Raw genomic sequence first — 72,089 nt, 5'->3', positions numbered from 1 at the left:
TGGCAGGGAAAGCACCCCGTGGGATACGGAAACAGGTTTGGGGAATACTGGAGTGTGCTCTAAGCCTCATATCAGTTTTTTCACTGACGATAATATCTTCAGATTCATTAGGCTGCATCATGCACTGACGAAAGAAATATCGAAACACCAGCAACGAGTTTCCAGTTTCATTCCAATAGCGTAAGATTGGCGCTAGTAGCGCCACTATGAGGATCCAAATCAGGTTTGCTTTAAATACATGCCGTAACGGTCGTGAGCGTTAGTTATCTTAGAGATCCGATGTGTGGGTTGATGTTGGTCATGACTGCCTTCAAGGCATCAAAGACGCCATTATCAATACATCACTGAGTTTGAGCAAGGTCGTGTGCTAGGACTAGAAGAAGCTGGGTGTTCCTTCTGCGATATTGCAGGAAGATTTGGTAGGAATATAGCCGCTGTACATGACTGCTGACTGCGGTGGTCACGAGAAAGTACACTCGCGAAGATACCTGTCTTCGAACGACCGCGTGGCACTACCGACAGGGAAGACAATTCTGTTCGGCGTATGGCTATGGCGCGTCGTCATGCATCTGCAACAGAAATCTGAGTAGCAGTCGATGCCACCGTCACACAACGAACCGTTACAAATCGGCTACTTCAGAGGCAGCGCCCTATAGCTTGCCTTCCACTAACCCATTTATGTTTAGTGAGGGCTCACTGGAGGGCAAGTTTGAGGTCTATAATGTTTTTTGATGGAATATGGTTTGCGTCTGTGCCAGTGACGGTCGTGTGTTGAATACAAAGAAACCAGTTCAGGCAGGATCTGCAACCAATCTGTCGGCGTGCTAGACACATTGGAGTTACGGTCTGGGGTGCGATTTCGTGTGGCAGCAGGACACTCTCGTGATTATCAGACACACCCTGACTGCATATTTGTATGCATATGTGATGCTTCGTGCTGTAGTATTGCCATTCATTAACTTCATTCCATGGGCTGTGTTCCAACAGGATAACGCTCGCCCACACTCCTTTGTTGTAATCGACATGTTGCCTTGGCCTGCTTGATCACCAGATATCCCTCCAATCTATCAAATAAGGGACATCATTGGAGGACACCTCCAGCGTCATCTGCAAAGAGCATTAACGGTCCGATTGACAGACATGGAACTACATACCAGAAAATGACATTCAGCACCGGTACAAGACAGTGCATGCATTTTTCCATTCTTGCGCTCAACATTCTGGAGGTTACACAGGTTATTAATGTACCAGCATTTCTCGTTTGCAATGGCTTATCTCGCACTTACGTTATCTTGAGATCTTGTAATATTAATCACTTAAATATGTTACCTAGACAAATGTATTCCAGAAATTTATTTACTCTACATCAATTATTGTTTGGTTTGCGATATATTTTCCGGAAGTGCCTCTGTCTCTGTGCTGCGATCTACTTCAGGACTCCACTAATGTGCCTAGGTGGCTGAACACTTCAGGACTCCACTAATGTGCCTAGGTGGCTGAACATTGCTGAAGAAGATCACAGTTCGAAACGTCGAACAGTGAGCAGTTTGAAGAGGAATATGACGCAGCCTAACTACTCAGATTTTATGATCTATCACAGCTACTGGGAATATGATGATGATGATGTTTGGATTGTGGGGCGATGAACTGCACGGCCATCAACATCCGTACAAAGTCCCAATTTGTACGTAGTCCAGTTTTTTTTCCACAGACAAACCCAGCCACAGTCATAAATGATGATGAAATGATGACAATACAAACACCCAGTCCCCACAGCTAATAGGAAAGCCTGCTGATCTACAAATTTTTTCATGTCTGCACGCCAGAGAATATCTTTTTCTCGACAGAAATACGCCAATGACAGATCATCGTTTTAAAATGAGCAGATGTTCGTGTGGCGGCCTCTGGTACAAACATACAAAAGATTAGCAGTTTATCTCCATATAAAAAAATTATCCTTTTCCAGCAGACGCGTTGAGTAGCTTCTGAGGAGCTGCAAAAGCTGACGAAATTTATGTTACTAGTTGTCAACTATAGTACGATAATATTACAGAAATTTGTGTCTATGTATATCTTATACTTTTTGTGAAAGATTGATGGCAATTCGCTCGAGGGAGAGATTAAACTGATGGGTCACAAAAAGCTTACCTCTAGAAGGAGGAAACGAGGAAATGTAGGTGGAGAAGAAAGCAAGAAGTGGAGAGAGAGAGAGAGAGAGAGAGAGAGAGAGAGAGAGAGAGGTTATACCAAATGCATTAGAGCTACGGGGAACGGAATGGGCTCATATACCTCCGTTTATGAAATTCGCATATACTGCGCACAAGGAAGATAAACTCGTTTAATACAGTAACTACATCTCACATTCCTGTCCGTTGTGCAGATGGTTACAGCTTATGCGTCCCTGTACAGAACCCCGAGGAAACGAATGGCCGGCTGCAACAACGTTTTACTACCATCCTCGAACATATACCCTGACAAAGCAGTCCAAATTCAAGTATCAGATAGCGCTACCAGGAGGTGATAGCTCCGAAGCAACTCGCTTGAGGATACCACACAACTCGATGCTTAAGCTGCACTGATCTGTTCGACTCAGTGCAAATCCACAGCAGACAAAACTGTAATCGCTGAGCAAATATTAGAGAGCCATATTCAGTGTCAAATTGTGAAGATGTAATAACTGAAAGTAATAATGTAGACTTTCCACAAATATAAATACAGTTATAATTTTCTCGGGACAGATACGCGGTGAATACAATTTCGCGCGTAATATGAATGCAAAAATGTGTGCTGTAAAGTTTCGTGCTGTGCATTAAGTTTGAGACTGGCAGTTTGTCAAAACTGTCATTATGTGTACGACACACATCTCCATTTAGCGCAGGAATCAGCATTGTTAATTTAGCGCCGTTGTTCGGTTTAGATGCTTGATGTGGGGTATTCTACTACGCTTATACACCTATTTTGGTTCTAACTTCTTCTTTTAGTCTGAATGGTGTTGTAGTTGGCGGCTTAATCGTTAACGGCAGTTACACTAGCCCTCGTAAGAAACGCATGCAGATCCCCAATCCCAATAGGAAAATGGTCTCACAACCATTTTTATGGCTCCATTTTGAAGGTTTATTTTTCTTTTACGCTTTTATTCTGATCTAGTACGAGGCATGACATACGTCCACGGTTTTAGTGCAGTCCTGGCACTTATTCCTCTCAGCAATTATTCCTCCTTTTTTACCTACAGTTGTGATGTCCTTAGGTTAGTTAGGTTTAAGTAGTTCTAAGTTCTAGGGGACTGATTACCATAGATGTTGAGTCCCATAGTGCTCAGAGCCATTTGAACCATTTACCTATAGTGCAAAGTAACAGCACTCTCGTTTACCTTCAGTCCTTACTTTTCCCATCACCCACTACAGAATTCACACTTCTAAGTAGCACATAACCATACCACTGAAGTTAATGGTGAACACGACTTCATTTACAATGAATCCAGATCCCGGAACACACTCCTGCCATTGGTGTCAACTATCTTTCGTGTAGGTTACAAATCCGTTGTGTTTAACTTCAGTCAGCCGGCCGGAGTGGCCGTGCGGTTATAGGCGCTACAGTCAAGAACCGCGTGCCCGCTACGGTCGCAGGTTCGAATCCTGCCTCGGGCATGGATGTGTGTGATGTCCTTCGGTTAGTTAGGTTTAAGTAGTTCTGAGTTCTAGGGGACTGATGACCACAGTAGTTAAGTCCCATAGTGCTCAGAGCCAATTTTTAACTTCAGTCCAGCACTTCAAAGCACTTCAAAGGAAATATCCTAATTATGTTAATGTCCCCATGGTTTCTTACGTAACGGCAGTCTGCGTGTCCGCTGCTTATTTAGATTATTTATTGCAGCAAGGAACCTGCATAAAACGTCAGTCGCAGTAATTAAAATGCGTGTTGAGGTAGTAAGCTTTGCAATAGTAACGTGACTAATAATACACGTTAGGTAAACTGCCTAGGGAAATAATTGGTTTTAATTCAAGAGACTAAACAGCAGATAACAACTGACGTCTTTACAATAAAATAGGTTTAGCTTTTTGTAGTAGATTATTGATCAGATATTAGCCACCTGCCTTACAAAAACAAAAACAAAAAAAAAGTAGTAGCTGTGTGGTAAGCGTATTCGTCAAGTCTCTCTCTGTCTCCCCCCTCGCTCTCTCCCCTTCTCTCCATTTGTTTTAACAAGCTGAAATTCAGGGAAGTGTTAGACAAAGAACTAGCGATAGGCACTGCGTGGTCATCAAGGATTTGTGGCAGAGTTCCTTCACTTTATTCATAAAAGTGTTATCTAAATCGAAAGCCGTGGATCATGCAGGTTGGTACTCTTTTCTAAAGAATAGAATCTAGAACCATGAAGGAAACAGAAACTAAGTACTATACGCAACATACAAGGTGATATTAATTGACCATTCGCTCATAAGAAACTTTCCGGACTGCAATATTGTCGTTTTGTGATATCAACTTAGCAGACAGGAAACCACTTACCACGAAAAACGACTAAGATCGACCTTTCAGTTAATGACCCACATTGTCTGATTTGTTAATCCTGTTGGCAGTATTTGTAGAAATTACTGCCACAGCAATAACTAAAAAAGTTAATGTCCTAAATCCATTGTGTATTTTGTAATGTTTTTGTTATCAGTCTAAGTGAATACGAAAAAATATTGATTCGTGTTTTTTTCTTTTCATTGAGGAAGTTTTCCCCTTCATCCCCACCTCCCTCCCGCATCAACTGTGTTGCTGTCCACACGCAGCGCCACTCGTCACCCAATGTACCTCTGTGAACAACATCAGGAAGAGTTCTATAACGTGCCAGGATACCTTAGTTACCCTGAGCTTAGATTAGACAGTACTCCATCACAATGCACCTACCACAGACATTTAAATGCTGTAGGCATGCAAAATCACATCGACTACCGGTTCATTACTGATGGAGCATAAGCTCCGAGGGGGCAGAATGGAGAAGGAAATCGTTCATGTTTTCTCCCGATGTAAGAAAACCACAGGAAACATTAATCCAAAGGGAATGTTTACACAATCATTTTCTGTTATTAAATACTGCTTCTTTTGCTTTATTTACTCTTACTGAAGAATGATAAATATACCTGTATGAGTGAGTGGTATTTGTTGTTCCGGCCGTGTCCGAAAGAAGAGAGACGACGCGGAATTCGGAGCTGTGAAACATAATATATAATCTGAAGGAGGAGGGGTGAGAAAGGAAAGGAAGGGATTACCAATATCAGCTGCTTCATGACTTCATGCGTGATCAGCGGCAACAAGTGAAAATATGAGCCGAAGCGAGGTTCGAACCCGGGATCTCCTGCTTACCACTGCACCACGCAGACAGTGTTTAACGCAACTTCACGTACTACAACGGCATGCCTCTCAGTTGACCCGCATTCCCACCTAGCTCCATCTGCCTACAGTTCCTCTCCATGTCCTCCATGTTAGCCACTTAGAGATTCCCCGCAGGATGTCGGACGTAATTGTCCATCGGCATTGAATGTGGTGAATCCATTGCACATCAAGGTGAATTAATTATATGAATGTGTGTTGTCTGTTCTTTCAGGCAATGAATGCACCACATTTAGTACGGATTCACGATGAGCAATCAACACATCACATTCATTAGGTCTGGCCTCGTGTAGCAATCTGAACAGTGAGCATGGAGGACATGGCCAGGGACTGAGGGTAGGTGGCGCTATATGGGAATTTGAGTTGGTCAAGAGGCGTATCGTGATAGTCTGCGCAATTGGGATAAACATTGTGTCCGAGTGGCGTAGTGACTAAGGCAACTATCTAGTAAGCAGGAGATCCCAAATTCGAATCCCGGTCTGACACACATTTTTCCTCATCGCTGCTGATTCCGCATAAAGTCATGATTGATGCAGTTGATATTAATAATCCCTTCGTTTCCTTGCCTTTCTCCCCCTTCCACCTCAGTTTAAGTAATTAAATATGATTCATTTAACGGCTATTATATACGATAGTTCGTCATTTATGACATTCCGTCTGAGCAAAGGTTTGAATAACATAGGTTCTTCGTTCTCCTGTTAGCTGGTGTAGCTCCCTCTATGTAGTTGATGACGTGAAGAGAGTCCCCAATATACATCACGACCTCTTACTGAAACGTCCTTTACTCCATCGTCTCTTGTGACAAATCTGTGGCGTATCTGTACTTACGTTATTTCAACGTTGTGCCCCGAAGCCAATTATGATGATGATGCTGTTCTTACAGCATGACAGTCAAATAGTTTTATATTTTACTTCGTAATAAGATGTATCTGTTTATGCTCATCATAAGTGGTTTCGCCCATAAGCTTACCATTTTCGTATTTTGTGTGATATAGTCGGTATTTGGCGAACAAAGTTTTCTTGATATGTTTCACTACATGTCGTCAGTACTTATGAAGTACATAAGTTATATTCATAACTATAATAAGAAGAGGCGACTAATACGTCAGTCACCCTGCTCTGTAAGTAACATGTGGTTTTTACCTGTTTTCTGTTTGTTTGCCATAGAAAAACCTGCTGCCAGTTGCTAAAATGTTACGTAATTAAATCAATATCCTACAATCCATTGTGTATTTCAGAATGTTTTTGTTATTAGTCTAATTCAATATGGAAAAATATTGATTCGTGTTTTTTTTTTTTTTTTCTTTTCGATTATTTCTTTTCTACTTCAAATTGAGGAAGTTTTCCCCTTCATCCCCACATCCCTCCAGCATCAACTTTGTTGATGGAAAGAGTAATGCCTTCTTAACCATATTTCGGAGACGTTTTGTCGCTTAATGGCTGTATTTACGTCTCAACGTACACTAAATCTACTCATAGTACATCATTTTGAGTTGCCAGACTCTGACTGGTTTGATGCGTTTCGCCCCCATTTTCCTGTGCCAACCCCTTCATTTCAGAGTAGTACTAAATGTTCTCAATCATTTATTGGATAAATGCCAATCTCTGTTTTTTTCTACAGTTTTTACCCTCTAAGGCACCTGCTAGCACCAGGCAAGAAATTGCCTAATGTCTAAAATATGTCCTATTATCCTGTCTCTTCTTATCAGAGATTTACAGATTTTCCTTTCTTGGCATGTTCTGCAGAGGACCTTATCGCACCACCTAATATTCGTTTTACCTCCATAGTACCACAGCGTCAAGACGGAAATTCTCAGTTACTTATTTATGAAATTAGGGCCAATGTTTTAAACCATTAGAATACTACTTGACTTCTTCTGGCTGTAAATGTGTTCTCTGCCGGCGCTAGTCCGCTTTTTGTGTCCTCGATGCGTTATTCACCATACGTTACTCTGCTTCCAACGTAGCAAAACTGCTTCTCTTCCTCTACTTAGCAGTCCCCAATTTTGATATTAAGATTCCCTCTAATTGCATTTTTCTTCCTCATTTCTTGCGTGTCCCTTAAGTTTACTCTCATATTATGTTCTTGGTTCAGTAGATTTTTGCATCCATTCGGTCTATCCTGTAACCCTGCGCTACCCGCACAGAGAATAGCAGGAAATCTTATCACTCACTTTATTTCACCCACCATTTTAAAACACTCATGAGCTGAATTTAATTTCAGGCACTAGCTGAGAAAACTAGCAATGCTCTGGTATTTATTTATAGCTGCACCCAATACTTTGTAGTCGAGGTTGCGGGACTCAGCTGTTCGATACAGCATGTCAAATCGAACACCTTACAGCAGTCCAGTTTCCAGACTTATTTTATTTGGCTACCAGTTTCGGTGATTTATTACTCCACAACCGAGGTGAAGCATTCATACACATCGGTCAGGGGCCTCAAGATAGTTTATTAAATCACCGAAACTGGTAACCAAATAAAATTAGTTTGGAAACTGGACGGCTGTAGGGTGTTTAATTTGACGCCCTGTAATGTGACTGAGGACAGGAACAAAGAGCTTGTTTGTTTCACTAACTTGGGAGAGTCATTTAGAGATGGCCACGTGAAAAGCAACTGACACCTAAGTCCACACCAGCACATTCAGTGCCTGCACTTGTGCCTTATTTTTGATCGGCGCATAACATGAGCTCACCACGAACTGTAGAGGTTTAAAGGGAAATAAGCAGAATTTGGGGTTTAAATCTAGTTCACGTGCACCACTTCCCATCAACATTTCCGCTTCTATGAGGTTACGTTGGAGAGGGATAACTTCAAGTATCTGAATGAAGCGGTCTGAGGAGCGAGATAATACATGACGCTCTTGATCAGACTTACAACACACGTCACTTCCGAAAGGCGTTCCCAAAGAGCGAATTAATGCTTGATGTTCTCTAGTTGCAGCAAGTCTCGTTTCACGACCTTCATCGGATTCTTCAGACCGTAGAGCCCTCTGTCGTCTGGTGTATACAGGAGGGCTAGATCTTTTTCTTGGCATTTTTGTTCATAAACAAAGCAAAATCGAAGTGTAATGAGTGGGTCGCCGCAGAAAACTTTAAAAAAATTCGTTTTTCCTAGAACCGTATACGAGTAATGCCTATCGAAAAAGCAAAGAAATGACTTAATTTTCAATACACAAAACGAAATACCAATCAAATTCAATTTTTATTCAGGAAGATCAGCCTGCAGCACTTGAGTCTGTCGTTGATGTAAACTTAAGAAAATAATCTGTCACCAAATTAAAAAAAATGACAACGTTATCTGTTGCTTCTGAGGTATACTAGAAAACTGATGTGCCATCAGTTGGCTCTTTGGTATAGTACGTCGTGATGATCTGAACTACTGATCTGGGCACATCGATTTGAAATAACACTTTGAATTATGACATCTGTTTTTTGTGTTGTCATTTGGATGGAGTAAAGTCTATTTGTTGCCCAACCAACGCTCAGGTTACCTGTGGAAACCTCACAAAAATTCGTCTAGTAATTTTGGAAATTAGCGTGTTCAGACAAATAGAGAGACAAGACTGTTTTAGATAAAACTTTAAACCGAGATAATTTTTTGTGATAAGATTTTTACGAAATAGAGTCCAAAGCTATGCTCGAGTTAACTATGAAAACCCCTTGAAAATTCGTGTTTTACATTTCGACAGTAGCATGTTGAGACAAACAGATAGATACAACGGTTTTTTAGTTTTATTATTAGTATAGATCGCTTTTTCGATGTACGAATTGTTAATAGGAGAGAATGAATGCAACCCAGCTTTTCCTAAAAAATAGGTACACTTTGTTCATTTTCTTTAGTTTTTATTATTCCTTTCTGATTCTTATAAGTATTATATTACCCGTCTGGACCCACAGCCTAAAACAGGTTTGTGAGATTTTCGATCATCTTACACCATTTTAGATTGTTCGACGCTTTTCTAGGTCGACAAATGCTACAGAGGTGTCTCGCTTTTTCATATGTCTCGTTTAGATTACCAAACGCAATGTCAGAAATGTCTCTATGGCACATTTGCTATTCTAAGACGAAATCAGTAGGGACCATCGGTTTTCTTTTCCATTCTTCTGTGTGTTAATCATCTCAATAACTTGACTGCATGAGCTGCTAACTTGATTATGCGATAGTACCCGTTGTTGTCTTTCCACTTGCACAGATGACAGTTTTCCGAAAGTCGGGTGACATGTTTCCGATCTCTGTACACCAGCTTGACAGAAATTTGGTTGGCATTTCCTCCAGCGATTTTAGAAATGCCATCTATTCCTTGTGCATTATTTGATAGCACGTTATGTCACGGTCTGTCAATCTCTGTCATACTCGATCCTCTACGTCTCTGAAATCGACTTCCAACCCACCTTTCATCACGTCATAAGACAGTTCGTCCCCCGCGTAAATGGCTCCACTGTATTCTTTCCAGCTTTCCATGCATCCACTCTCTCCAATATATTTAACAACGGAATCAGCGTAGACTAGCGTTCAGAGTACTAAAATTACACGCGTAAGCTTTCCACTGTTGTAAATAATATTTCACAGTGTGGTCTTCCTAGTAATTTAGAATCCGGCTTCTCCAACCAAAATCTTGTAGGAGGTAATTACGTGGCCTATTTGCTTATCCGGAGAGCAAATAAGGCTTTCCACGCCGAGCAAAGGAAACGCCCGTAGGGGGAGAGAGATTAGCTGCGTCGCGCTGCGCGTGTTGCGAGCCGACAGGCGCGGCGACGCAGTTAATCGACTAATTCAACACCGCCAGCGCAGAGTCTCGCCAGTCGCAGTCGCATTGCCGGAAGCAGTTCAAACACGCCCTGGCGCCGTGGCACACACCGCCTACCTTCTCTGCGGGGGCGTCACTGAGTCTTAGACGGGAACGATTTCTTGCACCTTCTGAAAGTTCCGTATGGAGAGGCGAGGCATCCCCACTCTGAGGTGCGAGAACCACACTAAGGCTCAGGTGTGTCATTCGTAATATACAATTCCCAGAAACACAGTAGTTAAGGAAACAGGGCAAACAAGAGACGTTATCATTATCCAGATAGTTTAAACAGGAGACGTTCCACTAGTGAGTTACACTCCCTGACAAAGAAAATGAAGATCACAGAAAACGTCGTTGCATGTCAGTGTAGCTTCGTACAATTGCACACTATAGGCGGTAATGTAATTAACTGTGGCTGCAATTCTCTGTGACGGGTGGAACGGATATTACAGTTGTCAAGAAAAGCTGCGCTAGAATCACCAGCACCCACTATTCCACCGTTTCTTGCTGTTCCTTGCGCCAGTAGACCTGAAACGTAATTTAGGAATAGACTGACGTTACCTACAGGTGAACAGTATACATCTGTTGTTACGAAGGATTTATTATGAAATATTACTTCTGTCGCACATGCTTCCATATGCAGCTGCAGGCAAAATTTATGCATGTTTATGCTCTCAAATTAACGACAATTCCTGATGAATGTAGCAGCTGCTCCTTCCTCCATTTCTGCGTTACTAAAGTGAGATGCTAACCTTGATTCCGTAAAACTTAAGACTTCTAAACCGGTCATCACAAGTTGCACTGGGAGGCCGATTATATAGACCGGATTTTTTTGACTGTAATTCATCAATGCAGATGAGTAGTTTATTACTTTCACTTCATAGATCTTGAATACTTTGACGCAACAAAGATAGCTGGACATCACACTTACTAAGACAAAATTGTATGGAAATAAAATTTAGATAACAGCCGAAAAATTTTAACCAACAGCTGTTCGTGTTGCTTCAGTATGCCGCAATTGTTTGGTTCTTTTCTCAAACTGAAGGACTGTTTCAGTCTTAACCTGTATTAAAACTTGGTGTCTTTCTGTTCTCCCTAGCCTAAAAATAACTGTTTCGGGCCCTGTAGTCACTGGTAGTTTCCTGCTTACGAGAGAACCTCTCCCTCCTAAATTCGTTGCTATTTGCCCAGCCTGTTTACCCTTCCCTTTCCTGCTGTGGTGAAGGCCAGTATAACCCATCTCCGACAGCATCAACAGGAGTCATGTCCCTATATGATCCTGTGATCCTACGTAGCCAACCATTCCAACTACAAACTAAAATGTAAATTTGAGGTAAGCACTATGCGACCAAGCTGCTGAGGTCAGCGATCGGTAGGCTTGCGCACTACTTAATCTAACTGAAACTAACTTACGCTAAGAACACACACACACACACACCCATGCCCGGGGGGAGGACTCGAACCTCTGACGGGGGCAGCCGCGCGAACCGTGACGAGACGTCTAAGATGGAACGGTTATCCCGCGTGGCACCTACAAACTACTTCCCCTGACAGAAGAGAGAGAATGAAGGTGGTCATGCCCTCTCACAACAGATACAAACTCTACATTGGTATGCCTCGGTGTAAGGCTCTACATGGTACCCAGAATTTCTGTCGGTGCTATAACCTGGCCCACCCACTATAGCTATGATGACTTCCTTCATGAAGTCTTTGCAAAGTAATTCTAAATAATCATTCATCCGCTCAATGTAAACACTAGGTTTAAAAAAATTACTGACCTGGTATTGTGATCCCAGTTCATCCTGTAAAAATTGTCCAAAACCTCTAGCATGAGAATTACTCACTTTTTCTTTACTGACTTCTCTGCGATCTCTCTTTACAGTTGTCTGCTGAAAGTTTGTTGTGTACAGTCTGCACCTACATGTGCTTGAGTCTCATCAGTTTATAAGTGAACCAACAGGTCAAACATACCTTTTATCATTGACCAAAAACATGTCAGATTACTTAAAAAGCTCGTTATATGCCCCTACGCCCTGCTCCCTCTTAATAAGGCCTTATCATTCTTAGGCCTACGTAATTCAGCTTGAAAGGCGCCAGTTTACCGCCTCTGTTCCTCTATCTTCCTATCTCTACCGCACATTCTTTAAAAAATCTGAAGCTCATTTAATTACCCCGTTACCCCGCCACTACAGTCACTCAAAAAAAATAACTACGGCACCCGTCTCACCAAACCCAAGAAGTAACCATTCTGTGCCAAGGCATACGCTTTCATTCATGACAAAAATAATGCCTTAGTAAGAATAAGTCAGTTGAATTACCCATATACAAGAAAACACGTTTTCAAAAATTAGGCTATGGACAATCGTATTGTGTGTCCCTATGTGGCTGCTTAGTCGAATCGTGCAATATCCAGATTTGTGGGGCACTGAAAGGCGACTATGGCTCATTGTTGGCCTGCTTGGAAATGTGACGGCAGGCATACTGGTCGTCAGGCTTGTGGTTGACCATGTCTGACCGCCGCTCGCGAGGATCGTCTTAATGTGCACAAAACATAGCTGTGCCTTCCATGCGAGAACAAATTTTGGACTCGCTGCGTTATACGTTATCCCATACCTCTGGTTGGAACCAGCAACAGCCGACCTATAGAATTACCATCCCAAACGCAGGCTACCGTTAACACCACAATTCCAAAAGCTGCGTATGGGTTGGTGCCGTTAACAGGTAATATCAATTGCTGATGAATGGCATCCCATTGTGTTCAGCGATGAAATGCAGATCTGCTCTTTCCTGGATGACCATCACTGGCAAATGTGATGGTCACCTTCCGTGGATTTGGGGGGGGGGGGGGAGAGGCGGGATGGGGACGAGTAAGTAATGAGAAATCAAAAGACATTCTTTTATACCACTTTTTGGTTGATTTATGGACATCTCATTTTTCGGTGGTAGTAGTACCAGTAGTTGCAGTGGATGATGTTGTTATTGTTGTCGTGGTCTGCAGTCCGAAGATTGGTTCTATGCAGCTCTACGCGGCAGTCTATCGTGAGCAGGCCTCTTCAACTCCGTGCGAATACAGCACCCTACCTTCGACTGAACCTGCTTGTTGTAGTCATTCCTGATCCCCTATTAAAGTTTTTTAATCTCTTACTCCCGTATCCGAATATATTCCCAAATTGGCGGTTCCTTAATGTCTCCAGATGTGTCGTGCCAACCGATCCGTTGTTTCAGCTAAGTAGTGCAATAAATTTCTTATGTTTCCATTTCGATTTTTACCTGCTCATCAGTTGCCCTATCTGATTTTCAGCATTCTTCTGTAGAGCCACATTTCAAAACGTTCCAATCTATTCTTGTCTGATCCATGTATCGTCCCCATATCACTTCTGTACAATGTAACTCTCCAAATACGTTCAAAAAAGTCTTCCCAACATTTAAATTCGTTCACGGTTCGTACAGCTCCTCCCATCGAAGGATCGAGTCCTCCCTCGGGCATGTGTGTGTGTGTGTGTGTGTGTGTGTGTGTGTGTGTGTGTGTGTGTGTGTGTGTGTGTGTTGTCCATAGCGTGAGTTAGTTTAAGTTATGTTAAGTAGTGTGTAAGCCTAGGGACCGATGACCTTAGCAGTTTGGTTCCATAGAACCTTACCACAAATTTCCTATATTTTTAAAATTCGTATCCGATGTTAACAAACTTATCTTCCTTGGAACCATAGTTTCCACAATATAATGCACTTGAAAATGACAATGCACGAAAGTAACTAGTAGTGATAAATTAAATAGTATTGTAATTGCCGCTTGGTGGAAAAAATATTTATTAAATTTATCGTGGCTTTGGTGCCCACCCAGAAGAAGTTAACCTTCTCTTAATATGTCAGCGATGTCCTGTCTCTAAGGTATAATTATTACTTGGTCTTCTTACATGAGAATAACAATCACTACTGGTGCGTGACGATACTAGAACACGGAAGGGAACAATAATGTGGTACCACCACACACACCCTACGGTAGTTTGCAGCCTAGAGGTGCATATATGCTGGTGCAAATACTGCTGTTCTATGTAGAACATAAGTCAGCAGAACAGTGACTGCATTGTTTTTCTATTTTCGAGAATGGTAGTGCAGTACTCATAGATGACAAGTATCTCCACCTTCTCTTCGATTGACTACATTGCACTCAGACACTTTCAAGTTAATACTTTTGAGCGATTACCGGTGAGCGTTTTGTTCCCATTTGTTTCCTGTCAACTCCAGCAAATGGACGAGTTACATTACCTGTCTGATAGTACAGGAGAGGCAAAGTGATTCTTCTGACAAGTTTTTAATACAGTTATATTTACATGAAAGGTACATTGGTCTTAAGGAGAAGAAGTGGATGAAAGATTTTATTTGAAAAGCTGTGTATTACTGTTCATATCTTCCTAACGAACAAAGGTACAAGAAAGGCAATAGCACTGGTTAATGTACCTTTGGTACCTAATCATCATTTACTTGATACATTTTCTGCATTGATCTGGATAAAAGTTTTTTAGGGTGGTAAAAATAAATGTCACACCCTTTATACACAGAAGATTAAGTATTCGACTGAACATGAAGTTATTCATTTCTTCTTTTTAACTGATGAAAAGAAAGTATCATTTGTTTAGATGATCAGTTACAAATTACAAATATCAAACTGATTGACCGCAATTCTGTATTTTGCATACCTGGCTAATTTGCTCACTTTCCAATGCAAGGGTTTGAGTACACAATGAATGGCTAATGTCGACACATTAGCTAGTTTTGTTTTTCAGGAATAGGGACGCGTCATTATTCCCTAAAAAGGGCCCCAAACATTACAAGTCTCCAATGTGAAGACGAATCATAATATTTCATCACTAACCACTTCGCATATTCCTCCAACTGTGCTTGATCTATGTGGTAGCTGTAATAAAAGAGCTTGTAATGCATTAATTAGGTAAGACTTTTAAATTCCTAGCCGGCCGAAGTGGCCGTGCGGTTAAAGGCGCTGCAGTTTGGAACCGCAAGACCGCTACGGTCGCAGGTTCGAATCCTGCCTCGGGCATGGATGTTTGTGATGTCCTTAGGTTAGTTAGGTTTAACTAGTTCTAAGTTCTAGGGGACTAATGACCTCAGCAGTTGAGTCCCATAGTGCTCAGAGCCATTTGAACCATTTTTTTAAATTCCTATTCTTGTACGACTTCCTTCCCCTACTCCCTAAAGAGTCGATTGACAACCATAGGGAAATCGTATACGTCCCTAATTAAAAATATTTCAACACTGCTGATCACTGCAGTAAACTGCGCTTACGAAACAGCTGCCGCGCGGGATTACCCGAGCGGTCTGGAGCGCTGCAGTCATGGACTGTGTGGCTGGTCCCGGTGGAGGTTCGAGTCCTCCCTCGGGCATGTGTGTGTGTGTTTGTCCTTAGGATAATTTAGGTTAAGTAGTGTGTAAGCGTGGCGACTGATGACCTTAGCAGTTAAGTCCCATAAGATTTCACACACTTTTGAACATTTTTTTTTTTGAACGAAACAGCTTGTTTACAGCCACTATTCGCATAAAGCTCGGAAACCGAAATTTAATCCGACTAGCAAAAGCATTAAGGCGTAGCATGTAAGCCAGACAGTGTTAAACAGTTCCCGAAATGCAGTTTTCGACTTTGATTGAAGTGGATGGAGACTAATCATCAAGGCAGAGTTAAGCTGTAAGCCGTTGTTCATTATCATTTAGTAAGCATTATTTTCAAATCGGTATTTCATGCTGTCGAACACTGTAAACGCAGCAGAGTGTATTAGAATGTCTATAAATGTTACTCGTTAGCTGTATTAAATAATTCTCATCGAAATAATGGGAAACAGGTACACTACTACCAACTCATCTGTGAGATATATGTAAAGTAACATGCTCCCTATCAATATTCCGTAGTACTCTTCCTTCTTATTATGACGGATCGACAAGATACTTTACTTTCAAAAACGGAAAGAGATCCTGGAATGACGTAGTGACAACGGCTTTATTTATTTATCTTCCACTATTGGCAAACTTCGGCCAGTTCCAAGCGCTAGCTGAAAACAACTTTTTCCGCAGACACACTGTCTAATTAAAAATATCCGAATATCCTTGCTTAGTGTGTAACAGACTACTAGATGACACGACAGGCGTACCCGACAATTTAAAACAAGGTGTTGAGTATCATATTCTCAGTAGAGTACCGGTAACAGCCGAGTAGGTGGGGAGGCATAGTTAAGTGACTTCGAAGTGGTACAGCCAATGGATGTCGCTTGAGTAACAAATATATCACGGACGTTTCAACCCTTCTGACGCTGCCACCGTTGGGGATGTTATTCTAAAGCAGAAATGAGAAGGAACCACATAAAGCCAGACAAGACACACCTCATTTAGTGACGGACGAGGACCATTATGGATTGCGTAAAAAAAAATCGGAGAGAGAGAGAGAGAGAGAGAGAGAGAGAGAGAGAGAGAGAGAGAGAGAGAGAGAGAGAGAGTATCAAACAACTCGCGAACTCTTCAGTTCCATAGCACAATGACTTCACGCAGAGATTTCAAGAAAATGGATGGCAATGGCCGAGCGGCTGCTCATAGCCACAAATCTCTGTAGTCAATCTTGAGATGCCGCAAAGAGCGACGTTACTGGATAGTGGATGACTGGAAACAAGCGATTTGGTGTGATTAATTACGCTACACCCAGTGACAATTTGAAGGAACGATTTGGGTTTTGATACTGTCTGGAGAAAGCGTTGTGCCATTAGTGAATTACCGAGTGGTTGTATGGTAGTGTTATTCGTGATTACGGTGTGGTCCCCGTATTGTAATTATGGAAACGCAAATACGGAAGGATATGAACACCTTTACAGCACTGTGTACTACATACAAGAGACTACGACTGTAGCATGACACTGCATCTTGCCACAAAGTAGCATTTGTGTCTCAATGGTAATGAAGAATAATATCCCTGCCAAGGCTCCCGACTTGAAACTAACACAATTCGCTCCACATCCTGGGGTGTAAAACCTCTAGTTTTGGCTCTTGACGACAACTGAGCTGCTATTCCCCCACAGACATTCAGAGACCTCACTGAAAAGTGTTCCAAATTTAAAAAGCCGATAGACGGAGACTACTCATATTAAAGTTAACTAATGATTTTCCGTGTATCTTTGATCACACAGTGTACCTCTTGCGATGACATGATAAGCTAAAATGAATAAAAGTGACAAATGAACGGTAAGTTGATGTTTTAGAAATTTTGTTCGACTCTGACACTGATCGAAGGAAGGCAACCGAAAAAAAAATACCTTAATAAAAAATTCTGAAGTAACGAAGATTAAGCAAAGGAGAAACAATTGCACTTCTTCAACATTGAATAACCGTTTTATTCAGAAGTAAAAATTGACTATCGTATTCCAATGCAGTACACAACTCTCCTAACGCACAGTGGTAAAGTAATACCGAGGAATGATAGCTCCTACATTGTGAAACAGAAATTGCGGTGAAACTTAATTTTTGTACCGATTCAGTAAATAAGGCAGAAGGGATGGAGGGGATAGATAACATTCCATCAGAATTTCTAAAATCATTGGGGGGAAGTGGCAACAAAACGACTGTTCACGTTAGAGTGTACAATATATGAGTCAGGTGACATACAGTCTGACTTCCGAGGAAATGTCATCCACACAATTCTGAAGACTGCAAGAGCTGACAAATGCGAGGCTTAGCGCACAATCAACTTAACAGCTCATGCATCCAAGTTGCGGACAAGAATAATATACAAAGGAATGGAAAATAAAATTGAGGAAGTGTTAGATGATGATCATTTTGGCTTTAGGAAAGGTAAAGGCACCAGAGAGGCAATTGTGACGTTGCGGTTGATAATGGAAGTAGGACTAAAGAAAAATCAAGACACGTTCATATCATTTGTTGACCTGGAAAAAGCGTTCGGCAATCTAAAATGGTGCAAGATGTTCGAATAGGGGTAATCTATACGCAGACGCGGATAGTATGCTATATGTACGAGCCAACAGGTAAAAATAAGAGTGAACGACGAAGAATGAAGTGCTCGGTTTAATAAGGGTGTAAGACAAAGATGCAGTCTTTCCCCCTACTGTTTAATCTCTACATCGAGGAAGCAATGATGGAAATAAAGCAAAGGATCAGCAGCGGAACTGAAATTCAAAGTGACAGAATATCAACGATACGATTTGCTGATGACATTGTTGTGAGTGAATGTGAAGAAGAATTACATGATCTGCTAAGCGGAATGAGTACAGAATGTGGACTGAGAGTAAATCGAAGAAAGGCAAAAGTAGTGAGAATCAGCTGAAATGAGAACAGCGAGAAACTTAACATCAGGATTGATGGTCACGAAGTAGATGAAGGTAAGGAATTCTGCTACCTAGGCAGTAAAATAACCATGAAGACGGAGCAAGGAGGACATCGACAGCAGACTAGCAATGTCAAAAAGGGCATTCCTGGCCAAGAGAACTCTGCTAATATCAAGTGTCAGTCTTAATTTGAGGAAGGAATTTCTGAGAATTAACGTTTGGAACACAGCATTGTGTCGTGGTGAAACACCGAGCGTGGGAAAACGGGAACAGAAGAAATTCGACGCATTTGAGATAACGAGCTACCGAAGAATGTCGAAAATTAGATGCGCTGGTAAGGGAAAGAATGAGGAGATTCAGCGCAGACTCGGAGAGGAAAGGAATACCTGGAAAAACACTCATAAGGATAAAAGACAGAACGATAGGACTTGTGCTATGACATCAGGGAATGACCTCCATGGTACTAGAGGAAGCAGTAGAGGGTAAAAACTGTAGACCAGAAAATAATTCCGGACGTAGGTTGCAAGAGCTACTCTGTGATGAAGAGGTTGGCACTGGAGAGGAATTCGTGGCTGGCATCATCCAACAAGTCATAAGACTGCTGACGACTCAACAAAAAAAAAAAAAAAAAAAAAAAAAAGAAGAGAAAAGGAAAAAGTGGAGAAATTTAGTTCCATATGCATTCTATTGAATTGTCTCTGACTGATTTGATGCGACCCTCCACAAATTCCACACCTGTGCCACGCTCTTCTTCTTAGAGTGGCGTTTCCTCCTACGCCTTCAGATATTTGTTGGACGTTTTACATTCTCTGTCTCCCTCTACAGTCTGTACCCTCTACCATGCCCTCTAATGCAAGGAAGGCATTCCCTGACGTGATAAGACATATTCTGACAACCTGTCCCTTTCTCTTGTCAGTCCTTCCCGTATGTTCCTTTCTGCGTGGTTTTTGCTGAGAGCCCTCTGTTTCCTTACCTTTATCTAATTTTCAACATTCTTGTGTAACAGAACACGTCAAAGGCTATGGGTCTCTTCTTGTACGTTTTTGCGCAATCCATGATTGACTGTCTTATAATGCTACACTCAAAATGCACGTTCTCAGAAATTTCTTCCTTGAGTTGAGGGTCATGTTTGATATTAGTAGATTTGTTTTGGGCAGGAATTCCCTCTTTGACTGTGCTAGTCCAATTTTTATGCCCGCCTTGGTTCGTTCATCGTTGGTTATTTTGACACCAAGGTAACAGAATTCGTTAAGTTCGTCTACTTCCTAACGACCAAGTATGATACTAAACTTCTCGCTGTCCTCATTTCTGTTATTTCTCGTTACTTTCGCATACCTTCGACGTGCTGTCAGTACTCTTCACTCATTGCAATGTCCATTCCAATCAACGTATCCTGTAATCCTTTTTAAATTTCACTGAGGATAGCAATATCACCAGCGAATATTATCACTGAACTGAATATTAATGCTACACTTGAATCTTTATTAGGTTTCCGTCATTGCCTCTTCAATGTATAGACCAAACAGTAGGGCCGAAAGGTTGCATTCCTGTTATAGCCTCCTTTTATTAATGTGAACCCTTCGTTCTCGTTAGTCGAGTAATAATGTTCCCACCTTGTTGTCACCTGGTAGTCAGGGAGAGGCAGGATAAGGCAACGATTGTGGACGGGGCCGTAATCAGCTACCGTTGGCCACAGTAAACACATACACTTTATTTGAGGAAATAATTTTCAACAATTATTTTAAAGGAATTTACTGCACTGACGGCTAAAGGCCTTACTAAGAAAGAGTTCAAAATTATTTTCCTGCTGAATGCCACAAGCAATTTCAGAAATACTCAACGGCTAAAGGTCTCAATTACAAATAAGGTAGGCAGTTACACATTAAAAGAACTAAAACCTTTTTTAAACAGTCTAAACGAACTGTAACAGGCTATAGTGACGGCTGAAGGCCTTATTAAGACAGAATTGAAAACTATTTGTCGGCTGAAGGCCACAAGCAATGTTAAAAACAATTAATGGGTAAAGGCCTTAATTACAAATGAGGAAGGCAATTACACGTTAAAACATTAAGGCTAATTTTAAACAATTATGACAACTTGACCAAGTAAGACGGAGTCGTCGGACTTAAAACCACAACAACAATAGTGAGCGCGAACATTACTTACTGAAATCCACAGTGTTTATTTATCCTGGCACATCTTCTTTGTGGGAAGTGTTACATTCAGAAACCCACTGTGTCGAATTTAAATGTAACAATTTGCATCTTTTGGGAATTTTATTCAAACCAGTTGCGAACAGTTGCGGTCCAGCGATATGGCTCATTGTCATCTGTAAAGCATCCATGATTGTTTGGGAACATGAAATCCCGAATGGCTGCAGATGGTCTCCTAATAGCCGAACATAACTCTTCGTAGTTAATGATCGGTTCAGTCGGACCGGAGGGCCCAGGCCATTCCGTGTAAACACAGCCCACACCATTTTGGAGGTGCTACCAGCTTTCACAGTATGTTGTTGACAATTAGGGTCCATGGCATCGCTGGGTCTGCGCCACACTCGAAGCCTACCTTCAGCTTTTACGAACTGAAATCAGGACTCATGTGACCAGGCCACGCTTCTACAGTCGTCCAGGGTTCAATCGAAATGGTCACGAGTCCAGGAGAGGCGCTGCAAGCGATGTCGTGCTGTCAGCAAAGGCACTTGCCTCGGTCGTCTGCTGCCACAACACCTTAGCACCGAATTAATCCACATTGTTCTATCGGATACATTCGTCGCACTTCTCACATTGACCTCTGTAGTTATTTCTTGCTTGTCTATTAGCACTGACAACTCCACTAAAACGCTGCTGATCTTGGCCGTTAAGTGAAGGCCGTCAGCTACCACATTGTCGGAGGTGAGAGGTAATGCTTGAAATTTTATGTTCTTTGCACACTCTTAGCACTATGAATGTCGAAATATTGAATACCCCAATGATTTCTAAAATGAGATGTTTCATGGATCTACGAGGGCAGTTCAATAAGTAATGCAACACATTTTTTTTCTGAAACAGGGTTTGTTTTATTCAGCATTGAAATACACCAGTTTATTCCCCAATCTTTTAGCTACACAACACTATTTTTGTACGTAATCTCCATTCAATGCTACGGCCTTACGCCACCTTGAAATGAGGGCCTGTATGCCTGCACGGTACCATTCCACTGGTCGATGTCGGAGCCAACGTCGTACTGCCGGCCGAAGTGGCCGTGCGGTTAAAGGCGCTGCAGTCTGGAGCGCAAGACCGCTACGGTCGCAGGTTCGAATCCTGCCTCGGGCATGGATTTATGTGATGTCCTTAGGTTAGTTAGGTTTAACTAGTTCTAAGTTCTAGGGGACTAATGACCTCAGCAGTTGAGTCCCACAGTGCTCAGAGCCGGTTGAACCATTTGAACCAACGTCGTACTGCATCAATAACTTCTTCATCATCCGCGTAGTGCCTCCCACGGATTGCGTCCTTCATTGGGCCAAACATTTGGAAATCCGACGGTGCGAGATAGGGGCTGTAGGGTGCATGAGGAAGAACAGTCCACTGAAGTTTTGTGAGCTCCTCTCTGGTGCGAAGACTTGTGTGAGGTCTTGCGTTGTCATGAAGAAGGAGAAGTTCGTTCAGATTTTTGTGCCTACGAACACGCTGAAGTCGTTTCTTCAATTTCTGAAGAGTAGCACAATACACTTCAGAGTTGATCGTTTGACCATGGGGAAGGACATCGAACAGAATAACCCCTTCAGCGTCCCAGAAGACTGTAACCATGACTTTACCGGCTGAGGGTATGGCTTTAAACTTTTTCTTGGTAGGGGAGTGGGTGTGGCGCCACTCCATTGATTGCCGTTTTGTTTCAGGTTCGAAGTGATGAAACCATGTTTCATCGCCTGTAACAATGACAACAAATTGTCACCCTCAGCCATATGACGAGCAAGCAGTTCCACACAGATGGTTCTCCTTTGCTCTTTATGGTGTTCGGTTAGACAACGAGGGACCCAGCGGGAACAAACCTTTGAATATCCCAACTGGTGAACAATTGTGACAGCACTACCAACAGAGATGTCAAGTTGAGCACTGAGTTGTTTGATGGTGATCCGTCGATCATCTCGAACGAGTGTGTTCGCCCGCTCCGCCATTGCAGGAGTCACAGCTGTGCACGGCCGGCCCGCACGCGGGAGATCAGTCAGTCTTGCTTGACCTTGCGGCGATGATGACACACGCTTTGCCCAACGACTCACTGTGCTTTTGTCCACTGCCAGATCACCTTAGACATTCTGCAAGCGCCTATGAATTTCTGAGATGCCCTGGTTTTCCGCCAAAAGAAACTCGATCACTGCCCGTTGTTTGCAATGCACATCCGTTACAGACGCCATTTTAACAGCTCCGTACAGCGCTGCCACCTGTCGGAAGTCAATGAAACTATACGAGGCGAAGCGGGAATGTTTGAAAATATTCCACAAGAAATTTCCGGTTTTTTCAACCAAAATTGGCCGAGAAAAAAAAATGTGTTGCATTACTTATTGAACTGCCCTCGTAGTTCGAACTACCATTCCACGTCAATGTCTGTTAATGCTTATACTTCGGGTAAAAGATCTATCTCATCTGTATGCATGCATTTCGCTTTCCCATGGCTATCGTTGTCTCAGTGTGTCACTGCGACATATGGACACAATTCAAAACATACATGACAAACATTGAGATGCAAGAAAACATAGATTTAACTGAAACTGAACGTTTCGATAGGAAAACACTGGTATTATACACAATGTTCTAAAATAACGAGGGAATAATAAGAGCGGAAGACCAAGAATGAAGTGCACGGTTTAAAAAGTTTACAAGACAGGGATGTGGTCTTTCGCCCCTTCTGTTCTGTCTGTAAGTGGAAGAGGCAGTGACTAGATTAAAACAAAGGTCCAACAGTGGAATTAAAATTCAAGGTGAAAGGATATCAGTGATGCGATTCGTTAATGATCTTACTACGCTCAGTGAAAGAGAAGAAGAATTACAGGCTCTGCAGAATCGAATGAACATTAAATTGAGTATAGAATATGAATTTAGTGGAAAACGAATAAAGTATCGGAAGTGACAACAGCGAGAAACTTAACCCCAGGATTGGTGATTACATAGATGAAAGTAAGGCAGCGAAATAACCCATGGCGGGAGTAGCGGGGACGACATGAACAGCAGAGTAACACTGGCAAAAATGATATTCGTGGACAAGAGGCGTCCTTTATCATCAAATATAAGCCTTAATTAGAGAAACAAATTTCGGAGAATGTAAGTTTGGAGAATACATTGTGTGGTAGTGGAACATGGACTGTGGGAAAACAGGAACAGAAGAGAGTCATTGTATGGTGTTACCGAAGAATGTTGAAAATTAGGTCAACTGAGAAGGTAAGGAATGATGAGATTCTCTGTGGAATCGGTGCGGGAAGAAAAACATTGAAAATATCAACAGTAGAAAGAGGCATGATGTTAGGACGTCTGTTAATACATCGGGGAATGACTTCCATAGTATCAGAAAGAGGCGTGGATGGTAAAAACTGTAGTGGAAGACAGACATTGGAATACATCCAGAAGATAATTGTGGACGGAGGTTGCAAGTGCTACTGTATGATAGAGAGATTGGCGCACGAGAGAAATAATGCCGAACCATACATTAACCCGCCAAGGTCGCTGATGTTCCACAATACAGAACCTACATACGTTTGAACATTTTATTCGGTTGTTCCAGTGTGATACATGTACCTTTGTGAAATTATCATTTCTGAGAACGCATGCTGTTACGGCGTGATTACCTATAAATACCATATTAATGCAATAAATGCTCAAAATGATGTCCGTCAAACACTATGCATTTGGCAATACGTGTAACGACATTCCTCTCAACAGCGAGTAGTTCGCCTTCCGTGATGTTCGCACATGATTGACAATGCGCTGACGCATGTTGTCAGGTAGCAAATATCCTTCAACTTTCCCCACAGAAAGAAATCCGGGGACGTCAGATCCGGTGAACGTCTGGGCCATGGTATGGTGCTTCGACGACCAATCCACCTGTCATGAAATATGCTATTCAATACCGCTTCAACCGCACGCGAGCTATGTGCCGGACATCCATCATGTTGGAAGTACGTCGCCATTCTGTCATGCAGTGAAACATGATGTGGTAACATCGGTAGAACATTACGCAGGAAATCAGCATTCATTACACCATTTAGATAGCTATCGATAAAATGGGGGCCCATTATCCTTCCTCCCATAATGCCGCACCATACATTAACCAGCCAAGGCCGCTGTCGCTTGTCGCAGCCATCGTGGATTTTTCGTTGTCCAATAGTGCATTTATGCCGGTTTACGTTACTGCTGTTGGTGAATGACGCTTCGTCGCTAAATAGAACGCGTGCAAATATCTGTCATCGTCCGGTAATTTCTCTTGTGCCCAGTGACAGAAGTGTACACGGCGTTCAAAGTCGTCGCCATGCAATTCCTGGTGCATAGAAATATGGTGCGAGTGCAATCGATGTTGAAGTAGCAGTCTCAACACCGACGTTTTTGAGATTCCCGATTCTCGCGCAATTTGTCTGCTACTGATGTGTGGATTAGCCGCGACAGCAGCTAAAACACCTACTTGGGCATCATTATTTGTTGGAGGTCGTGGCTGACGTTTCACATATGGCTGAACACTTCCTGATTCCTTAAATAACGTAACTATCGGGCTAACTGTCCGGACACTTGGATGATGTCGTCCAGGATACCGAGCAGGATTCATTGCACACGCCCGTCGGGCATTTGGATCACAATAGCCATAAATCAACGCGATATTGACCCTTTCCACAATTGGTAAACGGTCCATTTTAACACGGGTAATGTATCACGAAATAAATACCGTCCGCACTGGCGGAATGTTACGTGATACCACGTACATATACGTTTGTGACTATTACAACGCCACCTATCACAAAGCGATAAAAGTGGACCAACTAAAACATTTATATTTCTTCACGTACTACACGAATACATAATAAAAATAGGAGTTCCTATTTTTAAAAAATGCAGTTGACATCCGTTTGACCTATGGCAGCGCCATCTAGCGGGCCAACCATAGCTCCGTCTGGTTTCCCCCTTCACGCTAGACGAGTTTCGTTCTTTGAAGTTTTTTCGTTTGGCGCTTATCTCGTGAGATATTTCGCCTGGTCACGATCAATGGACCACCAAATATATATATATATATATATATATATATATATATATATATATATATATATATATATATATATGACAAAGTGTGTGCTCTTTGTAACATGTTTATTTTTCCACTATTTCGAGTAGAGTTTTCTTACCACTTTCCTTAATATAATGTAAAACTCCACAATCTCCACCATATGTGTGGCTTTCAATTAAAAGATGTTCCCGAAGATTGAATTTGTCTTTCGTAAGTTCCATATTCTCTCGTTTCCATAAATTTATTTGGCAAAGATCTGCCAGACTTGGCAACTTATACAGTTGCATCATTATCTAGGATATTTAGAAAGGTAGTGCGTTCCCTTCGCTAGGGCATCTCAGATTTTGAATGAAGAATTCACGATAGTTTAGATCTTCCCTGTAAACTTTTCGCTTACTTTAACATTTTAGTTTTGTTTCAACAAAATATATGCACTGTGAGTTTTGGAGCAGTACAGGGGAGAAACAGTGTGGATAAAAACAAAGAGCAGAGTATGCAAAATGGATTATAGAGGATGTTTGGACTCAGTAGTCGCGTAGAGCTAAGAAGATTAGCGCAGATAGGGAAACACGGGTACGCCAAACCAGCAGAAACAAGAGTTTAAAACCAAATAAGAGACCCCGGCTGGGTCCGAACCGCTGATGACGGCGACCGTGCGGAGACTGGCGCGTGGGAGCGCCGGCGGCTGGCACAGTACGAGTATTGTAGTCGCTGCCGTGCCGGGGCGCTGCGCTAACGAACGGAGCGGGTCGAGTCGGACCCCTGTCCGGGCGGTGAATATTCATGTCGCTCGGCAGCGCCGTCTCGCAGTGTTTAACATTCGTCCCCTGCAATTAATTCAGTCCCTGCCATAACACCGTTACCTCTGCACTAGGTCATTTTCCGCGACGCGACGGTAGCGCGCGCTGAAATTTAGATTGCGCTGGCGTATTGTTTCAAAAGGGACATTTCATATATATGTAGCAGTTAGAACTTCTTGTGCTGCTGAACAACAGGGCCTTCTTTCCAGCTCTAATCGACACCAAATTCCGTGCCTATGGAGTATGGCTTCAATTACAGGATAAGATTCGTAATTTACCGCCAGAAAGGCCTCAGTACGTATTAATCTACGGAAAACCGTCGAGTAACACAGAATGATATCTGACTTTCCCCAAGGAAGTTCAGAGGCCCTCAGCTGTAACTAATCTACGAGAGTAGTTCGGAAAGTAAGGTCTGTTTGATAATAAGAAAGGAATAGAATACAGATAAAGACTGCGACTTATTTTGCAAAAATCTATAACACTTATACTACTTTTCAACATAACCCCCTTAATTATCCAGGCCTTTCTCATACCGTGACACAAGTTCATGTATTCCTTCGTCACAGAATGTTGCCCTACGGAGTTTAGCATCCAACGCGTGCAAAGATTATGAAAACCCAGTTTTTCAGTAACAGTCTAGTAAATTACTCTTCGTGAAATTTATGGAAGTAGAAGAGCAATAGCATCAATCGTAAACCGACGGTTTTGCTGAATAATTTCTTCGACGGAATCAACCAGTTCATCAGAAACAACAGATGGACGTCCGTTTCGTTCTTCGTCATACACTTGATCACGCCCTTCCTTGAATAATCAGACCCATCTTCTCACCACTGAACCACTCACTCATTGCATTTTCTCCATAAACTTTGCAGATTTGTTGCTGACTGTCATTGATTTAACGTCCTTAGCATTCAGAAAACGAGTCACATATCTCAGTTCACACGTGGTGGGATTTTCGATCAGTGATGCCATTACAATCAATCACTACGAACGGCACACGAAACCCAACACAGAGCGAGCTGTAAATGGCGTCATTTCTTTCTGCACGAACCAGAGATACTAATGCGCGGAGCTGCGATCGTAGCAGTGCTGTGGGGGAAACTCAACAAGGAACTTACTTTCCGAACTAAGCTCATATACGAACGATTTATGAGACATCTGAGCGGCGTTCTTAGATTGTTTGGAGATGGAGCTGATACCGTTAGTGAAGTAGTCATAAGATAAAAATCAATTACAACATTATTTCGACAAGATACCTGTGTGACGCGAAAAATGATAAATGGCCCTAAATAATGAAAGGTGTGAGGTCATCAACAAGAGTACCGAATCACATAAATATAAATACAGTCACATCAACTAAATGTCTAGCACTTACGTACAAATGAAATTGGAACAGTCACATAGATAATATTATGGGGAAGGCAAACCAGAGACTGAGTTTTATTGACAGAGCACGTGGAATATGCAACACATCTGCTAAAGGCTCTGCCTACAATAAGGTTGTTCGTTCTATTCTGGAATTCTGCTGTGCATTGTGAAATCCGATTCAGATATGACTGATTGAGCACATTGAAAATGTCCAAAGACGACCTGCTACGTTTGTATTTTCGTGAAAAAGGGGAGAGAATGGCGCGTATGTGATAAACGAGTTGGCGTGGCTATCTTTTTTTTTTTTTTTTAAAAAAAAAGCATTTTTCGTTGCAGCGAAATGTTTTCACGAATTTTCAATCACGAGCTTTCTCCACTAAATGTAAAAATATTTTCTGTCTCCAAACTATTTAGGGAGAAATATTCATCATAATAAATAAACAAAAATCAGAGATCGTACAAAAAGGTTTAAGTGTTCATTTTTTGTAAGCGCTGTTGGACACTGGAACGCGCCGCGTGGGATTAGCCGAGCGGTCTAAGCGCTGCAGTCATGGACTGAGCGGCTGATCCCGGCGGAGGTTCGAGTCCTCCCTCGGGCATGGGTGTGTGTGTGTTTGTCCTTAGGATAATTTAGGTTAAGTAGTGTGTAAGCTTAGGGACTGATGACCTTAGCAGTTAAGTCCCATAAGATTTCACACACATTTGAACATTTGAACACTGAAACGCTAGAGAAAGTGTCAAAGTTCTGTCTGACGATTAAATGTGAATTGCAGAACAGGCTTGTAGATGTAGAGGCAGAGATGAGAATTCTGCTTCCACTAGCGATTTGTTTTTCGTTTTAGCGTCGCTTGATTTGTGAACATGCAGAGCTGAGAGCCTTATCCGTAGCTACTCTTTTACGTAGCTAGTCCAGAAACAGAAAATTGATAGTCATTGGGTGAAGTTGAAGTGTAACTAGCTATCAGTGTATAAGAATTGTGGACCTCGTGATAGAACAATGGGAGCAATGCGAATGAATTTCTCGGAGTATACAACTGCAGTACAGCACCGTGTAAAAGTAAATCATTGACCGTAAGAAAACAGTAAATAAGGAAGTGAAACGTTTCAGGCTTGAAGTAACAGTAAGATGCTGAAAAGCAGAGTGATTCATTACGAAACGAACGAGGTGGTTCTCTATAGAATCGGTGGTAAGAGATTATGTGGAAAACACTACGAAAACAAGGGATGCGACGATGAACATGTACTATGACACTACTCTGGTACTAAGGAGAGCCACAAGGGCGAAAATTGTAGAGGGAGATGGAGATAGTCTATGTAGAACAACTACATGAGAACGCTATTTATACGAGCCTCTCTGAGATGAAAGATGAATTCAAGATGGGTATTTGTGCCTGGCCACACCAACATGCTGACGAGATGTGGGTCAGTGACCTATTCAGCACACAGAACGCGTCGCTTAAGATCACATGAAATGGTTCAACTAAGTAGCGCAACGTAAACTAATAAACGTCTGAATTTAAAAAGGGCAGGTCCAATTACATGTGATATATTGGTACAATACCTCACGTGCATATGATGAGAAACGGGTTGTATCGTGCTGCAAAATGAAATCAAAGGTCAGTATAAATGTGCATTAATTTTATTCCAGTCACTAAACAGGCAAAACAAATAATTATCGAATGCACACAGTTCAAATGAATTTGGAAAGCTACGTGGTAATCCCTTGGCACCGCCGGCCGGTGTGGCCGTGCGGTTCTAGGCGCTTCAGTTTGGAACCGTGTGACCGCTACGGTCGCAGGTTCGAATCCTGCCTCGGGCATGGATGTCTGTGATGTCCTTAGGTTAGTTAGGTTTAAGTAGTTCTAAGTTCTAGGGGACAGATGACCTAAGATGTTAAGTCCCGTAGTGCTCAGAGCCATTTTGAACAGTGTAGCAAGTTTAAGATTTTTTTCTTTAGTTGCACTATGAAACCTTTCTTCTGACCAAATTTCAGGAAGTATCCAGTAGATTTTGATGTGTGAGTTTGCGAGTGTCAAATACGTAATATAAATGACCGATTCTTTTGATTCCATTGACTTAGAGACTTAAATTTTTTTACTGTGGCAGGGGATCACTGACTCCAATATGTGACACAAATTTGAACTTGATATGCAAAGAACCTCCAGAGAAATAAGGGTCTTAGGAGATGAACTGTTAGGTAAGAAACGGCAAAAAAAAAGAAAATTTCGTGTGCTGTAATTACTAGTATACAATTTTCAGATTTTTTCTTTCACTATTACTGTGAAAATTTTCACACTTCCAAGAGAACGAGACCTTAAAATTCCCGTAGTTGGTACATGATACGTCAACCAGTTCATGAGAAAAATAGTTTTAACAGTTGGACAGATAGACAGACAGATAACAGAGCGATTCTATAAAGGTGCCGTTTTTGCTGGGTGAGTCAAGGAACCCTAACAACGTATAAAATTTCTTCTTTCAACTATGACTGTAATGAAGAAACTGGATATCAAGCGTCAGTTGAAATTACCCAGCAGTTGTTATACAGCTAAAGTATTACAGCTGATACGAACTCGGGACTCAAAACAGTGACAACAAAGAGCTGTTACATTACTTTGCGTATTTTACATATAGTCTATTTTTATATGACAAATTATGAAACATAGTATATTTTCATCGAATATGATCTCAGCTACCATGGTCTTTACTTTCCTACAGTTCTATAAATCAGATATACAGCTTTTATTGTTTCTTCCACTCTTCACCAACGATGGTCGATTCCAAGAATTTATCTCCCTATTCCATACTCATTTTAATTCTTGATCCGACCGGACAGCCGAGCAGTTTAACGTGTTGCTTCAAGCAGTTAAGAGAGGCGAGAGTGCCTTGGTTCGAATCCACCTCGCAGGTTAACGATGAGGCCTGGCGAACCGGTCAGCCTGGATGTGGTTTTCAGGTGGTTTGTCACATCCAAGTAAAATATCGAGCTCGCGTCCGCATCCCTCCTCATACACAAGCTACGAAAACATATAGTCAACGTTGGCACCCTATAACATGAGATTTTCCCCAGGCGCAGACAGATAGGGTACACAAATTCCGTCACGGAGAAAGCGGTGGGATCAGAAAGAGCATTTGCCCAGCGCCTGTAACTACCATTGCCAAAATTCATACCAATGTTGATCCCATACAGATGTCTGCTACATTAAGCAGCAATTTTGACAAGCTGAAACTCTGTCTCAAAATTTTTGCACACTTTCATTCTTGATATCCAGATAGGATTAATTTGTATGTGGCTTAATGGAAACATCGTAGTTCGCCAATATATCTCTTTACTTCATATTATGCGTCCCAACATCTCCAACATCTTATTTCATGTAACACTGCCAAACACATTTCTTGATTGTTGTCTCTGGTAGTAGGAGTCGGATCACAGATACATGAACTAGTTTGTGCTGTCTTTGGTATCGTGACAGTGATGATTTTATCGTCACGTTTGGCGGCCTTTTGGTTCAGGACAGAAGCTTAACAGTGTCTACACATCCCATTGATTTTGCTTACTTTGCCATCGTACCTGCTGATGTATTTGGCTAAGAAAATTCATTGCTCTATCAAATCACCGATGTTAATGGCTCATTTATTTATCGTTGTACCAAAATTCGTGACACCCCTTCGCCTAGCAATAGTTCGTCTGTATATCGGAGACGTTTCCGGTCGCTGCTTCGCACCTTAACATATTTTCATTCTGCATCATGAGGAATAATCTTTCTGCGACCAGCAACAATTTTTAATACCAAAATCTACAGTGCTTGAAGAAAAATAAATAAAAAATAAAGAAACATGGAAGCACCATGAGAAATGCACGCTTTAAAATATATGCAGGCGCTAGCTAAGCCTGCAGGTTACTTTGTAGTGTTTCACTGTGAGTGGCATTTGTGCAATGGCCTCAATACCTCAATACACCGCAAGTGTCAGTCATAGTCAGGCTGGTGTTCTACGTGGTTGTAAATGCGTTATATTTGAGCTAAATGAATTAGAACGCGGGCGAATTATTGGTTTTCGTAAGGTGATTGCTTCTGTGACCAAGATAGCCGAAGTGTGTCGGGTTTCAAGAGGTACTATATCAAATATTTTTCACGAATGCTCGGAAACCGAAAAACCATAATGAACTCACATCATGGACGGAAGTGTGTGTTGAGTGACCGTGACGGACGGTCATTCAATTGGATAGTGACGAAAAATAAGAGGACGACAGCTGCAAAAGTCACGGCAGAACTAAATGTCGCACTCGAGAACCCTGTCAGCATCAAAACAACACCAAGGAGGCTTCGCAATCAAGGAACATCAAGGCGAGCTGGAATCCCAAAACTCCACATCAGTGACTCAATTGACCGTAGCAGGTAAACGTGGTCCCGAAACCATAATACTAGACTATGGAGACACGGTAAAAAGGCATTTGGTTGCACGAGTCTTGTTGTACACAATTTACAACTTCTGAACGTGTTTAAGTGCCATGAGTGAATCATAGCAAGGGTTAGGTAAAGATTGGGTAGTCACATCGTGCTACTCCAAGGGTCTCAGGATAATCGGCAAGGTTACGTTGCTTCCAAGGATTGTCTGACTATTTTGGCTCCTCAGTTACATCAAACGGATCACTGTTTGTTTCCAAGTGGTCATGATATGTTCCTAGACGACAGGATCCCTGTTCAAACAGCTCGCATCTTCTAGGGCTGGTTTTGTGAACATGAGAATGACCTGTCGCATTTCCCTAACCAACAAAGTTAGCACATCGCAATATCATTGAGCCATTCAAATGGCTCTGAGCACTATGGGACTTAACAGCTGTGTTCATCAGTCCCCTAAAACTTAGAACTACTTAAACTTAACTAACCTAAGGACATCACACACATCCATGCCCGAGGCAGGATTCCAACCTGCGACCGTAGCAGTCTCGCGGTTCCGGACTGCGCGCCTAGAACCGCTAGACCACCGCGGCCGGCTATTGAGCCCTTGTGGTCCACTTTGAAGAGAAGCGTGTGTGGTCGCAGTCCACCTACTTTAACAATACCTGGCTCCAACTATTTTACAGAAAGAATGGAGTAAGCTTCACTGGAAAACTGTAAAGGGACCATATTTATCCATTCAGGGACGGCTAGAAACGGCTTTGAACGACAGTGGTTTTACACATGCTAATGATTTTGTTTTGGGTGTTTCAGTTTTTGTATTCCCCCACCTTGTTGAACGTCGACTCATCACAGAACGTGAAAGTGGACTGCATGTAGAAGAAGGATGGGTGGCGGTGACGCATCAGTCGATAGCACACAATCCTGGTGAAGTCACAACTATTTTAATGCACATTGTTCAGCGCACATTATTCAACATGGGGTTCCGCAGCAGGTGGCCTGTACGTTTCCCTTATTGACCCAACGACTTAGCAAATCAAGATTAGATTGGCCACAGCATCATTGGTCAAAGGAAACTCTGTCATCCAGACTAACGGCTGGTGCGTCACAGTGGATGCTGGCAGATGGGTCAGTATTATCCTATGGAAGATGTCACTTGGACTTCGTTGCACTTGTGGCATTAATCGAAGGCACCATGATATCTATGTACTACATGAACACTATTTCGGACAACCTGCACCCCTTCGTGCTTGGTGTCCACCCCGACGACGATAGCATCTTTTATCAGGTTGATTGTCTGTGTCACGAGACGTGAATCGCTTTACTGTGATTTGAGAAAGATGATAGTGATCTCATGCTGATCTCTCGGCCACAAAACTGCCTGATGATGTGAACCTGATAGCATACATTTGGGACACTATCCAAGGGCAGCTCTGCGCCAAACCCCCCCCCCCCCCCACCCAACCCCAATATTTACGAAGATATGTGGTGCCTCTTAACAAGGGTTTGTCGAATCCGTAACACGCAAAGCTGCTGCAGCATTGAGTTTTAAAGTCGGATCAACACACCTTTAGGAAGGTGGTCGTTATATTTTGACTCATCATTGTGTGTGTGTGTGTGTGTGTGTGTGTGTGTGTGTGTGTGTCATCTATCTTGATTTAATTTTTTTGTACCTCTATTTCAAAAACATAATATTACACAGAGTGTAACGGGTGTAAGTGCATATATTTTTGTATATGGTGCCTTAATATGTACACAGATCAGTATGGCGTTTGCTTTTTCTATGCCAAAATGTTGCAAACTTTACTGTCTGATGTTTCCTGCATAGTCGTGACTGCCTACACCTGTCGGATTATACGGTTTTTCGTTCATGTCCTCACATAATCGGTTCCACATACAATAGGAGGTGATGCTGATGTCTTGGCCATAAATGGGCCTGATGTGAACCTGCTGTGACACATTTTGGACACTATCCTATGGCAGCTTTGCGCCAAACTTACTTCCCCACACCTCCGCCTAAGAAGATACGACATGGAAAAGTTTTAATTATTGGCATTTGCGAATATGGACGACCATCAGCTGTGTCATAGAATATCGACAATGAAATTTGTGTCGGTCTGGGACTCGAATAAGGATTTCTCGCTCATTGGGAGCAGCCGCCTTATGATTTGAATACCCGAGCACGTTTTGCAGCCAGACCCAAATTTCCGTATGTCGTCACTATGAGTCTACGACTGTACTGTCATTATGTACACTCCTGTACTGGGGAGACATTCAAATTTAAAGTTGCTTTACAGAGTCAACGGATAACTACGATTTGCGATGCCTGTGCAATGTTCCTTAGGACAACATTTTATTATATTTGTTTTTCATCAGTATCTATACTATTTGTTTGGTTATCCATGACGTCTTATTCCTATGCCGTTACTGTACACACATTTGATTTTTACCTTATTTGTTGTGTTTATGTCATCTTCTGTTCAACTACTCTCAGTACGGTGACATAAGACACTATCTGCAGTGAATTTCCAGCAATCCACTCTTCAACATCTTTCCTTCGTTACTTTGACATCCAATTTACTTTCATCATTGTTTTTCTTTGAAAAAAATTACCAATATTGGCTATACAATAACCATCTTTAGAATCTACAATAAAAAAAAGAAAGAAAGAAGGAAAACGTTTCCAACTACAACAGTAAGATATCAAAAACATGCTCAGAAATTATAATACAACCACAATATAACTCTCATTGAGCTGCACTGCAACGGTTCGTAATCATGTAACGATTCTTTGAGTCAAACCTACCATGCTTGCTTAAACGCATATACAGTATGTGATCAAAAGTATCCGGACACCACCAAAAACATATGTTTTTCATATTAGGTGCATTGCGCTGCCACCTACTGCCTGGTACTCTGTATCAGCAACCTCAGTAGTCATTAGATATCGTGAGAGAAGAATGTGGCGCTCCACGGAACTCACTTGTGTCATACGTCTGTACGCGAGATTTCCACACTCCTAAACATCCATAGGTCCACTGTTTCCGATGTGATAGTGAAGTGGAAACGTGAAGAGTCATGTACAGCACAAAAGCGTACAGGCCGACCTCGTCTGTTGACCGACAGTGACCGCCGACAGTTGAAGAGGGTCGTAATGTGTAATAGGCATACATCTATCCAGACCATCACACAGGACTTCAGGACTCATTAGGATCCACTGCTCGGCCGCGGTGGTCTCGCGGTTCTAGGCACGCAGACCGGAACCGCGCGACTGCTACGGTCGCAGGTTCGAATCCTGCCTCGGGCATGGATGTGTGTGATGTCCTTAGGTTAGTTAGGTTTAAGTAGTTCTACGTTCTAGGGGACTGATGACCACAGCTGTTAAGTCCCGTAGTGCTCAGAGCCATTTGATCCACTGCAAGTATTGCAGTTAGGCGGGAGGTTAGAAAGCTTGGATTTCATGGTCGTGCGCCTGCTCATAAGCAACACATCACGCCGGTAAATGCCAAACGACGCCTCGATAGTGTAAGGAGGGTAAACATTGGCTAACTCAACATTGGAGAAATATTTTGGGGAGTGACGAATCACGGCACACAGTCAGTGTGGCGATCCGATGGCAGGGTGTGGGTATAGCGAATGCCCGGTGAACATCATCTACCAGCCTGTTTAGCACCAACAGTAAAATTCCGAGGCGGTGGTGTTATGGTGCGCTCGTGGTTTTCATGGAAGGAGCTTGCACACGTTGTTGTTTTGCGTGGCACTATCACAGCACAGGCCTACATTGATGTTTTAGGCACCTTCTTGCTTCCCAATGTTGAAGAGCAATTCGGGAATGGTGACTGCATCTTTCAACACGATCGAGCACCCGTTCGTAATGCACGGCCTGTGGCGGAGTGGTTACTCGACAATAACGTCCTTTGATGGACGGGCCTGCGCAGAGTCCTGACCTGAATCCTATAGAACACCTATAGGATGTTTGGGAACGCCGACTTCGCACCAGGGCTCACCGACCGACATCGATACCTCTCCTCAGTGCGGCACTCCATGAACAATAATGGGCTGCCATTCCCCAAGAAACCTTCAAGCACCTGATCGAGCATGTGGTTGCGAGAGTGGAAGTCGTCATCAAGGCTAAGGGTGGGTGGGCACCGTACTGAATTCCATCATTACCGGTTAACGGTGCCAAGAACTTGTAAGTCGTTTTCCGGACACTTTTGATCACATAGTGCGTGGAAGATGCAAAGCAACCTTAGAGGTCGTTGTTGCAGATAATTATACAAACTAATTAATAGAGAGTCTAATTAAAAGTGTAAATCTTTAAAATATTGTATTTAATTAATTTTGTTTTTAAATTGTTTACTGTTTGAAATATGCGTTTGTCTTCTCACAGTGTGATCAAAACACAACGAAATGCTCAAAAACAAAAACTAATTATTGAAATCGTTCTCAAATGGAGTACACCGTGAATATATAAGACATCCTCTCATAATCTAATACACATTATGATAAGATCAGTAAGTAATAAGAATGAAACAAAACAAAAGGGAAAAAGTGACATATCACTAAACTAAATGAAAGCATAATTTTTAATGCGAAGGTAGTGAAGGGCACCGATCTTTGTTAGAAGGAGCAGGCTGTCAGTAGTTTAATGTTACTTTTTCTAGGCTGCAGATCTTGTTGTGATGGTTAATGTATCGGAAGAAAGCGGCGCGCTGTCCAGTGCACCGTTCTTTCACATCGGTCTGTCGATGACGGCGAAACTGTTGAATGCTGCGAGCCTCCGACGGAGTACGATGATACTCCACACTAGGAACTCAAAACCATAAGACCTTCAAATATTTCGAAAAAGATAGCTTAGATACAAACCGCTTCGCTCGTTATGAACACTATCAAGAAGCTGTTTCTTACTGATAAAAATTTCAAGTTCCTCCAAAATGCAGATGTATCTTTTCTGCGGAGTGGTGTGCAAAAACTTCAGATTACAAGCTGTGTCATTCAGTATTTTTGATCTGTTCGTTATTCCATGGTTTTGATCTTTTAAGTGATACTAAAAGCGGTTTTATTGATGGTACATGTCTGTGATCTTCAAGTTTTGTTTCAAAAGTACGTTCCCAATGTAAAAGTAGCTGTAATCGTCGTATGTGTACATAAGGTGGAGGCTTTGAAGGCCAGCGTCTTCATTAATTAAAACCTCCCTGTTAAGAGGCCGTGGTCGAACAGTATAAATTTTTTCCTCCTGACGTTTCGTTGTCAGCTGCGGGCAACATCTTCCCAGGTCATCCGACGTCTGGCTGCTAGGCCCGGAAGGTCCCGTTTATATAGAGCGCACAGAGGGAATCATCACCTGTCACGCGCTGTCGGCTGTGAAATTATCTCTGAGTAACGTCATTAATCTCGATCCGAGGCCCAGGAGAAAACAGGCAGCGGCGCGTACGTCACGAAGGTAGTCCTGAAATCGCTCGCTCCCTCGCTAAGTTCAACAGACAAAATGCTTTTCCATACCTGTTAACTCGCAACTGGGCTTGTACATACTAACGAGTATTATACCTTCTACTGGAATCTGCTATTATCAAGTATTACTGATTAATATTACTACAATAAAATTTAAGATCAATATAAAAATAAATTGTATAACGACTTATTTGAAACATTTAATCTCTTCTGCTTAACAGTCCTCATTCTGGCATAATTTTAATTATATTGTACCCTACTATAGCCGCAGAAAATTTTAAGTAAGCCTATGGACATCCGAACGTTATACGACCAATAACAGTAAGACTCCATAATTGCGGATTCCAGTAGAAGACGCAATTCTAATTTGTACGTACACACCTAGTTACGAGTTAACAGGTGTAGAAACGTAGTCCTTTTGCTGACTTGAGTGAGCGTGCGAGTGCAGGCCGACTTTCGTGACGTAAGCGCTGCGGCCTGTCGTTCTCGTAGGTCTCGTCCCGATCAAACGTAATCGGCTGTCACATCGTTGGTGCAAAGTCGACCACCATATCTCATCTAACATTAAGCCTTCTTTTTTTCTCTTAAAACTATTGTGGTCTTTATAGATCTCTATGGCTTCTCCGTACATACGTAAAAAATATAGCAACGTCTAAACTAGCAAGCACGTCTCACTAAATTTAATGTAATGATAACCGTCTTCAAAAACATGTTCCGCTGCAGCCGATTTGTGGGGTGTGTGCCGTTTTTGTTCTGTTATGCGGGTGTTAGCACTTCTTTTCGTTGTTTCAATATAAAGCTTCCCACAACTACATGGAATTTTATACATCCCATGGGCTGCTAAAGCGGTGTCGTGCGTGTTTCACAGATCTTAAACATTCACTGATCTCCTTGGTGGCTTTCTAAATTGTTCCGACTTGAAACTTGGCCAGAACTTTCACGATACTGTCCGTAATATTGTGGACGAATAGAAGGGAAACTTTCCCAGACGACGGTTGTTGTTATTGCATGTTTTAGGACACTTTTCATCAAAGCTGTTTGCAAATGGGTTAGTTCCTTTTGCAGATAAACTGGCTCACAGATTTCATTAGACCTGTCCACCAATATTTTAATGACACCTTTCTTCTGCCTGGGATGATGGTTCGAATCCTTGTGGAGGTAACGGTTGCTATGTGTAGCTTTTCTGTGTATCTCATGACTTAAAGTCCCACCTGCCCGTTTAATTACTGTAACATCGAAAGCATTAAGTTGTCAGTTACTCTCTGTCTCCATCGTAAATTGCCCTCTATATGCTCTATACAAACGGGACCTCCACGGCCTAGCAGCCAGTCGTTGGCTCACCTCGCAAAATGTTGCCCAGAGTTGGCAACGAAACGTCAGGAGGGAGAACAACTTCTGCTGACCGACCACGGCCTCTTAGCCCGGAAGTTTCAATAAACGTCATATGTAATTTTACAGACGCCAGAATATGAAATGTTTCTGTGTTTTCGCCAATTTTATAGCAATGAGTCCTTTGAAAAGTGTTCGAAACTAGATTTTACAAGCTATTTGCGAAAATAATGTTCAATATTTTCAGACCCTTTGGTGTGATATACCATCACAACCTATTATGTGCTTTTGTCTGGCGTTGTTTTGACGTTTGTTCCCATGTCGTGTCATTCGCTTTTTGGCCTTGTAATAAATGGTCATTACATCTTCGCACATATGTCCATTAGCCTAGGCATATTTGTTTAAGGATGTCAAATTCTTTATCTGCTTCTTCTTGTGACAAAAGGGGCTGTGTCATACGATGGATTATAGATTTAAAGAAGGCTCTTTTGTATCGTACAGGATGGCATGATTTTACATGAAGTTTGCTGTGGTGATGTGGTTTCCACAAAAGCAAAACGGGCGCTTATTGCTTTTATTTTTATTTTTTTGTAGGTCTAGGAAATTTCGTCTGTTGGTAGCATGCATGGCAGTTTTTACTCATACTATTGCTACATGGTTATGACTTGCTGCAGTGCAGCTCAGTGAGACGTATATCGTCTTTATACTATAATTCTTGTCCCTTGTTTGTAATATCTTATTGCAGTAGATGTTAATGTTTCTCTTTTTTCCTTTTACATCTGTTACAGATACTGAAGAGGATTGTTGCAAAGCCGACACAAGTATCTGTTTAAAATACTCTGCGATAATGACAAATAAAAAATTATATACATTATATGATCTCTCTCGAATGTGCCACTCTGTGTCAAATTTTTTTAAACTTTCATCATTAATGTTGTATTGTTAGAACCGGTATTTGCATCTAAGTACAGTTTCCAGCGGAACATCCCGTTCCAAAATGCCGGTGTGACTAAAATACTTAAAAGTACAGATCTGTTTCACGAGGGATTTTCTTTACAATGGTCGATATGGCTGATTGCCACAAACCTTTAAAATTTAAATTATTGTAGTGATGTAGCCTGTAAACGGCATTAGGGTCCACAAGAAGGGGATTAGACTCAATAAATTTCTTTTAAAAATTGTGGTCTTTTATTGTAAGAGCGTCTTTCGATGACTGGGAATTTTGGAAAATAGCTTCCATCTATACCAATATTTACAGAAATGTGTTCCTAGACAAAACCATGAAGAAATTATTGCAGTCTTTGGTAGGTGTTCCAGTGGACGTTCTGCAAGAACTTAGTCACTTACAGCCAGATATAAGACCCTACATGAGAATATTTCAGTGCACACAGATGCTGGAGTTATCATTATCAGTGATCAGCATTTTATACCAGTGTGGTATAAGATGTGAGTTAAACATTACTTCAATCTATAACTGTAGTATCACCATAAACATTTTAATGCTTTCTATAATGTAATATTTTAATTTCACAGTTTGCCATCCGGCCATTGAAAACGTGGAGGTAATGTGCAGCACGCAGTGGCTTTATAATTCATGTATTCGATGGTATGTAAGACTGAATTAAGACTTTTTCAAAATTACGTACGAAAATTATAAACCTTCTAACACATTTGTAACACTTAAAGAGGAAATTGTAAATTTGCTGGCTCTTACAAGTAGACTCCTTAGAACTTCAGTCACAAATTATTTTAATCGAAGGAGACCCGCAGTTATTACCACAATAGTAAGAGAAATTGCAAGGTGTATGTGGAACGTCCAAGACACCAATTTCTTCGCAGGATTTGAATATGTCTCTCTAGGAGCAACACGTGACTCTCTAGTGGTACACGAAGTGCCGCATAGCGGCGAAATGTGATGGAGGAGACTAATACTGCCTGCGAGACAACCACTCTCAGCATGTCATTTCCTGTCTCCAACACCTCCCTCCCTCACACTCATTCTCCAGTTCCTTTTCCTCCTTTCATATTTCTGGCCTTACTTGGTGCCTGTCTGCGAATAAGACCTAAAAAAAATCCAAGAGTAGTGTATTAAAACAGATGTCCACGGTCTACGGTCCCTGACAGCTCATTCCGTTCTGTACATTACGTCGGTGACAGTTTAACGACAGCATTTGCTCATGTCATGGTTACTGTTTGTCGACATAGACAAAAAAGACACACCGACAGAATTAGTTGTAAGTGGGCAGCACCAGTGACAGCGAGCAGCAATAACACTGTATTCTTGTATCGTTGCGAACTATAGCATATCGTCAAAAACTAGGGTCACTTGAACTAAATGGCTACGACACGTTATAACTATAGGATGCTGCCAATTGGAAGACGTTCTATTTATTTAACCTTTGACACATGTAATTTACAACTGTAGCGAACGATAAACATGTAAGTCTGGTACTGATTATTGCATCACGTACCTTAACATGCTTCATTTTTGTGTCGTATATCATATATCATAATATATAGCTATCACTGTATTTTAACTCAAAATTGTATTATCCATTGATACTGGCTCATTTCTTAGGCCATAACGAAAATGTAAATTATTATCGATAAGTGTTTTCCGATCAGTATGATCGGAAAAAAATTGCTGCATGCTCTATAATGTTGCAATAATTTTGTAAGCTTGTTGTTGATGTAAACAAATTGTTTTATATTGCATATGACTTCACGTTGTTCTTAGATTACATGTTGTTATGTACGAGACTGCTGCCATCTGGCGATACTCTGTAGCATTTGTAGTTCTTTCACAACTTTCCGGCAGTACGGTGTCGGTTATTAGCATACACGCATCTGGCGGCAGTGGATGTGCTCTATTTGATGTATTTGGCATTCCTGGGTCTCGCTGATATATTTATGGTCTTTATTTTAGTCTACCTAGTGTTGCACCGGAGTGTCCTTTCTGCGAGGTTAACATTTTATTACACTTTGACGGTGCAGTCACCACAAACGTTTGTAGCGCTTTCTTTTATATAGCATTTTTTACTTCACAGTTTACCTCCAAGTTTTCAACGGCCAGATGGCAATGTGCCACACGTAGCGGATTTATAATTCAGGTATCCTATGTTATGTAAAACTGAATTAACGTTTTCTTCGAAATTACGTTTCGCAATTACAAACCTTGAAACATATTTGTAATGCATACTGATCCGAAGATGGCAATTTAACTTTGCTGAAAATAGTTAGTAATCAGGTAATTATCAGCTGCGGTCAGGATAGTAATAATTCTGTTCTGGAAGCTTTTTTACATGAATTTATTCAAGTTACAGCGTCTCTATATTCGGTCTCTAATTCAGCGAACGCTCTGAGGAACGGGATGATGATTTATGAAGTTTGGTGGTTGGATGGCGAACACGATTTTAGCTTATAATGTCGATATACTAAACCACGGACCGCAATAAAATTCTCTTCCATAAAAAAGAACACATAAAAATAATGTGTTCTATAGTTCTAACACTTGGTTCTAGAATAATAAAAGAACGTTGTATACGTGGAAGAAGCCTGGAGATACTGACAGGTTTCAGACAGATTATATAATGGTAAGACAGAGATTCAGGAACCGGGTTTTAAATTGTAAGAGATTTCCAGGGGCAGATGCCGACTCTGACGACGATCTATTGGTTATGAATTGTAGATTAAAACTGAAGAAACTACAAAAACATGGGCATTTAAGAAGGTGGGACCTGGATAAACTGACTGAACCAGAGGTTGTACAAAGTTTCAGGGAGAGCATAAGGGAACAGTTGACAGGAATGGGGGAAATAAATACAGTAGAAGAAGAATGGGTAGGTCTGAGGGATGAAGTAGGGAAGGCAGTAGAGGATCAAGTAGGTAAAAAGACGAGGGCTAGTAGAAATCGTTGGGTAACAGAAGATATATTGAATTTAATTGATGAAAGGAGAAAATATAAAAATGCAGTAAATGAAGTAGGTTAAAAGGAATACAAACGTCTCAAAAATGAGATCGACAGGAAGTGCCAAATGGCTAAGCAGGGATGGCTAGAGGACAAATGTAAGGAGTAGAGGCTTATCTCACTATGGGTAAAATAGATACTGCCTACAGGAAAATTAAAGAGACCTTTGGAGAAAAGAGAACCATTTGTGTGAATATCAAGAGCTCAGATGGAAACCCAGTTCTAAGCAAAGAAGGGAAAGGAGAATGATGGAAGGAGTATATAGAGGGCCTAAACAAGACCGATGTACTTGAGGAAAATATTATAGAAATGGAAGAGGATGTAGATGAAGATGAAATGGGAGATATAATACTGCGTGAAGAGTTTGACAGAGCACTGAAAGTCCCGAGTCGAAACAAAGCCCCAGGAGTAGACAACATTACATTAGAACTACCGACAGCCTTGGGAGAGCCAGTCCTGAGAAAACTCCACCATCTGATGAGCAAGATGTATGAGACAGGCGAAATACCCTCAGACTTCAAGAAGAATATAATAATTCCAATGCCAAAGAAAGCAGGTATTGACAGAAGTGAAAATTACCGAACCATCAGTTTAATAAGTCACAGCTGCAAAATACTAATGCGAATTCGTTACAGACGAATGGAAAACCTAGTAGAAGCCGACCTCGGGGAAGATCAGTTTGGATTCCGTAGAAATAATGGAACACGTGAGGCAATACTGACCCTACTACTTATCTTAGAAGCTAGATTAAAGAGAGGCGAACATACGTGCCTAGCATTTGTAGACTTAGAGAAAGTTTTTGACAATGTTGACTGGAGTACACTCTTTCAAATTCTGAAGGTGGCAGGGGTAAAATACAGGAAGCGAAAGGCTATTTACAATGTGTACAGAGACCAGATGGCAGTTATAAGAGTCGCGGGACATGAAAGGGAAGCAGTGGTTGGGAAGGGAATGAGACAGGGTTGTAGCTTCTCCCCACTGTTGTTCAATCTGTATATTGAGCAAGGAGTGAAGAAAACAACAGAAAAATTCGGAGTAGGTATTAAAATCCATGGAGAAGAAATAAAAACTTTGAGGTTCGCCGATGACATTGTAATTCTGACGGAGACAGCAATGGACTCGGAAGAACAGTTGAACGGAATGGACAGTGTCTTGAAAGGAGGATATAAGTTGAACATCAACAAAAGCAAAACGAGGATAATGTAATGTACGCGAATTACGTCGGATGATGCTGAGGGAATTAGATTAGGAAATGACACACTTAAAGTAGTAAAGGAGGTTTGCTATTTGGGGAGCAAAATAACTGATGATTGTCGAAAGAGAGAGGATATAAAATGTAGACTGGCAATAACAAAGAAAGCGTTTCTGAGGAGGAGAAATTTGTTAACATGGAGTATAGATTTAAGAGTCAGGAAGTCATTTCTGAAAGTAATTGGGTGGAGTGTAGCCATGTATAGAAGTGAAACATGGACAATAAATACCGTGGACAAGAAAAGAATAGAAGCTTTCGAAATGTGGTGCCACAGAAGAATGCTGAAGAATAGATGGGTAGATCACGTAACTAATGAGGAAGTACTGAATAGGATTTGGGAGAAGTTTGTGGCACAACTTGACTAGAAGTAGGGTTCGGTTGGCAGGACATGTTCTGAGGAATCAAGGGATCACCAATTTACTATTGGAGGGCAGCGTGAAGGGTAAAAATCGTAGAGGGAGACCAAAAGATGAATACACTAAGCAGATTCAGAAGGATGTAGGTTGCAGTAGGTACTTGGAGATGAAGCAGCTTGCACAGGATAGAGTAGCATGGAGAGCTGCATCAAACCAGTCTCAGGACTGAAGACCACAACAACAACAACAACAACATAGTTGTGAACCACTCTCCCTTTTGCGCACCTGAATCGGTATGAACGGAGCCCTTTCGGGATTGTGTTAGAGAACTTAGGAAAACTGCATTGGCTGATGATAAACTTTAGAGTGAAGGCTATACACAACAGGTTTCACGAGATTGTAAGCAACAACAACATACAGTATATATCAGGAGCAAATTAATAGTACTAAATATGTGCGGTGTCTTAACCAGAAAAAAAGGAAGTGGAATACTCACATAGTTAATTTAGCGTTCAGCCAGTCAAAGTCTGTCCCCCGTCGTTCGAAAATTACTTGTTGTTAGCGTTGCCAGTTAAAATTAATGGTGAATAATCTAGAAAGAGAAGAAAACCAAAAATTTGTGGTTGTGGGCCATGTAACTGGACACTGCAAGTCGCGTTTGTAGATCTAAGAATGATCATGGCATAATAAACCCGAAAAATTACTGGCAATTAACTTACACCAAAGTAAAGGAATGATGGCTCACCAGTACTGCAAAACCGGTAAAACAGCAAGAAGTTACATTTAGCAACCATGGCTATGTCTACAGAAGGAAGGTTCTATCACCGAATGCAGACACAGAAGAATTAAATACATTAGCTGCCAGTGGGAACTGATTTATATTAATGGGGAATATTAAAATTAGTGACTGAACGGGATTAGAACACGTGTCAAATGCTTACCAGGCCAAGGTTCTGACCACTACGCCATCTGCACACAGTAGTCACCATAGCTGCACGGACTACCCTAGCATGCCACCCGTCGGACCCAAAATCTCAACTTACACCACACACTACCAATGTAGTGACCCTGGTCGTTAGCCTCATTACTCTAGTCACCTTGACGATTCCCGTAAGATTTCGAGGTTGCTGTGCATCTCCACTGAAGGGATCATTGGCCGTCATCGTCGTAACTTTTCTGACATGTCCAAAAGAACACATGCCACGTATAGACCGAATGCAGTTGCAGACATAGCCAAGGGTTGAGGAAAGCTGAAACTGCGCAATGCGTTTCGAGAGAGCAAGTGAGACGTTGTGAAATGCGTAGATATGATATTGTACAGACCACGAAAGTGGTAAGGAAGTGATACTGGTACGTTTTTAAATCGAAGGTTGGGAGCCGTGACGTAAACCAGCATGTAAAAATAAAAGTACAGCATGGGCCATATAGCAAGAGAACCATTGTAAATAATTTGATGAAATAACTGCCAATACTGTAAGAATCAGACAGAGGAAATTATTTGAAAAATTATTTTGGTGAAACATCAATAACCTTAATATTATGAAATGATATTAAAATTAGGCTAGTTCAAATAGACTGTTAAATAACGAAATTCGAAAGTAAACAAGAATAAGTTTTATAAAACTGCGGGTATGGCAGCTTTGCTGAACCAGAGTGAAACTTAGTATCTCACAAAGTGCTTTAAGAACAAGATAAAGGCTGCAGAAATGAAATTTTTAAGAACAGTGAAAGGTTGCAAACAACAAGTCTAGATTATGAATACAAAAATATTTTAGCAACCCCTTTGAGCGCACATAATGAACGTGTAGCTCCGCAGCCCGTGGACGGTACATTTTCCCTTGACATCTTGAATTAAGATTGAACTGGGCATGGCATCATCGAAAGTCGACCATTGATCAAAGTAAACCTTGTCATTCAAACAAAGGATTTCGAGTAACATGCACCGCAAAGAGGACACTGGTATTTGGAAGGCAGTATTACGCTACGGAGGACGTCACCTGGGCTTCAGGAAACTTGTAGTATTAATCGAAGGCAGCATTGTACGTGTGGACTATATGAACTATATTTCGGATCACCGGCATCCCTTGAGCAGTTGTCGTCCTCTTACTTTTCGTCACACTCTTCTTGGAGGACCGTCTTTCATGGTCACCCCACAAACATGTTCTTCCACGCTCGGACGTAGCCGATGATGTTATTCCGCCGGCCGTGGTGGTCTAGCGGTTCTAGGCGCTCAGTCCGGAACCGTGCGACTGCTACGGTCGCAGATTTGAATCCTGCCTCGGGCATGGATGTGAGTGATGTCCTTAGGTTAGTTAGGTTTAAGTAGTTCTAAGTTCTAGGGGACTGATGACCACATATGTTAAGTCCCATAGTGCTCAGAGCCATTTTTTTTATTTTATTTTTTGATGATGTTATTCCGCTTTCTGTGTTTGCAGTATAAAATCTCGATATGATTCCTCCTGAAACACCCAAACATTTCGGCTGCTATGGTTACGAAAGTAACCAACAGATGTCCCCGCATATCCTACGTTCAGAACGCTGTTGAGGACATTGCACAACTGCCGTTCGTAGTCAAATTCAACAGCGAAATATGCAAGCTTCGCTAGCATCTACATTTATGTTCAACTATGAATTTTGTTTTGATATTTTTACCCAACCACTGCAATATTCACGTGCTGGAAAGCTCCCATATCACAATAGCATTAGACAGATTGCGTGTGCTCTACTGGTACTCGCACTCTGTTGAAGTGTTATCTGCGCACTCCAGTCTGTATATTTCATTTTCTTCTTTCCAAGCAATTTCCATAATCGAATATAAACTTTCTGCTGGAATATTTTGCAAAATATAAGTCTTTCAAAACTAATGAATCATTTGTAGTATCCTTAATTCTTCTTAGTGTAATTTATGCCGTGTATTCCTTATTTGATTACATCCAGCCACGGCGGACATATCTGACATTTCAGGTAATATTATTCCTGCGAATCTCATTGATTTGCGGAACGTAGAAAACAGTATAAAACTGGCGTGAAGCGGTAAAAATAGTGAGCAAACTTTTAATGATCCGCAGATGTACTAGAAATATTGGGACATTTCAGTAAGGAAGAGATAACAAAAACGCATCAGTCCAACCAAAATACGTTTGCAGACGCGTCTAAAGTAGATAATCGCTGACTTTCTTTGCCATGAAACATCTTGTATGCATTAAAGTAACGAAGGTCGAGCATTCGCTTTGGTGTGATAAATCTCGTCTTCCAGCTACCTCATATGCGTATAACTAAGGGACTCCACATTGTGTAGTAGACGTGTACTTTAGATAGTGGCTAGTGCTTCTAGTACAATAGCCCCAGAGTCCATCATGTTGCTCATCCCTACGACATCCTGTCCCTCAAGATATTATCAGCAATATCCTGCTAAGTCCGTGCTGAGGCAACTGCACAATACCATGCGTCGTGATAAAAGCATCGTCAAACTTTATTTCTATCTTAATATCCTTCTTAAAATATATTGTCTTCTTCGCGTTCAACAATAGCTGTCACTGCATAATCTTTAAGCAAAACCCATTAGTGTTAGCATTAACCACATCTCGGTCGGACATTCCCAACCCCCTAATATGAAAATTTCTAGACGACATAAGAAATCACAGTAAGGAGATTAGTTGTTCGGATCTATGTAGGTTGACGGGGCTTCAGATTAAGGGTGTTTGCATACTTATGTTGAAATCTTGTCCCTGTACCTTCACAAAAGCAACGAAAATCTAGTACTTCATGAGTTCATCCACTACTGAAAAGTAAAATCTCTTTCATTTGCTCTACTACAACCAGATATGTTCCAAGAATGTGTTTTTGACTTTTAAACTAACATAAAAAGTCATATGCAAGTGTCACCGTAAGGTCATGCTGACAGGAAGTAAACAGCTTCTAATCTTTCCCATAGTATCACAGTAGAAATTGCTAGTATTGAATTTAGATTAGATTTACTTTTCGTTTTGCAGATCCATTTTGAGGAGCTTCTCAAAGATGTGCATCATGTCACGAATCAAGAGTATATAATAAATATTCACAAAGAAAGGTATGTGCTAATATCCTTTCCACGTTTCTCAGTTTAAATGGCCAACAAGAAGCGGGAATAAACCAAAAAGTTTTAAACATATTTTCTTATAAATGGTAAAAACAATCCTATCACAGACATGTGTATGTACAATATACAGAGATGTAAATCGTTGCTCTTTGGCTGTTGAAGCCAAGCATCGTCAAGGAGAAAAATCAATTTACAACATTTATTTGCATCTATAGTAGTATGGCCTGAATAAATACTGAAGTTAGCTTTTACATAAGACTGACATATTTAATGTCATTAACAATGAATGAAAATCTGTCGGTATTGCTAAGAAACTCGTCAATTGGGGAGAAGCGGGCCACTAACAAATCTGTAGACTCCTCTTAAACGAAACGTCATTAGCAGTAAAACTTTTAAAGCTGCTGCAAGATATTGAAGACCTGTTTTCCTGAGTAATTGGCACCTTTCTGGATCAAAGTAAGTGACTTCTACCATACCTTCCGTGAACTAAGCTGTCGGTTTGAAAAAGAAATACAATGTTCATGACACATTTCATTACGGAATATATATATTGGGAACTAGTAGTTGGTATCCCCCGTTCTTTGAAAAGGCCTCTGCGGGTTCACGGAACAAATAATGTTTAGGGCTTGCCAGAACGCTTGATTAATTGCAGGAAAGCAACTTGTGTTACCTAGTTCGATATAGAAACAGCCAAAGTTGCGAGATTGACTTTTTATTTAATTGATAACTAGTTCCAGGTTACCTGAACACACTTTCAAATCATTCAGACAGACACTCTGAGATAGCATATAAACGGTGGCAAATTATACATACACTTACAACAAAGCCAAGTTTAACAATGAACAGTGACAGATCTGTTCATTGGTGTATGTGTGCAATCTCGACATTGTTTACCCGTCATTTCGGAAAATAGTGGTTTTTCCTTGTGCATAATTTGAAAATGGCTTCATTCAGTCATCAATTAAGTAAAAAAAATTGAAAGTGGCTGTTTATAGATCCAAAATAATGTCTTACATTAGACGATCAGAGGCCAGCACACACTCCGTAGTGTGTGTGTGTGTGTGTGTGTGTGTGTGTGTGTGTGTGTGTGTGTGTGTCTGTGTGTGTGTGTGTGTGTCTGTGTGTGTTACAACACTCCCTTTTTGACGCGTTCCTTATGTAGTGTCCTTTCGCCCTCAATCAGTGTTAAGAAAGTGTGTAACCCAACCTCCCTCTGATGGTGCTGATTTAAACGGACTGGTTGTAGTTATAGTGTCAACTACATAATTCATCCTCTTTCAGCGTTTTGTCAAATATGTGGATTTCATAGATGTGTGGAACAATAAGGCTATTTCACTTACAGGTTGCCGCTAACCGTAACATACGAAATATACCACACTACATATGCAACTAACATCCTCAGAAATGCAGATCCAATAAAGGCAAACGAAAGTAATTCAAGACAAGATCGAAATTGAGAATAAAATGAAAGATCCGGTATTGCTCCCTCGTATTTCACATTTTTAGAACTACAGATGTCTGTGGTGAACTGCTATTCGAATCAAGGCTTTCAAACGACTTTTGTTAGTAACAGTACATAACCAGTCTCACAGTTCCCTTTATTTAATTTTGGTATAAATGACGGTGGGGACTTCCATAAGTAATGAGATCCATTAACGATTTTGGTTTTATCGTGCTTCTCCCTCAAACCCTATACACTTTGCAACGAAATTATTATATAGAACTGCGAGTAAACTCGAAAACAATGATGGAAGGAATTCTCTGAAAGGTAAAAATGTTTCTCGTCAGTGATAAAAACTAAATGATTTGATCTTCACATATATCACTGGATAGGTTGTAACAGAGGACGTTTCGTGCGTAACAGTAGATGATATCCTTTCATAGCTGATTCTCAGATTTACCCCTCAAACCAATAAATATCCCAAGATAACGTGGTGCTAATCCTTGTTCCACTTAGTATCAGATACTTCGGAAAACATTCTGAAACATTTCATTTAACAAGTAAATACGTTAAGATAACGGTAATCACACAAAAATGTCATAAGACGATCATATTTTAACACACATCGTGATTCATTTATTACTTGTCTCCCTCCAGAAGATACGCCCTTAGTTTCCTTTTTGACTAAAGTACAACAGATAGAATTAACTAAATGGGCACTGTCAATATGAACGTTCGGATCGTGTTAATATGTATTTTCCTAGCTGGTGGTACAAGGAGCACAGTTTTCGATAGCTCTCAGTGAATAATTCGATGTTAACACTGTGATATTTCTGCAGTCGTGAGGTGATGATATCGATATAAACCGATAGAGAAATGAAATCCATGGCTTTCTGGCGTCTATACAACAAAAGAAATTAAAATTAATTGAAATAATTTGATAATTACTTAAAGGCCAATGTTGTGCTACGAAATGCACTACAGCAGATCAGAATTAAGGAATCTCCAAACGTTCTCTGTCGCTTAACCCAAGGCATATAGGGTATGTATATTCGTAACACATCATCTTCTCGTATAGTATTCTATGTGTTAAAAGGTACGATGCCACAAAATATTTGCATTAGTTTTTTTCCTACGGACGAACGGAAAAGATGATCCTTGAAGCTGGCTGTATCTGTTTTGTTTAACCATAAATGTTTTTTGTAGTTGGGGAATATTTTTGTTATATTCAAAGAGCATCCAAATAAAAACAATCAATGTCCAAGACAAATGTCACGAGTAGAAGATTCACTGAAACTTTACACAAAGAAAGAACTGCCACACATCTGATAACCAATGTAATTTTTGTCAACTTTTATTAAAATGTAATCCATTTTTGAGGTATTAGTATTTTCCCAGTAAGTGCATCCTAAACCGACTCAAACAAAAACTAATTTATTTTTCGATTAGGTTGTGGGAACACCTTGTCATTGCGTTTACCGCGCCGCATACCACCTGGCAGTCACGCAACAGCTCCGTTCAATGGCTGTTCAAGTGGACTCTTGAGAATCGATGTTACCGGGTAACTGATTCTCTATACTTGTAACATAATGTTTACAGACCCTTGCATATCGTTATCAATGAAGCCATGAATACGCCATTGATTTTATTTGCCGAATTAGTAATGAAACAGAAGACCATTTCACAGCCTTTCTCTCGAATCCTTTTTTCCTTCATGGAAAAATGAATAACAGCAAAGAGAAACAAATGCATGTCAATATTAACGTTAGTTTCACTTCTAGAGGCGCTACGTCATTTGCAACTCACGAAATCATTATTTTTCCTGATTCAGGAACTACAAAAAAAAGTTCAAATGTGTGTGAAATCTTATGGGACTTTACTGCTAAGGTCATCAGTCCATAAGCTTACACACTACTTAACCTAAATTATCCTAAGGACACACACACACACACACACACACACACACACACACACACACACACACACACACATGCCTGAGGGAGGACTCAGGAACTACGGGAAAATTAAATTTTACTAACAACTCGGTGCTTTCCCCTCTCATATTGAATTATGACCGACAGTTTTATAAAGCAGAACATGTTCTGACTGCACCTTTAGTGGATTTGCTTATTTATTTCACAATCGAGAATTCGGCCTTTGAGCAGGTCTAATGTGATCACATATCTCCTGCTATATGAAAATAGGACTTATCACTTCATACAAAAATTCCTGTCAACTTTGTGACATCCTTGGTGTAAGCACAGTGGTAACAATGGGGCAATACTTACATTGTCTTTGACAGAAATTGTTATACGAAATGTTAAGCACTCCTCTCATACCCGACACGAGATATCTGTTTCTTATAGTACAGATGACATGAAATACTTAAATACGTTTGGACACGAGGTAGATGACCTCGTAACAGCAAACAGTATCCATTGATGCATTTCATGATAAATTTTCGCTTGAAATTGGTACACAGCACAAAATAGCGATTGCAGGAGAAATTATAAATAAATTCACTGATAGTTTCGTCGGAACATACTGTTGTCTCATTCCCGTAAATTTGTAAATTCTTCCGAGAATAAAGCATATTATTATCGTATGGCATTGCTATCTGGCTTCCTTTTCCATTCATTCGAGGCAAGAGAGGCTGGTAGTAAAATGGTACATTTAATGTCTTGCACGTCTGCAAGACTCTAGCACACTGCGTCACAGGTGCCGTTGTAGTTGATTACTATGAAGAGGGAGCAATGGACCGACCACGATATATTAGTTTATGACGTCAGTCTAACATAGTTCTCTTCAATCAGCTTGATGATACAGGTACAAGACAAGAGTATAGTAAATCACATACAACCAGTGAACTACCAACAGGAATTCTATCATGAAATCGAGTCATACGAGTAACTAAGCATCTCATAAATATCAGTGCAAATCGAACTGAGCCACTTGTGCTGATGCAAACAGGTAGTGCGTCTTTAGTAACATGATTAAACAGCAAAATCTTCAAAAAAAAATTTCCCACCGGAAGCTCTCGTGGTGATTCTTAACTCCGATAATAAATATCAGCTTCACATTTTCTAGATTTGATAAAGGTGATCATTATCTGCAGATGGCGAAATAATAACAAATGTATCTGCAGTTGTGAAGTTTATGAAGTACGTAGCTTTAATGTTTTTTAGTGCTCAGCTTTTATGTCTGTCGTTCGAAACGAGCCCATAAAGCAATATTTGGAAATAAATACATTGTAATGAAGCATTTAGTTCGATTTTGTTCTTGTCATTGCCCAGTGAAAGAAACTGCTGTCATTTGATATATTTAATCTCGCTGAGTGTATAGTTATGTATTGCCCTACACAAAACTTTGAGTATATATTGACTCTTAAAAATGCGGTAATAGTTTCACATCCTCGAATAAGGATGTGTGAGTCGTTTGATATGTTCTTTTCGGAAATCAGAATGAATTGTGTCACTGTATTCATTTTAAAATATTTTTCTTTCTAGTCAACGTGCGTATTCGTAACAGCAATTCCTGAAGTAATGTTGACACTTTTTTACCTGAATAATAAATGTGAATCAAATATACTTAAAATGACTTGGTACACAAGACTCCGACGTAGGTGTTTGCTTTTGGAATTCGCAGAAAATTATTTTAACGTACCAAGAAGGGAAACACTACATCTTACGTTAGGATTGTTAAAAATGTTTTAATTATGATAACTGGATCATAATGTTGCGGATTTATTGCAAATTAGATACGTAGAGCTCAAGAATTATCATTTCTGCTTTGTTTGCAACTGGAGGGATTAATTGTATTACTGCCCTGAATGTCTAGAAGAAATACCAGCGGGAGAGGCCGAAGGAAATTTAATCTGTCCTCCGTAGAGAGGGGAATGAGCCTCATGAAATTCTGTGGGTCCCCGTCTTCCCCTATCAGCCAAGTAGGGCAGTTCTCCGTAGAATGGCGGCCATTGTCAAACCGCTTTACATCGGCAGCGTGCGACTCTCCTTCCCGGCGAATTCTACTGTATAGGCCCTAGGGTGTACAGCTACCCAGTTTCACCTCCGCCTGGCTACATGATCATGCAGTGAGTAGTATGACTTTCCTACAGGTCCGCACAAGAAATAACGAGGGATTGGTACTGTACTCAGTAACATCAATTTGAGGAGCTAGCTAAGAATTACATAGAAACTGCTTACACTTCTGCAGTCTTTGCCAAATTCCTAAAGAATGCGGCGCCTGATTCCAGATATGGCGAGCGTCCAGGTAGGCGAATCAGGTTATCCTGGAAGAAAGCAGATATCAATGACAGTAATGACTATAAAGTTATGTAGTTATGCTGCAAAGGTTGTAAATGTGGGAGTTACTATGTCTTTTTTCTTATACTGCTTTTCATTCTTCTGTGGATGTCACACCTATACCGTGTTTACTCACAGTGCTGACAGACTCCCATATCATGCGCCGTTGGTGACGCTGTAGGTGTGGTGCTGATACTACAACGTATCTATAAAGTCTACAGCTTCGTCGTTTCATTCGTTGTGATGATGATATTTGGTTTGTGTGGCGTTCAACTGCATTTTCATCAGCACCCGTACAAAGTCCCTATTTTTACACAGTATGTAAGAGGTCCATGATTAAGAAATTTGTTGCTAGCGCACTCGAGCAGATGTAATTTCGATGTACTGCTCACGCGCTGCCTGCGATATGTAAGCTATAAGAGAATCTCAGACCAAAGAGCAGTGTTGTATGCAGTAGGAACTGTGTAGTAGTAGTTGCTAGCGAGCAGTCTGGTGTATCGTGTTGGCTGGGCCGGTCGTGTGCAGCGATGGCGGTGCCTGAGCGGTATAGTATAAGGTAAAAGCAGCCTCGCGCATATGTAGTATTTTTAAATCAAGTCCTATGTAAATGTTTGAAAAAAATCTCCTGATAATAATCTTTCTCATAAAAAGTAACTTTTGACGATCATTCATTTCAATTTAAAGAATTTACTGTTTTCTCCAATCCATGGTCATACCGATTATTGCAAAGAAAAATCAGTTGTTCTTTTAAGACATGACAAATCTATCGGCCAGCATTGCACTCGGCTGTGCCAGAATAATTTCTTATAGGAGCAGATGTATATGCGTTATCCGGCGACCTTATTGAGGTAAGAATTTTCAATTTATTCATAATTAATTTTCAGGGCCATGACGCAGCACTGCTGACGTCCAAAATTTACCAGTTTAAATTCACAGCCATTATTGAAAGGTTATATGTGAGCGACAATTTTTTTATTATTGAGAGATTAGTCACATTTTATTATTGATACGTTACGCAATTTTCCTGTTTGTCGGTTATACTGAATGTGAACGACATAATTATATTTTTTACTGTTGAGAGATTTAGGAATTTTTCTGTTTTGAGGTTACACTAAGTGTGAATATTATTTATATTATTATTTTATTTTGTGGGGAGGTTACAAGTAGAATTTTTTCACCCAATCCAATCTAGCCACTGTCACGAACGATGATGATGATGATGAAACGGTGAGGACATCACAAAGACCCAGTCGCCGGGCGGAAAGAAAACCCCAACAAGCCCGGGAATCGAACGTGGGGCCCCGTGATCGCGAAGCAGCGACGCTAGCCACTAGTTCTGCGTTTCTTGATGTTATTCCGTGGCGTTCTCATCTCCCGTCAGGATTTAAACATTATGTAAGTAAAACCTATATTGTAGATCACTACAGCGTAAGTAAAGACACCAGATGTATTTCTTCCTGTGTTATCTACATCCGTACAGGACATTTTACGATTATAGACACAGGTAAACAGCCTATGCTGGAGCGTAATTCATTTTATAGCACAAGGGCTTTGGGAACTACAGCTGTGGGAAGCTTACCTCATGCTCTACACACAAGTGACGTCGATTGCAACATCTAATAGTATTCAGTGTTTGTGACTTTCGGTACTACGCTGACTATTATTAAGCAATTGTTGCAATCAAACATCAGTCTGGCCTCTCTCCTCGCTACAGAATAGGCAATAAGCAGCGCGTTAACCTTGCAGCAACGTTCAGAGGTAATTACGTACACTGATGAGCCAAAACATTATGAGAACTTTTCACCACGATCTGAATGTCTTCTGGTGGTGTTGCAGGCACGTGATGCCTTAAGGAAAGACTGTAAGCGGAAGAGAAAATGGTGGGCAGTCATTATAGCGAAGATACGGGCCACAAATGCGGAAATCCACTGATGTAAACGGTTTTGATAAAGGAGGTATTGTTGAGGCGCTGCGGCTGGACTAGAATCTCTGAAACGGCGAAGCTGGTCGCCGGTTGGCGTACTACTATCGTGAGCACCTATGGAAAGTTGCTGAAGGATGGTCAGATAACGAGTAGGCCGTATGGTATTGGACGATCACGTCTCATCACAAAGCATAGAGGTCGAAGGACCCCTCACCTCCCTGAAATGCAGTACAGGAAGCGATCTGTGGCAGATCGGACGCCGGAATGCAATGCTGGTGCAGACACAAGTGTTTCAGGGCACACCTCAAAGGCCATTGTTGAACGTGGAGCTCCAAATCACACGACCCCTACACCCCTACGTGTTCATGTCTTCACCCAACGACATGGTCAGCTGTGATTGTATTGGGCATAGAATCACTGAGTTTCCATCGTGGTTCAGTAGAAACGTATCACCTGTCGAATGAATCGCTTTTTTTTTTTTTTTTTTTGCACCATGCAGATAGTTAGCTCCTCAGAGATCGTGAACCATGGGAATGGCTGCACGAAATCTCCACTGCGCCACAGATGCAGGGCAGAGCTATGTTATGGGATACATTAAGATGGGCTTCCACGGGACTTGTGGTGGTAATCGAAGGCATCATGAGAACAATAAACTACGTGAACATTATCCGGACCACTTGCATCGCTTCATGCTTGAAGTCTCCACCTATGCCGATGACATCTTCTAACAGGACACTGTCCGTGCTGCAAGGTCACAATCGTGCTACAGTGGTTTGAGGGGATTATAGTGAACTCAAATTGAAGTCTTGGCCAGCAAATGTGTTTGATCTGTGCCCACTAGAACACACATCTGGCACCAGCAGCATCCCCGTAAGTCACCATTCCGTAATTTGCGGTAATTGTTTGACCTGTATGTAGACATCTGGTGCCACATACTTCTGGAATCATGCCATGGACTTGTAGAATACATGCCATGAAGAAACACTGTTGTACTGCGTTTGAGAAGTGGAACAACACGCTATTAAACAGGTGGTCATAATGTTTTGGCTCATTAGTGTCTACTCATAAATTCAGACAGCGATGACTACGGAGTGCAGCGATCAAATGCTGACTTTCACTTAAACGACAGTGAAGATCGCAATAACATTTGTTAATTAGTACCGTTTTCGGCTATGTTAAATCCAGTGCACAATCGTGGTCTCACGTGAAGAACCGAGGCGCCACCAGAACTAGCCATAGTGGGCCTAAGAAAGCTGAGGATGGCGTCAATATAAACCGAAATCGGTAATAATAAACATATATTATTGTATGGCGTATATTCCCCAGGGAAATACATTCATCAGTACAAACATATTGCGAGGCGTATATTCCCCACCGAAATACATTCATCAGTCACAGCATTATGACCTTTTACTAATTAGGCAGTATGTCCACTTTTGGCAAGGTGCATCGTGGGATGGAAGTAGTGAGGGCTTGGTAGGTCGTTGGTGGAAGTTCGCACCACATCTGCACACACAAATCACGTACTTCCCGCAAGTTCCGCTTAGGGGAGCGATGAGCTTTGACGCCACGTTCAGTCACATCCCAGATCTGTCGAGTTGGGTGACTGGAACTCTCAAAGCCGGCTGCTGTGGCCGAGCGGTTCAAGGCTCTTCAGTCGGAAACCACGCGACCGCTACGGTGGCAGTTTCGAATCATGCCTCGGGCATGGATGTGTGTGACGTCCTTAGGTTTAAGTAGTTCTAAGTCTAGGGGACTGATGAACTCAGATGTTAAGTCCAGCAGTGTTCAAAGCCATTTATTGGAACTCTCAAATGCGTTCCTCGTACCATTCCATCAAGCTTCTGGCCTTGTGACATGGTGCATTATCTTGTTGAAAAATGTCACTGCAGTTGGGAAACATGATCGCTACGAAGGGGTAGTCATTGTCCATCAAGGTGCATTCACAAGCTCCACTCGACACTCGGATGCCCACACGAATGTTCCCCAGAGCATAAGGGAGCCGCCACCAGGTTGCTTCCGTCCCGCAGTACACGTGTCAAGGAGCTGTTCCCCTGCAAGACGACGGATTCGCACCGCCCCATCGGCATGATGAAAAAGGTATCGGGATTCATCAGATCATGCAAAGCTCTGCCACTGTGCCAAAGTCCAGTGCCGATGGCCACGTGCGCATTTGAGTCGTAGTTGCCGATATCGTGATGTTAACACTGGCATAAGCAAATCTCGAAGGCCCGACAAGTCTTGCAGTTTCCGAAATGCACTTGCCGAGCTTTCGGACTATCGCAATCTGCCCTTAGTGCTCAAATTCAGATAGATCTCAGGCCTTCCTCATTCTATACACGGACAGCACGACCTCTGATATTGCATGCAACGTGCGTGTGTCTGACTAGCAGTCATTCCTCGCCAGGTGACGCTACGCTCTCCTGGAGAGGTATATATCGATGGTTGCTGGGTGGTCATAATTTTTCCGGCTGATCAGTGTAAGTTCCGTCTTCCCAAAATGTAAATAAATGTTACCCTGGGTTCATGGATGAATAATTGATGAATCACAGAGTTATTCCCTTCAGAAAATCCACAGAAAAGATCCATGAGTTTACGAAATTACAGGAGAGCGTTAGAATCCTCGTCTGACCATCCACATTTAGTTTTGCCATGTTTCCCTAAATCTCTCCAGGCAGATACTGGGATGATTCCCTTCAACTGCGGGCATATTACATGAACAGTATCGTTTCATTATCTTGATACTGGGAAATAACCTCAATTAAATTTTTACCAAAGGATTGTATTTTGACAAACTGTACGAAGGTTCCAAATTCATATTGAAGAATACTCAGAAAGCGCACGAAAATGTACAAGGATAGCTATGTTTTACTTAACAGGTATTTCCAAAAGTATATATTAACGATTACGACCCAACAGAATTTTTCTTACAATACTGAATAGCTAACAAAGACGTTTCGATACAAAGATTTCAAGAATATTCCAAGACATACTCCTTTTCTCTCTCGTTTATCCATATTGTAAATTGTTTCAATTTCTAGTCCTGACAGCGCTATCTGTCTATGTCTGTCAGCTTTTATGTACATATGATTTACGTATAGGAGGAACAAATTCATTGTAATTATCTCATCTTCCTACGTGTCATATTTCTTCTCATTTAGTTTTTTGTTGTCATCTGGCTGAAGAGCAGCTTTCAATTTTAGTGACTACATGCAATTCTGTAGATACACTCAGTACTTCATTTTTGTATTGTTTTAGCTTTTGCAGTAATATCTGATAATGACCCAAAGACTGATATTACAATTGTGAAGTAAATAATATATACAGTCAACGGCGAATATGATGTCCTCAAAAAACAAGTCAGCCCTCTTCACTCACATCTGATACGCTTTACAGAATGCAGTTTCCAACCTTCTTCCGCCTGTTGCAGCCGAAACTACTCTCTCCTGCTAAGGTATGCAAGACCCAGAACAATGTTATTTACAATAGAGGTGGCACAACATAGATTTTTATTTACTTTATAGATTATTTACTTTATAGGTTATTTTACTATCGGTCCAGAAGACTTGTCAGAAGCAAAATGTGAGGAACATTAACTAACGAGGAAAGACAGAGTTGCAGCCACAGTTCAGGTACTGGGTTTTATTTTGGTTAGCGCTGTTGGCAGTGAATGTTTGTGAGAACCCCTGGTGAACCACGAGCTTGTGCACACAGCACGGTTTCCATTAACTGTTTTTAATATCGTGTATATAATTATTTTGTTGGAAGCGTTTAGTAATTGTGACTCAAAAATTCATTTCATAGTGTCGAAATGTTATTTATAGGAAATAATGACTTCATTAATTAAACTATGTGAAAAAATCATTGTGGCACCTGTTAATTAGTCGCCAATACGAACAGAAAGTTCAACATGCAGCTGCAAATTTGTTTATTACGACCAACGAAAGGCGCAGAACGTTGCTTCAGAAAATGTACGGTGCTCTGAAACTGATTTTCATAGATAATAGAGCTGAAGAAAATATTTAAGTGCGTAGACTTGTTGCCACAGCTAAGGGTGAAATACACTCTTATAGGCTAGTTGAAACAAGAAGAACATATTCGAAATACGTGAACTAACCCCGGTGTTCATACAATAATTTCATATAGATTCATTAGTGGTCGTAATTTGAGAACATCTCAGTTTTCGCAGCACGTTTGCGTGAGACACATAAGTAAAGAGAATAAGTATTTAAAACGCCAACTGCCGGCCGCTGGTGGCCGAGCGGTTCTGGCGCTACAGTCGGGTACCGTGCGACCGCTACGGTCGCGGGTTCGAATCCTGCCTCAAGCATGGATGTGTGTGTTGTCCTTAGGTTAGTTGGCTTTAAGTAGTTCTAAGTTCTAGGGGACTTATGACCTCAGCAATGATCACACGCACGGCACAGCGGACACACCGGGAACCGCGGTGTTGGCCGCCGATTGGCGCTAGCTGCGCAGCATTTGTGCACCGCCGCCGTCAGTGTCAGCCAGTTTGTCGTGGCATACGGAGCTCCATCGCAGTCTTTAACACTGGTAGCATGCCGCGACAGCGTGGACGTGAACCGTATGTGCAGTTGACGGACTTTGAGCGAGGGCGTATAGTGGGCATGCGGGAGGCCGGGTGGACGTACCGCCGAATTGCTCAACACGTGGGGCGTGAGGTCTCCACAGTACATCGATGTTGTCGCCAGTGGTCGGCGGAAGGTGCACGTGCCCATCGACCTGGGACCGGACCGCAGCGACGCACGGATGCACGCCAAGACCGTAGGATCCTACGCAGTGCCGTAGGGAACCGCACCGCCACTTCCCAGCCAATTAGGGACACTGTTGCTCCTGGGGTATCGGCGAGGGCCATTCGCAACCGTCTCCATGAAGCTGGGCTACGGTCCCGCACACCGTTAGGCCGTCTTCCGCTCACGCCCCAACATCGTGCAGCCCGCCTCCAGTGGTGTCGCGACAGGCGTGAATGGAGGGACGAATGGAGACGTGTCGTCTTCAGCGATGAGAGTCGCTTCTGCCTTGGTGCCAATGATGGTCGTATGCGTGTTTGGCGCCGTGCAGGTGAGCGCCACAATCGGGACTGCATACGACCGAGGCACACATGGCCAATACCCGGCATCATGGTGTGGGGAGCGATCTCCTACACTGACCGTACACCACTGGTGATCGTCGAGGGGACACTGAATAGTGCACGGTACATCCAAACCGTCATCGAACCCATCGTTCTACCATTCCTAGACCGGCAAGGGAACTTGCTGTTCCAACAGGACAATGCACGTCCGCATGTATCCCTTGCCACCCAACGTGCTCTAGAAGGTGTAAGTCAACTACCCTGGCCAGCAAGATCTCCGGATCTGTCCCCCATTGAGCATGTTTGGGACTGGATGAAGCGTCGTCTCACGCGGTCTGCACGTCCAGCACGAACGCTGGTCCAACTGAGGCGCCAGGTGGAAATGGCATGGCAAGCCGTTCCACAGGACTACATCCAGCATCTCTACGATCGTCTCCATGGGAGAATAGCAGCCTGCATTGCTGCGAAAGGTGGATATACACTGTACTAGTGCCGACATTGTGCATGCTCTGTTGCCTGTGTTTATGTGCCTGTGGTTCTGTCAGTGTGATCATGTGATGTATCTGACCCCAAGAATGTGTCAATAAAGTTTCCCCTTCCTGGGACAATGAATTCACGATGTTCTTATTTCAATTTCCAGGAGTGTGTTTTCTGAAGTCGCCACGTATTTATGGCGTGATTGACTACTCGCTTTACTTCGGATTTTGCTTCTGCAAGGCACTTAATCTGCTTCTTAAATAAAAAGTACCAAAAACTAATGTCATTGTGCTGACGTGTTATTGACGTACTCGAATTGAAAATTGAAAACTGTCAGGACTCCGCGTATTTCAGGTTCGTTTCGCAAGGAGTAATAAAGAGCTCCTCCGTCCATGTTACATTGCTGTTCTTCGATAATGCAACACTTATTCTTCATGAACCACTTTATATAACTAAATACTGAAGTGTACAGGAGACCAATCTTCTGTAATGCGTGTAGGATTTCATTATTACCATAGATACAATGCTAATGACAAAATTAATTTACAATGTTTCCATCAATTATACTTAAAATATTTAGTGATGTGCTTATGTCATTTTAATTTGTCCTTTAAATACGACAGTACAATGGAATATAGGAAGCAGCGTCTGACCATCTATTATTTAAACAAACCCACATTTACACTGTGTTTCATAGGTCATCGTTGTAGAAATTATGAATAATCTGGAGAAAAATGAAACGACTGAAATTTTTGTCACATCGGGGAAGATAAAGTCCTTGTTCAGAAGAAATGTAGAAACACCTCAGGCAACAGCGACTCCTGAGTTTAACAAACAATATTGAAGAACGATTAATCTACAAACATACAGTGATTGTCTGTAATTTGCACAGACACCAGAATCGAAGGACGTGAAAGGAAAGTATAAGATGAGGAGTGAAGCAGGGTTCGAAAGTATGTCGCATGTTATCCAGTCTGTAAAGAAAAACGGTGATGTAAACCATGGAGGTATGCGGGAATGGGGTTAAAAGAGAAGAAATACAGGTTTTGAGGTTTGTCGGTGACGTAACTCTGTCACAGCCGCCATACAATTAGGAAGATCAGTTGAACCGAATACATAATGTCTTGAAGGGAGTTCATGGGATAAACATCATTTAAAGTAAAAGGAGAGTAATTGAATCTAAACGAACTGAATGAGATGACAGTAAAGGAATTACAGTGGGAAATGTAACGCTGAGGGAAGAAGACAAAGTTCGCTATTTGCGCAGAAAATAACTAACGACGGCTGAGGTAGAGAGGATGTGAAATACAGACTGGTAATACCAGGAAAAGTGTTTCTGCAAAATAAAGTGTTTTGGCGAATATAAACCCAAGTGTCAAAAAGCCTTCAATGAAAGTGTTTTTTTGAAATTCAGCCATATATGGAAATAATACTTCCACAACAAACAGTACGGAATAGAAAATAAAATAAAACAAAAGAAGCTCCTGAAATAAGGTGATATACAGTGCTGAAGATTAGACCGGGTAACTAATGAAGCGGTACTAAATTAAATGGGCTGGAAAGAAATTAGTGACATAACTTGACATTGTTGACGTGCTCGATGTGTTTTGTTTGTCGAGGAGAAAAAGCACTCGTAATTGTGGTGTACCCGGTTTTATTCAGAAGAGTCATCTTTGCTGATGTGAGAACGGCCTTGTTCAGCTGTGGCGATGGTGTCAGCGCAGGTGCCTCCCGTATTTACAGCAGTGCATGGAATGGTCCTAGCAGTATCCGGACACTGGCTGTTTCCGCAGCCTTGAGGTGGCTTCGGTGACTAATTCTCTGTGGCCGAAGTGCGCCACTCTATGGTCACTTGATGGCGGATTGTACTTGACTTTGCTGTCGGGATCACATTGCCTGTTGCTGTGACGGAGTGACGTAAGCGTCTCTCTCTCTCGGGAACCACGGTGCACGGAGGAAACCAACTGTCCACATATTCGGGTCCACAATCGCGCTCGTTGATTGACAAAGGTCTTGCATACCTTAGCAGGAGAGAGTAGTTTCGGCTGCAGCAGGCGGAAGAAGGTTGGAAACTGCGTTCTGTAAAGCGTATCAGATGTGAGTGAAGAGGGCTGACTTGTTTTTTGAGAACATCATATTCGCCGTTGACTGTATATATTATTTACTTCACAATTGTAATATCAGTCTTTGGGTCATTGTCAAATATTACTGCAAAAGCTAAAACAATACAAAAATGAAGTACAGAGTGTATCTACAGAATTGCATGTAGTCACTAAAATGGAAAGCTGCTCTTCAGCCAGATGACAACAAAAAACTAAATGAGAAGAAATATGACACGTAGGAAGATGAGAAAGTTACAATGAATTTGTTCCGGCGTAACACCAAGAGCCGGCACGTCGGCCAGGAACGGAACATATAGAGAAGACTGTGAGACGACGTCAGCCAATAGAACGCTGACTAGGGGACACCACGATAGGAGCGGCACCTATACGAAGAGGATATAAGTACTGCTCCAGCTAGCCACGGCCACACTAGAAGAGCCGGACTAGAAGACGCGCACTAGAAAGGCCACGCTAGAAGACGAGACGTTGTTCTAGCTCTTTAGTCGTGACTTACGTTTTGCTTGCGTGGAAATTGTATATATCGAAGGGCATTGATTATTTGCATGTCGCCAATTGCTTGCGATACCTGTTTGTGGAAAGACGAAGTTAAGTATTTTCAATTCAATTTACTGTAGTAAATTCTATTAATAAGATTTTCTTTAATGTTGTTTAGCTATTCGAGAAAGCAGCTTCCTGGGCACCCTATGTTACACAAATGGGCAGGATCCCACAGAATTTAAAAATTTTCTAAGACCAAAATGAAATGGAAGTCTTTATTCCTATAAAAGATATGACTTATTGCCTTTATAGTTAAAAACAGTAATAAGAAAGTAAAACAAAACATAATAAGAACACATTTAGTAACATTTAAAAAGTGATGCCGAACACTGATATTTAAAAGAAGCTGTTTCCTGTCACTAAAGCTAGAAGAATCTAGCCTAGGATACGGAGTGATTTTGAATGGGATGAGATTGACCGGTGAGAAGTGTAGGATTGTGGTCGTATCAGGATTGAGGACTGGTGTATAGTATCGATGGGGCAAGAGTGGCTGTTGGAATAAAGAGGGGTTAAGCAGACCGGGGGTATCGGTGAGGCTAGAAGTTGATGAGGGAAGGGGTAAGGAAAGAAAGATAGATGGGGATAAAAGGGGACTAGGGGAATATGGGGAGTGGGTGGTTAGGTAGCCCTAATGAGGTGGAATGGGTGAGTTGTCTTTCCTTAGAGCTGGTAATATACATAAATGTCAGGATGCAGTACATGACCTTGCACGTTGTTTTCGCAGATTGTGTGGAGGTTGTGTAGGTTTAGGGTTTGTGGGATGTGTTGGTAAAGTTGTGGCAGCATACTAGGGTTGGAAAGTGGAGGAAAAACAATCGGATTATTAGAGTCGAGTTTGCAGAAGGTGTAGATTATTCAGAGGTGTTCAGCGTGAGTGAGGAGCGGGTATTTGATGAGTTGATAGAGTGTTCTTGTGGTGGGACGTAAACGGATCCGGAAAGCAAGGTGAGTACATGGCGTTTCAGGACCTGGAGCGACTTACAGAACTTTGATTTGTGGCAGGGAAGGGGGGTGAAGGGCAGAGAACCATGCAACATGCATGTAGCAAAACATGTGGCAGATCAACGTTTTGTTGGTCTCGAGGACAGTGGAGGGGTGCAGTCCACAAGTTTGGCCAGTTACTAGTTTTAATAGTTTTAGTATATTGTGGTCTTTCTGTCGGATTATTATTAGGTGAAGTTACGCATATTACTTCCCAGTCGATTATTAGCCCAAGATATTTTACATAGTTATCTAGATAGGATTTTCGTAAATGGTAAGGTAGAAGACATGAAGATTGAATGTGCGGGTTCTGCGTCCTATACCTGGGTTTTGGAAGTTTTGAACTTGAGGAGCCATTAGTTACACCATGAGGTAAAGTAGTTGCGTTGTGTATGGGGGGATCGGTGTGATTTTTGGAGTCTACAGAGCAAGGAGAGCAATGTCATGAGCATACTGAATGTGGTGGACTAGTATAGGTTTCTCTAGGGGAGAAGAGAGGGTAAAGTCTTGGACAGGAATGCAGTGGGCTGGAAGGTGTGGGAGTTGGTGTTGTTAATGGTGACAAAGATTTTACGATTACAGAGTGCGGATGCAATGGGGCAGACATATTTAATAGGAATTACGTAAGTCTGGACTTTAAAAAGGAGAATTGAACGCCAATCTTTCTCTAAGTCATGTGAGACAAAATAGCGGGATTATGGGTGTTGGGGTGCTGAGATATCTAGTTTCGCGGGTTTCAAATCCGCGCCAGACTTCGTGGACCTCGATTGCCACTAGAGGTCTCTGCAGTCGTGGCGCCATAAGCCATGGTTGTGCGAGCTGCTGGCCTGCGTATAATGTGAGGGCACCTGTGGCCAATGGCGACGTACCATATAATGTATTTAAGCACCTGCCTCTCGCTCAGCAAGAGTCTATCGACATCTCGCCTACAGACTGCGTGTTTACTTTACTTTGTTTCCATGTACGAGTGGACGTTGTTGATTCGTGAGGATTTCCCTTGTGACCCCGTTGCTTCTTGCGTGTTGTTGTTTGTAAGGTCTTGCTCGGTCGTCCGTCGTTGTTCGTGTTCATCCTTTCCCATTCGTTTTGTTTGTTCACTGGCTGCTCCTGTTTGGTCCTGCCCACTTTCGTTCCGGTCGCGGCTAGAACAGGATAGAAGATGAGTGTGGTGCAGGAGCTGTTCATCAGAAGAGAATGTGCGATGGAAGCCACACTGGTTAATGGGAAGGAGGTGGTGTTGCTTTGGGTGTTGATGGATGAGTTGGGAAAGGATGGATTCAAAGACCTTGCAAAACAATGAGGTGAGGCATATGGGGCGTTAGAGCAGGTATCAGCAGTGTTTGTGCAGTTTGAGGGAATACAACCTTTTGGAGATTTTCCTCAGGGAATGTGTTACATTTTCTGTGAAGTACTTATTTTATGTCGTGTGCTGTGATTGGGGTGTTTGATTTGGGTTTTGGTATGTTGTCCAAGTACTGAAATCTGGGAGTCTGATGTGGGACAGCGCTGTTTGTGCGTTCATGGATCATAAGGAACAGGGAATAATAAAAAATGAGAGTCATGAGGGATAGAGAGTTCTCAGTTTAGGAACGGTTGTTATGAAAGAGTGAGTAGTAAGGGATGAAATGAGTGCCTTGCAGTACTTAGAAGTGTTAACGGGAGTGTAACATTGAGTACGGTGCGTATATCTCGACATTCCCAGCGATTTTAGCAGTTACTAAATTCCTGATGTGTATCTGTAGTAGTCTGTAATCAATGAATGTATCCTGGTTGCGATTCCTTAGGAAGCAGTGGTATAAGTGAGGAGATTCTGAGAGAGTAGGGCTTGTGGGGGAGAGAGTGAGGTGATGGGGATATGTGACCTCGGTAGGTTAGGTTAGGTTAGTGTTGTTTAACGTCCCGTCGACAAAGAGGTCATTAGAGACGGAGCGCAAGCTCGGGTTAGGGAAGGATGGGGAAGGAAATCGGCCGTGCCCTTTCAAAGGAACCATCCCGGCATTTGCTTGAAACGATTTAGGGAAATCACGGAAAACCTAAATCAGGATGGCTGGAGACCGACCTCGGTAGGTGTGTGGGCGGATAGTACATCTGACAAAGTCTGCTGCAGGAAGGCCGTGGCATGGAGGATATCGTTGTAGGAAGGTTAGGGGTGACTTCCTATCTGGATATCTATAGATTCCTTTAGACATTCCAGTTGGAACAGGATCAGTTGTGGATAAATTTTTATCTAGTCTGGAGTGGGGTTCATATATATGAAGTTGCATATAGGAGATGATGAGGCGAATAGTTAGGTCGTCACTTCCAAATGGATCTAGGCCTTTTGCAGTGCAAGGCAGTTGGGAGATACTAGGACGACATCTGTGATGGTGTTGCTTTATGGATGGATGTGTTGTAGGATGCGGAGAATGTTACCTTGTAGGGAGTCTGTAAACTAACGCCATCACCAGAGATCCGCAGTCGTTCTGCTATGGATGGTGAGGTCAGCGGCAATAACACAAAGGGAAAGGTACAGTCGATGTGGAGGATGAAATCATAAGGATTGAGACTTTAAGATTGGATTTATGTAGTAGCACAGGTAACAAGGTTTTATTGGCTAAAGGAAAGCTTTTCGGTGGGATTATTGAGTAAGCACTGTGCCCAAGCAGGCATGCTCTTCCAGTGGCTGACTGCAGCTCCACCTCTGGCCAGGGGAAGGAAACTATCGTTATGGTGGAGGATATAGGGAGAAATTCGTATTGCGTGATATGGTTGTAGAAACGTTTCATTAAGAGTAAAGGTATCGACGTTGCGTTGGCATAGGGTAGCATTGAAAGATATTTCTTGGTGGGTAGGGAGTGGACGTTGATGTATAGGGTACTTTTTGATGTCACACCACGATGGGAGCCTTTGGAATGGGTTGTGTGTGTGTGAGGGAGTGGAGAGGTTTAAATGAGGGTGTTGTGACATAGGTCTTTTGAATAGATAGTTCGATTACTGAGGTGGAAAATGGCTACAACAGGTGTTTATTGTAGGCAATGTGGTAGGGTATGCGGTCATTGGTGGAACAATCGGTTTTTAGTTCTACCTGTTCTTGCCGTCTCCAGTTTAACCTTATCGTTAGAACTGCTCAAAATAATCGGTTTCTCAAATAATCGAATTTCGGTTTTTTATTACTGTCATTTCCTATTAATGTACCTAGACTTGGAACAAAGACTGATAAATTATATTGAAGGTAAAGGAACAGAGGCTTTCGATCTATGTGGGATTGAGGGCGTGGCAGAAACCGATCTCGTTCTCTGCAGCAAAGATGGCGACTAAAATCAACAGATGCAACGATGGCGAAAGCGATAGGTCACATGGTGATGACTTTTGGACGTAATCAGTTTTTCACCGTTCTGCAATACGACCGATGTCCGTAGGCGACCCGTAAAATACCGGATATTTACAATTAAAATACAGGCATTGGTTTTTGCTTTCTATGTGGTCTTTGGAGGGGGTGGTTATTTTGTAGCGTGATAATGAGTAGTCCGATGTTCAGCAGTGGGAAGTTGGCAGGGAGAGTTATTAATATGGATAGGATGATCAATAGGATGGACAGGGACAGGTGGGGGTTTGTATTTGGCAGAATAGGTCTTGAGGATACCATTAAAGGGTGGCAGGTTGGAGGGGAGGCGAGGTTTGGAGATTGTTTAAGGAAATGAGAGGCCTTACACTGAGAACAGGTAGTTGCAAATTTACTATTGGGAGTGAGGTGTTAATTATATAGAAGGCATTTTTGGCAATGGTAGGGATTTGAAGGGTTTGAATTTATGATGGCAGCTGTAAGTCAGGGCTCCTTCCATGAGACTGTGATCAATGGATGGAGTAGAATCTGTGAAGACTTCTATGAGGAAGATGGAAGCTGAGACATTGCGGATACGACTGTGTGCATTTCTAGGGCAGACTTTGAATTTAGTTTGTCTTCAGTGGTCTCAAGTCCTACCTTCATTATCACACCAATGAGGGTTTGAGGACACGAAGGAGGCTTGGTCTGTTTGGATGGGGAGACAGTGTTGAAGGGGCCGAGGGAGGATATAGGGCCAAAGGTTATGTGTAGGAATTTTAGGGAGAGGTATGAGTGGAAGCTGGGATTTGTGCATTTGATCAGAATGGAATCACTGTGGAGTATGATTTGGATGATGGGTGTTTAAGAGACATACATCCTGATATCAGTAGTGAGCGATTTGACAATTAGGGATTTGGGATCAGGTTGGGAAAGGATGATGGTGTGGACAATGGGGGAGGAATATGCTTGAGAGGGGGACAGTGTCCTTATCTTCATTGGAACTGGTATTTTTTTGGGGTTCTTTGTTTTCAGTGCTGGGAATGGGTTTAAAATTAACATGCTTTTGAGGTTTTTCTGGAGAAATAGGTTTCAGGGGAGAGGGTGGCTGGAAAATTGGAGAAGTTGCAGGTCCCTCAATTAGGCTTGAGTAAGTTCGGTACATGTTAATTGTTGTGTGGTTCCAGCTATGGCAACGGTAGAACGACAAGTAGTCCCACGAGACTGGTAAATACTGTACCATCTGTCGCTTGTACCTCACCCCACTTTTGTACCACATGCTACTTCAAGTGTATCAGTCTGCATCAAGGCGAGCTTCCAGCAAAGTAAAATACTAGCGGCCACAGCCAGGAATATCACAATGCGATTCCAGCGTTCGAAGAGCACAGCTGTCTGCAAACCACGGTTTGCTTGCAAGATGGGGCAACACCTTATGTTGATCGGTCAGTGAAAGGTCTGCTTAACGTAAGCTTCCACAAACATTTTACCTCCAGACGTGTTCCAGATGCATGGCCTCCAAGATTATTTGATCTGAATCTATGCAAATTTAGGTTCTTGGGATTCGTAAAAGATAGGTTGTACGAGGGACACGGTCGGTGTCTACCTGAACTGAAGGCCAGTGTACACTAACACGCTGCTCAGATTCCACCGGAACTGCTGCGAGCAGCTGTTGATACAGCCGTTTTGTGATCGCTGTCGATGTATTCGGTCCTTATGCTGAAGAAATTGTATGTACAGCGATTAATAATAAAATCAAACACTGCGTTTTATTGGCAGGGCACTTTGAAAATGTAACAGATCTACTAAGGAGACTGCCTACACTACGCTTGTCTGTCCTCTTTTAGAATACTGCTGCGCGGTGTGGGATCCTTAGCAGACAGGACTGATGGAGCACATCGAAAAAGTTCAAAGAAGAGCAGCACGTTTTGTACTATCGCGAAATAGGGGAGAGAGTGTTTCTGAAAATGATACAGGATTTGGGCTGGACATCATTAAAACTAAGGCAGTTTTCGTTGCGGTGGAATCTTTTCACGGAATTCCAATCACCAATTTCTTCCTCCGAATGAGAAAATAGTTTGTTCCCACCAACCTACATGAGGAGAAACGATCACCATGATGAAACAAGAGAAATGAGAGCTCGTACGGAAAGATATAGGTGTACGTTCCCTCCGCTAGCTATACGTGATTGGTATAACAGAGAATTGTGAAGGTGGTTCGATGAACCCTCTGCAGGCACTTAAATGTGATTCGCAGAGTGTCCATGAAGATGTAGATGTAGATCAACATCAGACTTTGATACTTGTTTGATCTTTTCTGCCCGCATTCCGTTCGTAATCCATTACGTATGGAAACATTTCTATAAATCTCTCTTGCACTCACAGCGCCAGATGTGCACCTACGGGCCAAAATTGGAACTACATTTTTTTCCAGTGTCGATTGATTCCACAGGAAAGTATTATAATGTCTACCAATTTTTGTTGCCGTATGGTAATAACAGTCCCCATTGGACCTCTGTCAGTAGCTGCACTTTAATTGTAACGCAGCTCATGTAAGAAGGCTGCGCTTGTGTTCCAGTATTCGGGCTATCACTAGAAAATTATTAGTGTTTTGAACTAAAAAGAGCAAAATAAGCGCAGTCGAATATGCGTGTTTCTTAGCTTGAGCCTCTCTATTCCAAAGAATATTTCTCTGTAACATTTTACGTAGTTGCTGAGCTGATGATAATATCGAGAGGAAAATAATATGTTAATACATATAACAGTAATAATAATAACAATAAACACACGTCAGTAGAACTATTATTTTCTTTTTTTAGAAATTGTATCGTATGTGTTCCATTTACAGGGGTTTGTCGTGTGTAACGTATTCAGCGCAACCTAACGACCTCCATCGAGATTTTGCCCTCGTGAGTACGCGCGGAATAAAACAACCTCGTAGTCGGACAGGCCGTTACTTTTGTCGCTGAAATTAGCGCTGCAGTGCAAGCTCTGTGTAATTAGTCCCAAATAACTTTCCCTCCAAAATCTCTGCTGTCAGCGAGATGTGCAGTCGTAGGGGTGAAATGGAAAGCAAGCGCTGCGCACCGAGGCAGTCTCTCTGCCAAAAAAATAAATAGTAAATTGAAGATTATAAAGTCAAAGATGACGGGTGTCACACTTTACTTAAAGTGAAATTCTCCAATGT

This window comes from Schistocerca americana, chromosome 4 (genome assembly GCF_021461395.2).
Source record: "Schistocerca americana isolate TAMUIC-IGC-003095 chromosome 4, iqSchAmer2.1, whole genome shotgun sequence".
Lineage (NCBI taxonomy): Eukaryota > Metazoa > Arthropoda > Insecta > Orthoptera > Acrididae > Schistocerca > Schistocerca americana.
Note: the sequence above shows the minus strand (reverse complement) of the source record.